The sequence below is a fragment of the Trematomus bernacchii genome, unplaced genomic scaffold, assembly GCF_902827165.1.
Source record: "Trematomus bernacchii unplaced genomic scaffold, fTreBer1.1, whole genome shotgun sequence".
In the NCBI taxonomy this organism is placed as follows: Eukaryota; Metazoa; Chordata; class Actinopteri; order Perciformes; family Nototheniidae; genus Trematomus; species Trematomus bernacchii.
In genome coordinates this window covers 1,115,772-1,177,686 of record NW_022987615.1, presented here as the reverse complement: position 1 = coordinate 1,177,686, position 61,915 = coordinate 1,115,772, and the positions used below count along the sequence as shown (strand labels likewise).

General features: G+C 40.8%; 3 protein-coding genes and 3 long non-coding RNA genes across 8 annotated transcripts; 2 read left to right on the top strand and 4 right to left on the bottom strand.

Moving 5' to 3' along the window:
* Window positions 1–1,222: 1,222 nt before the first annotated feature.
* On the bottom strand, window positions 1,223–3,105 carry LOC117483862 (protein ANTAGONIST OF LIKE HETEROCHROMATIN PROTEIN 1-like). The gene is made up of 3 exons (XM_034132193.1): window positions 3,052–3,105; window positions 2,076–2,920; window positions 1,223–1,232 (listed from the first exon to the last, which is right to left on the bottom strand). The coding sequence occupies exons 1-3, from the start codon at window positions 3,103–3,105 to the stop codon at window positions 1,223–1,225; spliced, it is 909 nt and encodes a 302-aa protein (XP_033988084.1).
* Window positions 3,106–17,336: 14,231 nt separating this feature from the next.
* On the bottom strand, window positions 17,337–26,290 carry LOC117483836. The gene is made up of 2 exons (XR_004556040.1): window positions 26,251–26,290; window positions 17,337–17,556 (listed from the first exon to the last, which is right to left on the bottom strand). It is a non-coding gene; the product is annotated as an uncharacterized LOC117483836 (long non-coding RNA).
* LOC117483837 lies at window positions 18,934–21,172 on the top strand. Of its 2 annotated transcripts, none has more exons than XR_004556041.1 (3): window positions 18,934–19,084; window positions 20,574–20,742; window positions 20,945–21,172. It is a non-coding gene; the product is annotated as an uncharacterized LOC117483837 (long non-coding RNA). The 2 variants fall into 2 exon arrangements; XR_004556042.1 differs by lacking the exon at window positions 18,934–19,084 and adding an exon at window positions 19,511–19,610.
* Window positions 26,291–26,355: 65 nt separating the features above from the next.
* On the bottom strand, window positions 26,356–30,965 carry LOC117483861 (NLR family CARD domain-containing protein 3-like; the record flags this gene model as incomplete). The annotated part of the gene is made up of 4 exons (XM_034132192.1): window positions 26,356–26,359; window positions 26,680–26,787; window positions 27,192–27,365; window positions 29,665–30,965. Coding segments are annotated over 4 exons (1,587 nt in total), but the record flags the coding sequence as incomplete, so codon positions are not given.
* Window positions 30,966–31,846: 881 nt separating this feature from the next.
* On the bottom strand, window positions 31,847–40,891 carry LOC117483835. 2 transcript variants are annotated; one of them, XR_004556038.1, is made up of 4 exons: window positions 40,837–40,891; window positions 39,073–39,135; window positions 38,199–38,332; window positions 31,847–31,892 (listed from the first exon to the last, which is right to left on the bottom strand). It is a non-coding gene; the product is annotated as an uncharacterized LOC117483835 (long non-coding RNA). The 2 variants fall into 2 exon arrangements; XR_004556039.1 differs by lacking the exon at window positions 40,837–40,891 and adding an exon at window positions 39,478–39,500.
* A 16,035-nt stretch (window positions 40,892–56,926) lies between these two features.
* On the top strand, window positions 56,927–58,249 carry LOC117483834. The gene is made up of 2 exons (XM_034132169.1): window positions 56,927–56,990; window positions 57,122–58,249. Exon 2 carries the CDS (start codon window positions 57,141–57,143, stop codon window positions 58,095–58,097), a length of 957 nt encoding a protein of 318 aa, XP_033988060.1. The 5' UTR covers window positions 56,927–56,990; window positions 57,122–57,140; the 3' UTR covers window positions 58,098–58,249.
* The last annotated feature ends 3,666 nt before the right edge of the window (window positions 58,250–61,915 follow it).

The window sequence follows — 61,915 nt, the reverse complement described above, 5'->3', positions numbered from 1 at the left end:
CTTACATTTAAGTTCTACAACCCATGCTTGTATGGATCCCCGAAGAGCTACATAGCTAGGGCAGATAGCATTAGCTAGAGCTATTGTTTGCTACCACCACGTGTGCCATTGTTTACGTTCAGTTTTTCTTTTCTACAGTTGTTGTTGTTGCTATTTAGTATTGTGCTGCAGTAGTTTGTGGAATTAACAAGTCATGTTGCTGTTATAGATGATGCCATTGTCTCGAGTGAGGAGGAACAGTCCCGAGTAATGGGTGATCCGTCCTCGTCGTCGTCGAATCCAGAAGGGACCCCAACTCGACCCCAGACACCAGGCCCAACCGAACACCCGACAACTCAACCACCAACGCCGAGTGCCATCGCGACACCGCAGCGTGTTCTAGGTAAGAAATAGGCATGGCAAAACGACTGCAATTGTGACTTTTTTTTAAACTTTAGATCATCCATCGTCAATAAGTAAAATAAGCTATACCAGTGTGTGGAAGTGCTCTGTTACAAGTAACTAGCTAGTAAGCAGCTAGTACAATTTTGTGTGACATCCTATTATATACATATATTTATATTCATTATCAACAGGCTGGACATAATGTAATTCACTTTCACAATCATTGTGTGACCTGTACCTGTCCTGTGTTTTTCATTGTTATTGCTAATTCTTATTGCTATAATTATCTTATCATCATACAGGCAAGAGGAAACGAGGAGGAGACGAGCACCTGGCACAGGAGGAACGGCACCATGTACGGAGCCTGGCCCAGGTGGATCGGCACTGGCAGCTGACCATGGAGGAAACTGTCCGGGCAAGGCAGGAGGAAATGGCCTTCAAAAGGGAGGAGAACGCTCAAACGCAGGCATTTAACATAGCCTTCCTGCGCACTCTTGGCCAGGTTGTGAACAGCCAACGTGGCCCGTCTCTTCATGAAGATGACCAACCTCTGTAATTGCCACAGTAGTGTCTTGTACACGTTTTACCCTTTTTTTTTTTTTTTTTTAATGCCATGCCTTTTTATGCTGCAGCAACATTTTTAAATTTTGTACAATATCTTGCCTTTTTATGCTGCAACACATTTTTTTATTTTGTACAATGCCATGGCTTTTTTATAATTCAATAAAGTACTTCTCATCTTATCTCTTGTTGATAAATGCATCGTCTGATTTCCTGCCATAATCTGATTAACCAACTGATTTTAGGGACCATGTACAAAATCACTGAGAATTGTGTCTTAGTCCAACCTTTAAAAAAAAATGCACATATGCACATAACTTTGAGGCTGAAGTTATAGGCCTATATTTGTTCTAAATAATAATAAAAATAGGCTACTAATAACATTTGGGGATCTAACATTGTACATGAATTTATAAAGCAATAAGAAACACCAGTTAGGAAAAAGGGCATAAGATAAAAAGGGAATTTGAAGAATAGATTTAAAGCAAGAAATAGTTTGCTAGCTTGAGGTCCTCCTCTAAAACATTCTTTGGTAACTGACACATTAAAGTCGAAAACTACCTTTTATAAATAAACTGGAAGGGGGTATTTCGGAAAAAAAACGGAAAGAGGATGATAAGACATCATTTGTATTTGTTTAGTTTACTTGGATATTTGCTTAATTTAGAGATTTTCTGTTCAGGATCTGATATTTGCTCAAATGTTCTTATGGGGCAGTACTTACTGGTACTTGACATTCTAATATTTACTAAATAGTCAATTCTGATAACATTTTTTGGTTTAAATCATTTGACAAACACATCTATGTGAAAGAGAAAAAAATATTTATTTATGTTCAACACAATGTAGTAATAATAAACACAAAACAAAATGTCACTACCCTTAAATGGCCCACAATCTTTCAATTGCTATTCAGGTAGCGCATCAAACCCTCTCTTATGTCAGTGCCCCCCTCCTCTGCACCTTGTGCCACTGCCACCCCAGGCTCTGCTGCTGCTGCTGGTGCATCCCATTCATCATCGTAGGCCTCTCCATGAGTCTCGCAGAGGTTATGCAGAGCACAGCATGTCAGCACCATAGATTTCACAAGGTTCACATCACAGTCATTCCTTTTCATGAGGCAACGCCACCTTCCCTTCAGTCTACCAAATGCGTTTTCGACCACTACCCGTGCTCTGCAAATGCCCTTGTTGTAGATCACATGTTCTGCTGTCAGCTGTCTATTGTCAGGGAACGTTTTCATGAGCCAGTTTTGTAAGGGATAGGCATTGTCTCCCAGGATGTAGTAGCCAGCATTAACCCCACCAATGTTCCTGGTGCAAGCTGGAAAGTAGTTGCCACGACTGGCCAACTCCCACAATGAGGACAGCCTCAAAACCCGAGCATCATGCATGCTCCCAGGCATTCCTGCAAACACATTCCAGAAATGTCCCCTACCATCAACAACTCCTTGAAGGATGATGGAGTGCCAGCCTTTACGGTTAAAATAGTCACAGTGGTATTCCTGTGGTGCCAAGATGGGTATGTGTGATCCATCAATAGCACCTACACACTGTGGGAGCCCCCACCTCGTCTCAGTGTAGTCGGCCATTTCTGCAAACTTCGCCCGGTCTGGTGAACGAATTAGTTCCGGCACTAACAAAGTCTCTGCAGCAGCACAGAAGTCTTGCACACACCGGCACACAGTTGTGTTGCTCACCCCGAAAAGATGTCCAATGCTTCGGTACTTTGAGCCGGTCGCAAGCTTCCACAGTGCGATGGCCACCCTCTTCTCTAGAGGTATACACTTGCGGAATGATGTGTCCTGTCTCTCCATCGCTGGCCGCAGTTTGTTGCACAGGTAGGTGTATGTGTCCTCAGACATCCTAAAGTTTTCCACCCACTGAGTGTGTGTGAAAGACGGAACAATCACACCCCACCACTCGGTAGCTCGGTCGAGCATCCAAACACATGGTCTGCGGCGGCGACCTAACGTCTGAAATACACAAACAAAAGCATACATATTTTAATACGTAAAAGTGGTAGCTACAATTAATTAAATACTTGAAACACTTTGGTCGTATAGTGAGCGTGAAACACATTGCTAGTTAGCGAACGTTAGCTTACCGAGTAGCGTTGAGTCGTGCCGGAGTAGTCTCTGCTGCTTTCTACGATTGCCATAAGTCTCCCATGAGCTTCTTCTCTCTTACGTCTTGCTATAAGCCGCCTTTTTCGAAACAAAGTCTTCCTTCTTGCTGTGATAAAACACCACAGACACAGAAACAACTTAACGATGGTATCCACATCCTCCATTGTTGCGTGTTGTGTCGCATTGAAGATGACGTCACGGCAGTTGTATGCAGCGTCGCTCCGCCTACACTGCGTTACTATAGTAACTGCCCCAGTTCCTAAACTGTAATGGAAGCGCAGCATGAAGTGAGTCGGCCCTGTTAAGGCCCAACGTGGCCAAGCCGTACCGAGCCGTACCGAGTGTGGCCGAGGCCGACCGTGTAGTGGAAATGCGCCATAAAGGGCCTAGACCCCAAAAAATCAGCAGGCCCAGACGATCTCCCCCCTTATTTCTTACGGCTAGCTGCAGATATTATAGCCAAACCACTGTGTCATGTTTTTAATCTTTCTATAACAAACAATGTCATTCCAGATGTTTGGAAAACTGCAAATGTTCTCCCCTTATTGAAAGGTGGTGATCCCATGGTGATGAATAATTACAGACCAATTTCCAAGCTCTCTATTTTAGCTAAAGTACTTGAAAGGCTGGTGAATGATCAAATCAAAGAATATTTAAGCTTGAACAACATTCTATCTCCTCACCAGTCAGGCTTTAGGAAGCAGCACAGTACAGTAACGGCTGCTTTGAAAGTAGTGAATGACATTGTCGAAAGCTTGGACGCAAAGAGCTACTGTGCTGCCCTTTTTATAGACTTATCCAAGGCTTTTGATACTGTGGACCATGGCATTTTATGCCAGAAGTTATCTCATATAGGCCTGTCTGACCAAGCTGTTGGTTGGTTTGCAAACTATCTTTCGAATCGCAAGCAATGTGTAAAATTCAGCGGTCTCTCCTCAAGCTTTCTTAATGTGCCCAGAGGTGTTCCTCAAGGTTCGGTCTTGGGACCCACCCTTTTTACTATTTATATAAATGATGTGGGTAAAAGCATTGATGCCTCTGTACATCTATATGCAGATGATACTGTTGTGTACTGTTGTGCTAGCACTGTTGCCCTTGCATTTGAACGTCTGCAGTCTGCTTTTGACACTTTTCAGTCACATCTGTTCCACCTTAGGTTGGTGTTAAATTCAGACAAGACAAAAGTCATGTTGTTTTCCAATAAGAAAAGGTTACCAACTGTTCTTCCCTGCATCATGTCTGCACAGCATAACCCCATTGAAGCTGTTAACACCTACAGATACTTAGGCATCACTATAGATGAAAATCTCTGCTTCAAACCACATATTGACAATCTCTTAAGGAAATTGAAATTAAAACTGGGATTCTTTTTTAGAAATAAGGCCTGCTTCTCCACAAGTGCGAGGAAACGGCTTGTAGCTGCCACATTTTTGCCGCTCTTGGACTACGGGGATGTTGTGTACATGAACGCCTCAGCTCACTCCCTTCATCTGCTGGACGCTGTCTACCATGGGGCTCTGAGGTTCATAACAAACTGTAAACCCCTCACACACTGTACTCTTTAGTTAACTGGACATCACTATCAATGCGCAGATCACTGCACTGGTACAAATTCATCTATACCGCTATGCTTGGACTGCTGCCCCTCTACATATCCACTTACATATCACACAAACAGTACAGCTATAGCCTACGATCTCAACATTACATCACTCTGTCCGTCCCCTCAGTTCGCACGGTGCTTGAAAAAAAAGCCATATCATACTCTGCCCCCTCGACCTGGAACACACTTCAGCAGGAACTTAAGCCGACCAGTTTGATACCCATCATGGATTTTAAACTAATTTTAAAAAAGCTGGAGAAATCATCTGTGGGTGTTTGCACCTGCTATATCTAAATACTTTATATGGATTTCAATGACTACTTTTTTTACGATGTTGTATTTTATTGTTGCCTCTGTGTTTAGTGTCCTGTCTGTCTGTAACTTTGTGTGGTAGTGTTACCACTGACAGGTCTCTCTTGGAAATGAGACCTTGTGTCTCAATGAGATTTTACACCTGTATAAATAAAGGCTAAATTCACATTTTTCATCATTGTTCCACAATGTTTATCATCATTAAATTAATATCTATATATTTGTATACTATACTTGCACTGCTTACCGTTGTCATACTTTATATATCTTAGCATATTCATACAACACACTGTTCATACTAGGCTAGGCTACTGTGTATATAGTGTATTCATACCCCTCACTGTTTATTCATCATCCAATTCATTCTATATTTTTATTCTGTAGATTGTGTACATTACTTTTCACTTTACTGCTTTATGCACTCCTGGTTAGAAGCTAAACTGCATTTCGTTGTCTCAGTACCTGTAATCTGTGCAATAACAATAAAGTTGAATCTAATCTTGAGCAGGAACAAATATATTTACTTAGTACATATCTGACATTAACGATTAAACACATTTGTCCATTCTTTATCAATCAATCAATCAATGTTTATTTATATAGCCCAATATCACAAATGTTACATTTGTCTCAGTGGACTTCACAGTTTGTACAGAATATCAGTATGACAATACGACACCCTCTGTCCTTACGTTTCACATCATACAAGGAAAAACTTCCAGAGCAAACCCCACAGTTTAAAGGGGAAATGGGAGAAACCTCAGGGAGAGCAACAGAGGAGGGATCCCTCTCCCAGGACGGACAGACGTGCAATAGATGCCGTGTGCATTTATAAATGCAAACCGAGTCAAGCCGACTCCGGAGGTGGCGGTATGCACCTTAAAGTTGTTTGAAATCCGCCAAAAAACCGAGAGAAGAAGAAGAAGAAGAAGAAGAAGAAGAAGAAGAAGAAGAAGCCGACTCCGAGCTGTCTGACTTCAGGCGAGCTTTTTGAGACCTCCCCCGGCTGCGATCGGCTATTCTCGTCTACTTTCGAGGCGAGCCGCAGCTCGTCTCAAACAAGCCTAATATCAGCGGCGGACCCACAGAAAGTTGCTATCAGAAACAATGCCTGACGTGTTTTGGACGTAATCTCGTCTTTGTTTACATTAGCAAGCCTCGCTAACACTCAGAGCTAACCTTACTGTAGAGCACATGTGTTTAAAAAGCAGGAAATAAAAAAAGGAACTCACCTTGTGATAAACCCGCAAGAGAAAAGACATTTGAGCTCCATACTGTTTCAGAAATAATCCTTGATGTGGTTTAGAACATGATGGCGTTTTATCACAGCAGAATTTAACTTTATCTCCGGTAGAATTCTGATCAGGCATTAGCTCCGCCTCCTCTTTTTTTGATGGGCAGTACTTGAGTAAATGTACTTGTAATCCACAGTATGTCCACTAGATGTCACTGTTACATCAGTTTCTGCATTTAATCACAAACATCCATATGTGCCTTTTCTGTCCTGAAGAGGAATACACAGGTGGGAGTAGTACTCAGATCTGGTACTTGAGTAAAGGTTGAAAAAAGTTGAAGTACTCAGATCTTTAGCGTGCATTTGATACACGCTAAAGGGTCATGAAAATGTTTTCTCTCAGTGATTGTGATGTTATGTTAAATATTCGTTGTTTGTGTTTCATGTATTGTGTCTGTGATGCAAGTCAAATTTCAGACTTGAACCGACCAATAAAGTATTATCGTATCGTATCGTATCTTGTACTTGAGTAAAAGTAGTAGTACTCAGATATTGTACTTGAGTAAAAGTAGGAAGTACTCAGATCTTGTACCTGAGTAAAAGTAGAAGTACTCAGATCTTGTAGTAAAAGTGGAAGTGCTCAGATCTTGTACTTGAGTAAAAGTAGAAGTACTCAGATCTTGTAGTAAAAGTAGAAGTACTCAGATCTTGTACTTGAGTAAAAGTAGAAGTACTCAGATCCTGTCTGCCTCTAACTCGTCTCTCCTTCTTCTTGAATTGAAAATCCCTTTATAATTTATGATTATAGGTCCGGGTCCGTACAGGCCGGTGATGCCCGCACTATACTTATACAATGGCAAAGGTTATCAAGAACATACATGTTAATAGGTAATGATCAGGGTTGCCAACTTTGGGTACCTGGCTGGAGTGAGATTTTGATATCATGGGTTTAATTTGGTTTAATTGCACATATGCGCACGAAATGACTGCTATCGTGTCAGCAGCGGGACCTTAGCATATAGGATATATATACAATATATACAAATACACAATAATGGACACAGACTATAAAGGGCACACAGTTTCATTCACTAATGAAAGTCAAACATGTTTGTTTCCACTGTTTTATTGTGTGCCTGTCGCGATAAACAATTCATTGACTTATCGTACGATAAATAAAAATGAACTCGATAACTTTTCTGACCTCGATAAATTGCCATTTACATGAGGATGTGACAAGCAGTTTGAAAGGATGTACTTGAATTATTATTATATATTATCATTATGTCAGTGGTCTAAAATGGTCATACAACGGTGCCGACAATATTATCGTTTATCGCAATCATTTCCGGGAAAATGTATCCAACAAAATTAATTATCGTGAGAGGCCTATACATGAAACACACACAAACAAATCTACAGACTTACTCCAAACTGCCAAATATATTAATTAACACACTCTCACTCTCATATACTCTTTGACTCTATTTTGGCCTAGTAGAACAATAAGCAGCAGACTTTTACTTTTTATCATTTCTACTGGATCTTAGATCTGCGCATGCGCAATACGGGTCGGCAGTTGCGGCTCCAGAGTATTTTTGTTGGGTAATCAATGGTAGGGCTAACCCAGCGCCATATAGAGAGAGAGTTACGACAGCGGAAGTCCAAAATGCTTGATAGTCACGTGGTTCAGGGAGAGTCAATAGTTCCCCGGAAGTTCGTGGCGGGACATATGAATGCATGATTACCGGAGATAGAACTACGATTTTTGGTAATAAGTAGTGAATAAAGGTCTTGATTTGCAATATTTATACAACATACCGATATGTGTATGTATTTACATCAATATGTTTTAAAAATAAAATAGAATCTGCTAATATTTATGGATAATATTAGGAATAGTGTGAACAGCTAGGTTACTTGTTAACATATACATGTTAGGCTGTTGCCTTGGTTAAAGAGCCTGTTGCTGTTGTGTATTGCTTTGAATTATTTAAAACAAATATTATCTTCTTAAACAGGTATGGTAGTCAGGAGCATCACTTCCTAATGTTTATTGATATATTTAGAGGGAGGGGATGGTAAGGAATGCTTCAAAATTTAGATTAGACTCATTTCTACAATTTTTTTAATTCATGGTGGTTTCAGTAATCCCATGGTACTTGAGGACATAAGTAATCTAAATGACTAATGTACTCTTTATGACTTTCAGAAAGGACAAGAGACCAACAGGTGACTATCAATGGACTAGCAGCAACATGATTATGACGTTAAAAGTGTTGTTTTTGGAACATCCATTGTAAATACATGGAATTCAATAAACATTGAATAGCATGTCATGCAGTTTGTCTGTGCCTTTTCCTCCGTGTTGTCCTGGCATATCGTCTCCACCATGGTTTGCTGTGCTGCCTGGGGATACTCCAATCGCTCAGAGAAAGGAGTAAGAATCAGAATGTACGGCTTCCCCACTGACACAGAGAGGAGGAAAAAATGGCTAGCTCAAGTCAGCAGGAGCAATTTAACAATCAAAACAGACAGCCGCAACAAAATATGTGAGGTAATCATATTTAAACACTGCATTTGCACTTTTTCAGAAAACGAAGACCACACCATTGGGAAGCTTAATGTTTGGTTTAATACAAATAACAGGGAAAGGCTTGAAAAACTCTGAGAGTTGAGACTCAGGGTGCAGGGTGAGGGTCTCAGTGCAGGTATTCAGGCTCTATTGAATCCCCCTCTGGTTCGTGTGCTGAAAGAGGGAGAAACAGACAGGAGAAAGGGTTATACACACCTATATAGCACACCTATTGGATGGGAAATTGCCTTGGGGAGATAAGGTGTGGTCTTTGTTTCCAACTGAAGTTATGGAACTTTATTATTTGTGAGTTTAACAAAGTATGACAAATGGCATCAGTAATGGATGTGATATGAATTTGTATAAAGTTGTCTCACATTCTTGGTCGTATTTTACGTACAGTATGTAATGAGTGTATACATGTCCAGTAAGTCCTCCACCTGTAACATCACTGCCCCTCCACCTGCCATACAGTAGGTTACTAATATACACTAACAAGATTACTTATATAATACAGTGATAGAATACATGTTTAGTATGCTTACTTATATACAATAGTAGTATTACATTTACCTTGTGTTTTCACTCTCACTTTGCCATCATTTCAAAATCAGCTGTGCTGAAACATAATACAGACAGGTAATAATCAACAGAATACACTAAAAACACTCACCCATAAATTACGTTTTTGTTTACTGTTTGGAAGTCTCAAATATGCACTCTAAATTAATATCAAATAGCTCTCTTCCTTATTATTGTGTAACGTTAACTTTATTATACTAGCTTGTAGGTCTACTCCAAAATGGAGATCGTAATTTCTCCAATTCCACTCATTACAATCACACGTGCCCCAATGTTATATGTAACTAATATTATATTCCTCCACCCCACAAAAAAATCACGTTTAGAAGCCCTTTTTCTCCAATTCCACAACGTTGGATGAAATAACATTAGGAGAACGGATTAATAGCTGTTCATGGTTAACGTGTGTTGCTAACTTTATCCGGTATCCTAGCCTAATCTGTTATCTGTAAACGTTCCCTAAATCTACTGATTTAGGGATAATCCACTAACATCCTTTAATACACATGTTCATTTGACTCAGATGTGCTGATAATATCCGCAATATAAATCTTTAAACGTCTTCTTACCTTTAATAGTCCATCAAGAACGCTGCAACTCTACTGCGCTGCCAGCCACAGATCGTGGAGCCTCTCGAGTCAATAGTCCCCCGGAAGTCAGCGGCAAGCTAACTTCCGGGGAACTATTGACGGCTCCACGATCCGCCATTGCTGTAAAAAAACTGGTCCATTGGAGTGAACGGAGATGTCGTAACTCTTCTATTATACGGCTCTGGGCTAACCCATACAGTGGTGGGGCTCAAGTCAGTATTTGCAATGTAATTACATACACACTCCCCCCGACAGTGAAACGCCACGCGTGAGGTTTAGATTATGTCCCTGTCTCAATCCAAATTGAACTGTATGAAATAAAAAGGCACATTTGTCTTGTAGTAAATAAAAAGGGCGACCTGGAGCCAATCCTGCAATTTCCCCACAGGTGAAAGAGTTGACATGCTGAAAACCCAACCTCTGCAGGGGGGTCTGGGGGGATTCTCCCCCAGGAGATTTTTTAAAATACTAACATAAAATACACATTCTGGTACTCTCTTGAGAAGAAAAATAAATAAATCTATTACTACACGACATATTTAAAAAAATGAATGCCATTTTAGTTTTTTGTTACTTTGTTCTGAAAGCTGAACCTGCTGCTCCTCACAGAGAGAAGAGGGAAGAGGCTGTGTGAATTACTTTACATTGTGGATAAGGGTGGATAGCCCCCATTGTTCTGTGTGTCAAAATGAAAGACAGCCCACACACCTATCAATCATCAAACCGTGTGGTCTTATTTCATTACGTGTTGATTTATATCAACACGTAATGTTGTATCGATGTACAGAGATGTACTACAGCAAAAGTATTCTCCATCGGGACTTCCTGCAACAACACCACGCCGTTATCGTGATTCTGATTGGCCAGAAGACATTATCAAAGATGTTCTATTGAGAAGACGATCACTACGTGACAAAAGTTTTCAAAACCGTTTCTAGTCTTCGGTATTCTTGTTTTTGGCGTGAGAATAGTTTGGCAGGGCTGCCAACACTCACGCATTGAGCGTGAGAGTCACGCAATCAACCCATATCTCACGCACTCACGCCACACTTGCCTTTCCTCACGCTAAGTTTTCGTCCAAAATAAATGTATATAAATATAAAAATAAAGTGAAGGAACAGCAAACCGAGCGGTCTACGAAATGAGACGGTCTTCTGGCTTAGTTCAGTAAAGTTGGAACAATATTGGGAGATTCGGATTTCACGGATCAATAACTCATGAGCAAAACGTTATTCAGACACAAATGACGTCTCCTAAGAACCGTGGTAAGGACAACGAACTACAATCACATTTTGATCAAAAAAAGCCAATACGCGCCGTCCTCCGAGCTGGACACGTTACATTGGTCTCTATCCGCAGCCGGAGAAGAAACGAGTGCTCAGGGACCGTCTGCAAAGTGCAACTCCGAAAAAAGAGAATTAAATAATATTCACTATTATACAGTATATTACTACCAAAATCACCACACATCAATAGTCTCCTGGTGGTCATACTACAGCAAGGAGTTTGGAAGAATATGCTTTTGAATAATTTGGGGGAATATTTATAATGTAAATCTTCAATAAATTTGGCATTATCTTGAATAACTTTACTATTATACAGTATATTTCTACCAAACTCACTATTTGCATTGTTGTTGCTGCGCTAACGGATATTAGAAGCTGTTTCTAAAACAAGGAGAGGAGAGCTCTCTCCTGTCAGACTGAGAGAGATAACTACAGCTCAGTGAGGTAAGGGACTCTCTGAGTGTTTAGATAGTTAACTTTAGTCTAGTTATCTCAGTGGGTCTCAAACGGTTTGGTCACCATTTATGAGAATAAATGAAAAACAGTTATGAAATACTATATGACAGTAAAACAAGAATACAGTTTAAAAGGTGAGTGATTTGTAAAATATCCATAAAGAAAAAGAAAATCTGTTTACAGTTCTGTTTCATATGGATGTTGAGAGATGTATCCATAAATTCATTTTGCTCTCAAAATGCACCAGATTGATGCATTTAACTTCAATATTTAAAAAAAAATCTTCCAGGGGAAGCATGCCCACGGACCCCCCTAGAGGAGGTGAGGACCCCCACTTATAAAATAGCACTTGATTGTAAGAGTAGCGGGTACACTGTGTATGTGCGTATTCCACTGTAGCGCCCGGTACATTAATGGGAAACCCTAGTTTGTACTTGTTCAATACATTTGTAACACTGTACACATGAACGTTTCTTTTTTCGGTTCACCAAAAATAAAATCTCACTTCAAGCTGAACTCAAATGTTGGCAGCCCTGAGTTTGGGCAGCGTGAGAGCGTGAGATTGAGAGTGAAAGCGTGTGTCACAAGCCAGATGCGTGAGAGTTGGCAACCCTGCGTTACAGTGGCTGTAGCGCTACCATTGGCACTGCTGCCCATCCATAGCTTACAGTATGTCTCTTTCCATATAGATTTCTATCTTATTTAGTCCATGTAAAAAACGTCAGCGATGCTTTCTATTTCTTTCTCTCTGTGTATACAGTAATGCAGCAGAAGACGTCACTGACAAAATTACCGAGCGACGGATGTAAATAACAATGTTGAAACCTTACTTTGAGTCGGTATGTTGCGCTTTGCGACAGGTCCAATGTTAAAACCAAAACCAGGAAATGTGTAAAATGGTTGTGTTGTCTGTTAAATCTGCACTCCTTAATAAAGAAATTAAAACGAAACAAAAAGAACAGGGAGTATCCTGATTGGATGAGGAAAGTACGAATTGGTTACCTGATTCTGCGCCAAGTGGGAATGCTAATCCATTGATCTCTAACCTGTAGGTTTGACTCCTCGTCTCAGTTGGGTTTTCCAAATAAGCAAAGTTTCTTCCAAAGAAATCAAAATTCAAGTCAAAAGTCAACTTTATTGTCAATCTTCCAGTTTGCGTGTACAGACAGAGATCGAAATACCGTTTTGACTCTTGTTCTTGTTTAAAATACTTCCACCTGCACTGAGACGAAACCAAAGACTTGCTGTCCTCTTCTTCACTCATGTTGTTGAACTAAACATCTGAACGGGAGACTACAATGGAAACTCACAGGGGGGGTCAATGGAGCTGAGATCTTGCTGCTTATGCTTTGCTGTGGCAATCCCTTTATTAGTCCCCCAAAGGAAACATGTACATTGTTACAGCAGAAAAGAGACAAAGACAGCTTCATGTTCCCTAAAGCATGCATACAACAAAGTATTAAAGATTAAAAAAAGAAATTATAATTTTTTTTAAAGTTACACGTTTTACAAAATACACAGTTTTTAACGGCATATATATATATAATATATATAATATTGCCTAAAGGAAGCGTATATAATGTGAACACAATAGGTCCAAGCTCTGAGCCCTTATGCTTTGCTGTGGCAGAACTGGCTGGATCAAATCAAACAGAACTCTAAACACATTTTCAGCTCTGCACACAATCTGCAATTCAACTCTGCACTTTCTAAAACACTGCACACGGTTCTCTGAGTAATACACAGAGATCTGACATATTCACCTGTCAGCCATTTTCAACACACTGCCATTAAACATGCTCCACATATGAGCCAATGAACAGATACACATGCCAGCTGACCGTTAACACCTGACTGCTTTACTGTTGACTCATCAAGCAGGATATAAGTACAACAAATGGGATATTTATTTTATTAATGTGTTTTTTTATTACAGAGCTGAGAAAATAATATTTAGTCTTAAAGTTACGTGAAAAAAATATATCATATCCTCTACGATTATGAAATACACAAGAAAAAAAACAAGATTTAAGTAATTAATGAGAAAAGCACTCAGAAAATAAGACATCACCAAGTTTAAGGGTATAGACTATACTTCTTTCAATTTTAATCCAAGGTACATTGGTGCTTTCATCAATCCAGTGTTTCAAGGCTCAAAGCGTGAAGGAATAATAGAGCTCGAGATTGGGAACATTAAGGCCTCAACTGTTTTTGTCATATTGTAGAACTTTGTATCTGATTCTTGGGTATTGGTTTTTCCAAATATATTTTGAAATCCTATTCTGAAGTTTGTCCCAAAAACCGTCTGGTGGAGATAAAGGTAACATACTAGCTAAGAAATTGACTCTTGGTAGAACATTCATCTTTATGATTGAAATTCGTCGAGCTAAAGAAATTGTTATATTAATCCACTTTTTTAGGTCATCTTTAATTGTTGTATACATTCTTTTGTAGTTCTTTGCTACTATTGTGTCGAATGAGACATATATATCGATTCCCAAATACTTAAAGTGTTGGACGATCTGCAATTCTGTATTTAGGTTTAGTTCAACCATGGCACTATTGAGGGGTAAAAGACATGATTTATTCAAATTGATCTTGTAACCAGATATTGAACTAAATTGGGTAAAGATATTTAACAGCTTAGGAAGCGTAGTTGGTACCTCGTCCAAGTACAGTAGTCGATCATCCGCATATAACAAAATGTTGTGGTCTGTCTCTTTTACAAATGAAAGCTCAGCGCAAGTTCTATCAGGAAGACCAAGCTCTTCATTCATATTACATGTCATTTCAATTCTCTCTCCTCCCTCATTAAGTGATCGGGGGCGTCACTCCCCAGCTAACCAATCACTACTCTCTCCATTCTCACAAGCCTATCGTTGCACCCGCTAATCCCTTTAAATCTGCTCTTCCCTCTTGTCAGCTGTCATTTCAGGTGACAATACGCAACCCTCCTCCACCCCTCTCGCCTGCCGTCTCCTTCAGGGCCAAGCTAAACCTTCTCCCTTCAGACCCGTCCCACCTACTTATCACCACCACCAGTGTCTAGACCCCGGGGGGTTTCATCGGAGCGGTTCTTCCCCTCCTGAATGATTATCCTGCAAACTGGGGCCTAGTCGCCAAACACCATTCCATTCACCTGTTATAATTCTGGCAATCATTATTACATTCATATTATGTGTCCCGGTAATAAATATGTATTTCATACATCAACGTCTCTCCTGATTGAACTATCTGTTTTACTTCTTTGGATAGTCTTATTTTCTGTGCAAGCGGTTCTAGAGAAATTGCAAACAGAAGTGTGGAGACAGGGCAACCTTGCCGTGTGCCACGTAGAATTGGAAATCTAGGTGACCACTGATTGCCTGTCAGAACCATAGCACTTGGATTATTATATAGGATCTTCAACATAATCATACATTTTGCCCCAAAACCCATTCTTTGCATTGTATGCCACAAAAATGGCCATTCTAGCCTGTCAAAAGCTTTTTCAGCATCAACTGATAATACGGCGCAAGGCGATGTTATGTCTGCTGCAAAATGAATAACATGCAGTAGTCTCCTGATATTATCTGATGAGAATCGTTTTTTCATAAAGCCTGTTTGGTCATAATGAACTAATGTTGGAAGGACTTTCTCCAATCGTCGAGCTATTAATAAGATAAGATAAGATGGACCTTTATTAATCACCGTGGGGAAATTCAGTTGTACAAGCAGCAACAGGGTAAGCGTGAAAAAACAGGACAGCAAAGATTCAAACAGATTAATAAAATCAAAAAGAAAATCAAGAAAAGAAAACATTTAAATAATAATGATAATAATAAAAGACTATGAAATAGGAGATGAGTAAAAATAAGAGTAAAATAACTGTCAGCATATATACATATTTTTTTTACATTTTTGACCCCTTGTTGTGCAGCCTGATGGCTACAGGCACAAAGGACTGTCCGAGGCGCTTGGTGCGTTGTCGTATTACTTTGGCATAAAGTTTGATTTCTGATTTTATAAGTGATATTGGTCTAAAACTTGTGCATACATTTCTGAACACCTGAACGGCCCGTTCTAACAGCTGTTCACCAGCGGTCCAGTCTGTGCCACAGTGACTCCGGACCACACAGTTAATATTAACGAACGCACCGAATATAAAAAAAGAACACCATGGCACATAACAGCTCGCGGCCGCAGATTACTCCGGGTCCCAGACGCCCCCCATACCCCAAACATATTTTTATTGCAGATCTACATGAATCACACAAACGACCTATTTTGGATTCAAAACGGCGAATTTCGCCGAAAGGTGACAAGTTTGCATCCCTGATAACTAAGTAGGAAGATTTAAAACTCAGTTAATTGGGTTCACTTTGAAATTGCTTCAGTTTATCATCATAACGGATCAAAAAGTTCAGATTCATTTTACAATAAATCAAGGAATTATGCACTTCTACAAACAAAAACAACATAATTAAAACATTTAAACAAACTACTAAAAGTAGATGAACTACATTATTCAACAGTTTACAGTAACTTCTGATAATAACACAGGGGAAATAAACGAGGCATCTCTTTTCCTCTCTCTCTCTCCCCCTCCTGACAGCGTCAGTATCGGGGTTAGTCAAAATGAATCCCTTGGCGGTTCTAGTGTTCATTTACCGTTTTGTCTTCTCTTTGCAATGCTTAATCGATTTGAAACCAAGTCTAACGTAGCTTAAACTTAACGTTAGCTTTCTAGCTAGCACAACACATTCACGCACCTTTCTCTGTGGGGTTTTTTGTAGTGACGAATGAAGTTGGATGTTGTGGTGGTCGTGTCACTGATCTTTATGCTGCAGACCCTGCATACCGCTGTTCTCTTATTAGCGTCATCGACAACATAATCCTTGAATCCAAACTTCACTATTTGTGGAGTAACGCTAGCCGCTGCCATGTTAACTGACACTCCTGCCGTCTAGTGGGTTGCCAGGTTTGCGCGCACGGCGCTATAATCACCCAATCACGTTTTTCGAAAACACTAAACGTAATATCTCAATACAAAAACAAACGCAAATATTTAATTGTAAACAGTCAAGTCCTTTCAAGTCATCTGTCTCAAGCTTAAGTCAAGTCTCAAGTCATGAATACCAAGTCAAAGTCAAGTCAAGTCTTTTATCAATGTTAGTCAAGCAAGTCTCAAGTAAAAAAATATGCGACTTGATTAATGCCTGCCAAAGTATAATTCGCGAGCCATTTAGGTTTAATTGTTTTAATCCGTCCTCGAGCACGACGGCATCTGCGATCCCTCGCTCTACCCCTCGTGAAGGGTCTGCTTTATGCGCTCCGCACAGTAACCCTGCTGCGAGGCTCTGGCGAACAGTTCATGAGCGTGCTCACTAGCGCACCTCCCCCCCCCCGTTCATAAATTCAAGTAGGCTACCCCTCAAAAGGTCCGGTTTATTTCATCTTAAGGATGCGCACCAAGCAACATCTCCAGGTGCTCCTTTGAGAACCAGGGCAAAAAAGTTATGTGCACCCCTGATTATTATAATGAAATGAGAAGCAGTTGAACACAGGAGCGGGTTGCAGCTATCATCATACCTGCCTATTCAGCAGACTTGTTTAAGTTTTATAAAAAAAATGTATACAAATGATCTGCTTTGACTGCAGCTTGAGAAACTTCTGGATTCAGTCTGAAAGCATCCTTTTTTAACTTTAAACATGATCTTTAATAATGTTGTAGTTTAGTTTAACTCTGAGAGGTGGACTGGCTGGACTCCTCACTGTGACTCTGGTTCTGGACCAGCTTGCAGGGTCCAGGAGTTCTTGGAGAGAAGGAGCGCTTCCTGCCGCAGGACTCGGGGGATGGGAGTTCCTGAACATGGAGAAACAGCTTCAGTTATTATGCTCCAAATATCTGGAACAAAGTCACAGAAAGAATGTGTCTGCAGCTCAGAGAGTCCTGCTGGGAACCCACACATGTTGAGGAGCCCAAAGTGTGATGAGAGAAATGTACAGTACGGGTCCCCAGCACATAGAAGCTGCCGGATGCTAACCTGCATATGTTGGGAGAGCTTTACAGACCAGGAGAGGAACTAAGTACATTTACTCAAGCACTGTACTTAAGTACAACTTTGAGATACTTTATTAGTTAGTTAGGCTGTTTCCATTTTTAATAATGTTAATAATGATAATGTTGAGGTTAGGACTTCACAACCATCACAAATGTGTCACTTTAGGATCATTTTTCATCATTTTCATTACAAACCGAGAAATCAACGGATTATTCCATAACGCAAATAATTATTAGTAAATAGTTTTATATGAGCTCCAACAATTTACAACAGTTAAATCCAGCTTTCACATTATTGCATACATTTGAATAATATAAGGGTATACTATATAGAAAGAGATACAGGAGACTTTTTTATACTATAACTGAAAGCCAACATAAGACTATACTTGTACCAGATTTGTTGACAGTGTGATATTCATACTTGTGTTTTTCTGACGTATCATAACACTTCCTCCACCACAGGAACAAAGACAAAAGATTTGTCTTAATATAAGCAATTCCCTTTTTGATGGAAAACATGTAATCCTATCTCTGTTTTTAAAGAGACTTTATATGAAAGCTAACCAGTCGTGGCAAGTAACTGTAAGTAGATTTGCTCACAATTGTACACTGTAAAAAAAGTCTGTGAAATTAACAGGGAAAAGCTGTAAAATCACAACATCAAAAAACTGTAAATAGAGAAACAATGAAGCAGTGTTTAATTTACAGTAATATTTCGTAAAGTACTGAACCAAACAAAACTGTTAAATTCACATTAAGAATATGTTAAAATAATTATATTTCATTGTATAATTTACAGATTACTGTGGTTTGAACACAGAAAAACTGTAATACATAAAACAATACAATACAGTTAAAATTACAACATGACAGTGTTAAAATCATGTTTTTTTATATTTTTTCATTCTGGAATATACTATAATATACTTACTTCTTATTTCTATTTGTTTAATACATATATTTATTTTTGAAATTGGAAATAACCCAGTACTGAGATATTCTTGGAAATTAAATGAGAATCCATAAAACAGCTGGCGTTTGGATTCTGCGGCTGACCGGCTATTTGGAGTGGAATGCAGCCCACGGCAGACAGCCCAAACAGTAATGGAACGCCTCCGAAGGAAACGGCCGCTGAACTGAGACACGCCTACTGAGCAGTATAGTTTGTTTCTGTTATTTCATTGGACTATTTAATTATCGCGGGAGCTGCCACTTTTTGCAGGTTAACGGTTACGGCTCAGTGCGCGCCAAGTCTGTCTCTCAAGTCTGCCTTCCACGGACCACGGAGCTGTATGTACATGAGCGGAGGATCACATCTGTAGCACTGGTAAGCTAACTTTTTATTTTCTTCAAACTTCAATTATAACACTGTGTGTTGTCAGGACAAAACTAACTTCTGTTTGTGATTGAGTGCATTTTGCAGCAAAACGTTGAGGGTTTATGTTCTGCATTGCATAAGTGTTTTTTCAAATGTGTTGGCGCGAACTGCAAGCAAACAGGTGTGTTGTCAGGACAATGCTAGCTTCTGTTTGTGATTGAGTGCATTTTGCAGTCATAGTTATAACTTCTACTGACCGGGAGTTAATTTAAATAGTCTGGTAACGTTATTGAAGTATCATGCTAAAAGCTGAACTCTTTATTTTCGTTTAATTCATGCTGTTGTGAAGCGGGGGGTTTGAAGCTACATCTGAGGGGGTTCAAATTTAACGGGCAGTCATGTTAGCGTGCTAAAAATGATTACCTGCCGTTTTTGCAGGTTAACGGTTACGGCTCAGGGCGCGGCCAAGTCTGTCTCAAGTCTGCCTGCCACGGAGCTGTGTGCACATGAGCACAGGATCACATCTGTAGCACTGGTAAGCTAACCGTTTATTTTCTTCAAACTTCAATTATAACACGGTGTGTTGTCAGGACAATACTAGCTTCTGTTTGTGATTGAGTGCATTTTGCAGTCATAGTTATAACGTCTACTGACCGGGAGTTAATTTAAATAGTCTGGTAACGTTATTGAAGTATCATGCTAAAAGCTGAACTCTTTATTTTCGTTTAATTCATGCTGTTGTGAAGTGGGGGGTTTGAAGCTACATCTGAGGGGGTTCAAAGTTAACTGGCAGTCTACTTTTTCTGTTCTTTCTGCCACTTCTTTCTCTCTTTTCTGTCTAATTTGAGACGTTTATGTTGCACAATGTTTTTTGTTACTGTAAGCTCGTAAAGGGCTAGTTTGGATGCTTATGGATACTTATCCATAGTCAGTGTATTACTTGCATGTCTTTGGAGGAACAGGCAGGAGTACGGGTACGTATGTAAAGCTGTGGATGGGTGCAGCAGCGAAACGTATTTTAGCCACCTAAAAATTCAGTTTACGTGTACGCTATATTTATAATATTGTCACAAATGTACCCTGCTGCTTCAGTCCCTATCAGAAACAGACTGTATAGCTGTCTGACAGCAAGGTAGAGCTTTGAAAATATTCTTTAATATAGCATACACTAAGAGTAATATTGTTTTAGTTTTTTTGGTGGCTTAACTATGTCCACAGCAGTGCATTGCTTAGCTGTCTGCTGGTTCTCCTCTCTGTTTCTCCAAACTGTAGCTCCTACAACCCCCCTTCAAACAATATGAACTATCCCCTAAAAGCAAGTCAAATTGACATTACATTTATCTCCCCTTAACCTGCAAATACACATACATACATTTTTGTATTGATGGTGAGCAATTTAACAGACCTTAAAATGTGTGCTAAAATTGTTTTGTGAAATATTTCAGGAAGACAAGTCTTGTTTTAATTTAGTTTGAATTGTGTTTTTCTTCATTTTTAGGACGATCATGCTATTCTTCAAGGCGATTCATGCTGAGTGTGGATCGAAACATAGTACAGGACAACATCCCCTCCTTGGTTTCTGCCCTGTCCATGATGTTTGGGAGCTATTATTGCTTCAACATCGCCTACCCGTCAGAGCTGGCATCCACCCTGGAGTTTGTCCAGAGGTATGTGTTTTTTGGGATTGGCTTTATCCAACAATTTATTTTATTAAACTGCAACAAATCTAAAGCAGCTGCTTCAGTGAATTGGGGGCTAAGATAATTGTCATTTTGGCTTCAAAATAATAAGATTGATGTGAAGTTTTTTTGTTGTTAGGCAAGCTATTTCATTATTAATTCTGTTGTTTGTTTGTATTTTTATTTTAAGGTGTTTTTTCTCCATCAACCCAGAGAAGGCACCAAAGTGAAGAAGACACGTGCATCCCGTCTTCAGGTGAACCCGAGAGTCCTCACCTTGATACAGGAACTTTCGGACCATGAGTGGCGTGATGTCTGAATATGGACAGTAAGATCAATGGCATGTAGCGATGTGCCCAAGTTACAGTTTGTTTGATTGTTTAAATCGTAGTTAACATTTGAAGTGCCTTTTTTTTCCATGTTCTTTTAACTAATTTAAAAAAATGCAATATGTAACTCTCAAAATGTCAAACTATTCTTTTAAGGTCATTGTAAAAGCTCAGGGGCCTCATTTATAAAGGGATATACGCTCAAAAAATGGCGTACGCCAGTTTCTACGCAATGTTTGCGATTTATAAAATACTAACTTGACGGGAAAATGTGCGGTCCTCCACGCAAACTCTAACCCATGCGTACGCACTAAGCACACAAACGGGAGAGACGAGAAACTGCGACACCGTTGGCAGAAGGAAGAATGGAGAGAAATATGTGGAAATAATACCATAAATAAAATGTTACCTCATTTATCAAATATGAATAATTCATTTTCAAACATTGATTAAAGCCAATCTTAAAATGATTAAACAAACGCCTGTTTGAGACTCCTCAGTGCACACAAAAACATAACTTGGAGAAATAAATAAATACGGATATGCTATTTAAAACCACCTCGAATATGTTGTGTTAATGTTATGAAATGTTTTCTCATAAATGATGCGGTAAGCAGGAGGACAGAATTACGTCTAAACTGACGCCGTTTTGCATTTCTATAGGTTGTAGATACGAGCATGGTTTTATATACTATCACGTTTAATCGTGTTTTATGCCGTTTGCCAAGACTTGATAAGTCGCTTGTAAAACACAGGAGGTATGGAAACTAAGAACACCATATGTGGTAAATTGTACAGCTAATATAACACAATCCATTAGTTGTATTTCCTTTAACTGGTGGATTATGGATATATAGTTGCTGATCGACAGCTGGAACACAAACCACCAAATACAACAAAAATAATTCAGATCCAGTCGTCATGACTCCACTCCGGAGGGATTCCCCGATCATTTCTTACAGTTTCTCATCAAGGGGGGTGTCTCCTGTCCCCGGGACAAACACACTGCCTGAGGAAGGTTATGTGTATTTGTTTTGTCATTAACTTTTTTCGGACCACTTATTTATTTATTTTGGTGACGATCCGACCTCCATGCTGCTACTCTGGTTCAAACTGCATCCACCAAACAATATGATTTATCTCGACCTCCCCAAAATAACCAAAATCTGACACGGTGTGAGATGTCTTTTTTAGCTGTTCTATCGTAATTTCCTGCGATCTTCTTCATGCAGTCAGTCACAATGAATGAATGAATGGGCGTTTCTTTGACTATTTATAGGCAAATATGGGCGTTACGAGTCGATTGTGATTTATCAAGGGAAACAGGCGTAGGGAGTGCCGTACGCACTTCCCTCGCCGGTACGCAACGTTTTGTGAATCGGAAAATGGCGGAAAATGTATGTACCTATTTTTGTGCTTTGTACTACGTAAGCAACCTTCCTACGTCAATCCTACGCAAGGCGTTATAAATGAGGCCCCAGGACATCACTGTTGAGTGTAAAAATGTTGATGTGTTACACTCCACTGGGTGGTTTTGTTTTGTTTTCCACTTGGGTTTTTGCTTCTGAAGTGAAGGGTCTCTGCTGACCCTACCTCTTCACCTATCTCACTTAGACACACACACACACACACATGTGTTTTGCAACTGTAGCTTCATCACGTACACACTTCCTTTAGCAATGAACATGTATTCAACTAAGACAATCCATTATTTTGGCTAAGTTACAGCTCAGTCTGTGGCTGTGACAGTCGAGTATTATATTATACAGGTGCCCACTATAAGAGATGAGACATATAAAGTACTAAAATATTTAAAAACATTATTTCCCATAAATCATTTGATGTGATGCAAGTAACCTCTCAACTTTGTTCAGCTTGAATTTCCTGGACAATGTGAGCTGTTTGTTTATTGTGCAGCCTTAGTTTGTATGTTTTACCAATATGTATGTTGAGAAATGACAGATGTTTTTGATCACTGCTATTATATATATATAATAAATTCTTGGAAAGGCAAGTTCTTGTTGGAATTTTTTCAACTTTTAATACAGTGGCTCTTGAGGTTTATCTAGCTTTGCATTTTAAATTTTAAGTGCTTAATCTGTGTACCCTGGATTACATTCTTCACATTTCTGGTAATAGTCAAACATATATATACGAAGGCAGTGTAGTTTAAATGAAATCTTTCAATCTGACTAATGTATAGGAAAAACATTTTTATATATCAATAATCCTTACAGGCGGTTTTATACTATATATATTTGAGATTGCTATTCATAGAACAGTTTTTTCTGCATTTCAATTGTAATAAATACATTTTACAGAAAATTTAAATTGCAGTATTTAGATGTTGCTTTCACTGTAAAACTCGTCATTACTACGGCAAAATACACTAAATTATACACAACTTTTGATTACAATTTGCGGGAAAATTCAGTTAAATTACAGCATTACACTGATGCTTTTACAGTTAAACAGTGTTATTTGTTTGGTATTTTTCTGTAAAATTGAATGGGATTCAATGTACAATAGACAACAACTGCATGTAAATCTTACTGAAATAATCAGTTTAATAGCAACGTGATCATGCTAATTCAGCAGAAAAGGGCTGTTGAAATGACAGATTTAAAATGTAAATTACAACAGTTTTAAACTGTAAAATATACACGTTGTTCTGTAAAGTTGTTTACAGTTTACCGTATTTTTTACATCATTATTCTGGCAACAAAGCTGCCAGGTTTTTACCGTAAAAACAACGTTTTTTTTTTTACAGTGTACTTTAGTACTTAAGTACAATTTTGATGTACTTGTACTTTACCTGAGTATTTCCATGATATGCTACTTTACTTCTACCCCACTACAGTTCAGAGGTACATGGTGTACTTCTACTCCACGACATGTATTCAATACCTTTAGTTACTTTACAGATCTGGATGAATGATGTGAAATCTAATCAAGTGTTAAATCAGACTTTAGTTCCACCTGGAGTAAATTCACAAGCTACCCTGCAGTATACAAAGTCATTCAAACTAGCTGCACCTTTACCAGCTTTGAGAACACTTTAATGATCAATCATTATAAAACATATCATATTTATTACATGGCTTAGTTGAATACTCGATTCTGATTGGTCAATTCAGAACACGTGACACGTTGTTAATCCAGAACAGACAGACCGCTGTCAAGGATTTATTGACCGTTGTTAAGGACGCTCACATCTGCACAAAGAAGTCCGTTCGATTTAACTGTGTATACAGTTTGGCCGAAAAGCAAACTGCATGCAGTTTGCTTTTCTAACTGACAAGACAAGAGCGACAAGGAAACAGCGGAGAAGTAACGGGCAGAAACCCTCCTTTTTACGCAGCGGTCCAGACATAGACATCAAACGGCGACACATATTCAGTTGCCAGTTACTTTGGCATTAGGGCAGGGATATCTAGATACTTTCCAAGGTTTGACATCATGAATTGTGCTACTTTTAAAGCAAGCAACGATGTTTTCAAATCTGTAATCAAAAAGCTCCGCCTTCCTGCCGTTGCTATGTTTTTCAAACGGTAACAACGGACTATTTTCCTTAGCGGATGCATGTCAATTTAAATTAATACATACAACTATTTTTTAAATCAATAAAATCATTTTCTAAATCCATAAAAGCATTTCAATTAATAGTGGGAGTCATATCATTACTTTGTTGAGAATGTGGCCATGTAATAAGCGGGATAATGTGCAGCGACGCGGTCATTATGGGGAAAAGAACACCTTCATGCAGATCTAGATCCCTCCGCTTCGCGTCGGGCTCCTGATCAGCCTGTCGGTGTTCTTTTCCCCATAATGACCGCGTCACTGCACATTATCCCTTACATATTATTCTGAAATGGACCAATCTGCACAATGACTACTTTTACTGTCGCTACTTTCACTATATTTTGATGAGAATACTTTTCTACTTTTACTTGAGGAACATTTTGAATGCAGGACTTTTACTGTAACAGAGTATTCCTACACTCTGGTACTTCTACTTTTACTCAAGTACAAGATCTGAGTACTTCTACTTTTACTCAAGTACAAGATCTGAGTACTTCTAGTTTTACTCAAGTACAAGATCTGAGTACTTCTAGTTTTACTCAAGTAAAAGATCTGAGTACTTCTAGTTTTACTCAAGTACAAGATCTGAGTACTTCTAGTTTTACTCAAGTACAAGATCTGAGTACTTCTACTTTTACTCAAGTACAAGATCTGAGTACTTCTAGTTTTACTCAAGTACAAGATCTGAGTACTTCTACTTTTACTCAAGTACAAGATCTGAGTACTTCTACTTTTACTCAAGTACAAGATCTGAGTACTTCTAGTTTTACTCAAGTAAAAGATCTGAGTACTTCTAGTTTTACTCAAGTACAAGATCTGAGTACTTCTAGTTTTACTCAAGTACAAGATCTGAGTACTTCTACTTTTACTCAAGTACAAGATCTGAGTACTTCTAGTTTTACTCAAGTACAAGATCTGAGTACTTCTACTTTTACTCAAGTACAAGATCTGAGTACTTCTAGTTTTACTCAAGTACAAGATCTGAGTACTTCTACTTTTACTCAAGTACAAGATCTGAGTACTTCTACTTTTACTCAAGTACAAGATTTGAGTACTTCTACTTTTACTCAAGTACAAGATCAGAGTACTTCTACTTTTACTCAAGTACAAGATCTGAGTACTTCTACTTTTACTCAAGTACAAGATCTGAGTACTTCTACTTTTACTCAAGTACAAGATCTGAGTACTTCTACTTTTACTCAAGTACAAGATCTGAGTACTTCTACTTTTACTCAAGTACAAGATCTGAGTACTTCTACTTTTACTCAAGTACCAGATAATCTCCACGCAGTTTTGGGGGGATAGTTATCTAATCATTAGTCAATGTTCTATGTAAATCTGTGGAGTGATGAGGCCCGAGCCTAGACGCCAACCTCAAACTATATGCTGATTCTAATAAACATATCAAGAAACACAGGAGTTGTCGGACTGAACTACATTGTATTCCGTGTTATGAATAATGATGATAACCTAAAGAGAAACAGTCAAAATGATGGACAGAAAAACAAGAGTGTTGTTTTCCTCTGAGGACATGCTCCATGAAAGAGTTTCATATCTTGATGAATGGAGGATATTCAGTACTCACAGTTCTTCTGGATGTTGGCTCTGATCGTCTCGCCTCTGATCCTGTAGGGATGAACACAATCCAACAGTTATGGATCCAGTTTAAAATAAGTGTTTGTTCTTTGAGTCAGCTTCAGAGTCCAAAAACATCCCATCAAAAACAGACTACCTTTTCCACTCTTCTGTCAAATCCCATATGTCTGGTGGAAAGTTGATTACTTACTAAATGTGGCTTTGCATTTTCAGCTGGCCTTCTATAGTTGATGGAAGAATGAAAGAGCCTGCAGTCAGTGGGTAACATCACTGATCTGTTGTGATTCCCCAGTGAGAGAAACACCTCCCTGTGTTTCATACAATACTGCTGAACCAGCAGAGACCCCTTACTGACCTGAGGGTCTCCAGTCTGCAGTCTGGGCTCTCCACAAGATCTCTCAGCAGCTCCACTCCTGAATCCTGCAGATCGTTCTCACTCAGGTCCAGATGTCTCAGATGGATGTTGGACTTCAGAGCTGAGATCAGAGCAGCCCGGCTGATCTCTGACAGACTGCAGCCCCACAGTCTGAATAAAGAAAACATGATGTAACTTTAGAAAACAATGTTCCTGTTTGAAATAACTCCAGGTTTAATAATCTGTTCAGAGTGAAACAGGGTTTTAATGTCAGAGATGATGCAGAAACAATCCACTAATAATCTGGAACTTTAACTTTGATCAGATGTTGAACAACTCCTTCATCTCCCTCACAGCTCATCAGTACTGACAGCATCTCCAATGACTCCTGGAGCACAGAGTGAGTCTGTGGAAGCTCAAACACTCTCCCTCACACATTCACCTTCTCTCTGTTACTCTGATCAATATTCAGTCATTAGCAAAAATGGAAAAAATTAAAATAACATTGTATTTGTTCAAATTCAGAAAATCATAAACACAAACAGATCAATATGAACTGCAGTCAGTGAACTGACCTGAGAGCCTCCAGTCTGCAGTTTGGACTCTTTAGTCCAGAACTCAGCAGCTCCACTACTGAATCCATCAGAATGTTCTGACCCAGGTCCAGATCTCTCAGATGAGAGGGGTCAGACTTCAGAGCTGAGGCCACGACTTCACATTCAGTCCCTGAGAGTCCATAGCCACTAAGTCTATAATAAAACATATATTATAACATGTGTTAAAAAAAGAGGGAATATTATATTGACCTCAAGCATTTGATGAAAAAAGATTTGATTTGACATGTTCTGAAAGACATTTGCTGTTAGTCCATTTAATATAATATATAATAATATATGATAATAGAGTGTAATGAGTTGTCAGTGTGATCTGATCACATGTCTGTGCTCCTGCTGTCACTGACTGTTACCAAAATAATTATAAATTAAACAAAAATATTTAAATGTTAATTATTACACGGCTTAGCTGAATACTCGATTCTGATTGGTCAATTCAGAACAGGTGACACGTTGTTAATACAGTAGTACAGACCGCTGTCAAGGACTATAATGACCGTTGCTAAGGAGGATCAAGAAAGAGAAAGGAAAGGAGGTTAAAAGACAGAGCGCTGGATGTCAGATAAAAGAACAGAAGGCAGACAGGAAGTAAACAGGAACAAGTGTCGGCTGTCTTTTCCCCATAATGACCGCCTCGCTGCACATTATCCCGCTCTTAATGTTCGGATGTGAATGATATATGAAGGCTTCTCTGAGCATCTGAACATTTATTGTGCACACAAACACAATTAACAAAACAATAAAGTTTCAATATGTTCAATTGAATACCATCAGATGTTCCCAGTATATCAGCATTAAGACATAACTCTGTTATTGGTGGGAAATGATATAGATCTTATTTTAAACTCTAAAACATTGTGATAAAAACGTGTGTGTCTGTTTAATGATAAAGAAACTACTCGAAAGTAATAATAACTGCTTTCACTGATAACTGTAAGTCCTGCTGTGTGGTGTGATCACGAGCTGCTGTGAGAAACCTCTAAAGTACAGCAGCTGCACCGCCCTCAACCATAAGACTTTACAGAGGGTGGTGAAAACTGCATCACCAGGACGGAGCTGCCATCCATGGAGGACCTTTACTCCCAGCGGCTCAGGAAGAAAGCCCTCAGGATTATAAAAAACTGTTCTGTCTGTGCCGTCTGGCAGGCGCAGACAGAACAGTTTGTGTTCTGAAGCATCAGGACTAAAACAACCAGACTCAGGGACAGTTTCATCCCACCGGCCATAAGATTGTTAAACACCTGAACTTTTGAAAGAACATCCATAACATTCATCTGTTTGCAACTTATATATATCAATATTCTATCAATCAATAATTACATGACTATTATAGATGTTGACTATTATAAAGACCAGTGGTTCCCAACCTGTGGGCCGCAGCCCTCTAGTGGTCCGCGAAGGCATTGCAAGTGGGCCGCCAAATAATCTTTATACAGAAGAAATAAAGATACAGTCAGTAGGGTCACTTCAACATTTCACAAACAAAAATAGGTTGACAACCAAATACCACCAAAAACACAACATGGCAAGCATATTTATTGTTCCTTTAATCCCACTCCTCGTTAGAGCTAATCATTTCCCATTTCATGGCGTGTTGAGCCACCCTTTGATATTTTGTGGCAATAATTCTTTTCAAAAGAAATTGTATTTTTTTAAATATGTATTTTAGCCAGAAAAATTGTTGTATTTATTAACTGTGTGCGCTCTTCATCTAAAAGCCCAAATTAAATATTAAAGGGTGTAAATGTAAATTCAATATTTGCTGCCAAATAATTTGCAAAACATTATGATTTGTGTGGAAACATTTTCATTATTAAGATTTTTTTTATTTGAATCTCTTTTCCTTTCTCTTTCTTGATCCTCCTTAGCAACGTCATTACAGTCCTTGACAGCGGTCTGTTCTTCTGGATTAACAACGTGTCACATGTTCTGAATCGACCAATCAGAACTTTATTTAGCCTCCGTATTGTTTATGGTTGAATGTGGGCCACGAAAAATAAATTGATTCTTAAGTGGGCCCTGAGTTGAAAAAGGTTGGGAACCGCTGATATAGACTATTCTGCACAATTTCTATTATATTTGATTTGATTTACTTGCACTATTATCTGTTTTATTGTGTTGCACTGTTGGAGGAGCCTGTGACCTAAGCTTTTCATTGTCATATCTACACTGTAGCTATGTACACATGACAATAAAAGCCTTGAATCCTTGAAGTCCTTCATGTGTTTGACATGTCGCCTCCATCACTCAAAGGAGCATGAAGAGAGAAACGGTACAATTGAACTATTATTATAAATAAATAAATAAATAGAAGAAATGTGTTGGTTTTATTTTGCTCTCAGTATTTAAACAGCAGAAATGTTATCGTGTTTATTTGAAAAATTAAACTTCTGATCCACATTAGTCTATAAAAGGTAATCACATCTGGACTTACTTGGCCTTCCTGCAGTTCCTCACAGCTGGAATCAGTCTCAGTCGTCCCTCCCGTGATGTGTTGTACTTCTCCAGGTCCAACTCATCCAGAACCTCCTCTGACATCTGCAGCATGTAGGCCAGAGCAGAGCAGTGGATCTCAGAGAGTTTTTTCTCTGATCTGTTCTCTGACTTCAGGAACTCTGTGATCTCCTGATGTACTGAGAGGTCCTTCATCTCTGTCAGACAGTGGAAGATGTTGATGCTCCTGTCAGGAGAGATTTTAGAACTTCTCATCTCCTTCAGGTTGCTGATGGCTCTCTGGATGGTTTCTGGTCTGTTGTCTGTGCGACCCAGCAGGCCTCCTAAGAGTCTCTGGTTGGACTCCAGAGAGAGGCCGTGGAGAAAGCGGACAAACAGGTCCAGGTGGCCATTTTCACTTTGGAGGGATTTCTCCATGGCTCCCTCCAGGAAGACAGGCAGGGATGGGTAATCCTGATCTCTGCTGTTGTCATAGTCTCCCTGCAGGAAGTGCTTCAGTACCTCTGTGTTCCTGTTGGTGTAACAGTGCAGCATGTAGACTGCAGCCAGAAACTCCTGAATGCTCAGATGAACAAAGCAGTAGACTGTTTTCCTGAAGATCACTCTCTCTCTTTTGAAGATCTGTGTACAAACTCCTGAGTGCACCAAGGCCTCGGTGACGTCAAGACCACAGCGCTGCAGGTCTTCTTGGTAGAACATGATGTCTCCTTTCTCCAGATGTTCAAACGCCAGCCTCCCCAGCTTCAGAAGAATCTCCCTGTCAGCCTCCGTCAGCTGCTGTGGACTCGTCTCATGTCCCTCTTCATACTTCTGCTTCTTCCTCTTGGTCTGGACCAGCAGGAAGTGTGAGTACATGTCAGTGAGGGTCTGGGGCAGCTCTCCTCTCTGGTCTGTAGTCAACATGTGGTCCAGAACTGCAGCAGTGATCCAGCAGAAGACTGGGATCAGACACATGATGTGGAGGCTCCTGGAGCTCTTGATGTGAGAGATGATTCTGCTGGACAGGTCTTCATCACTCCATCTCCTCCTGAAGTACTCCTCCTTCTGGGCGTCAGTGAAGCCTCGTACTTCTGTCACCCTGTCCACACACTCAGGAGGGATCTGATTGGCCGCTGCAGGTCTGGAAGTTATCCAGACGAGAGCCGAGGGAAGCAGCTTCCCCCTGATGAGGTTTGTCAGCAGCACGTTGACTGAGGACTGCTGTGAGACATCAGACACAACCTCATTGTTTCTGAAGTCCAGAGAAAGTCTGCTTTCATCCAGGCCGTCAAAGATGAGCAGCACTTTACAGACAGCCAGCTGCTCTGCTGTGACCTTCTGTAAGGTTGGATGGAAATCATGGAGCAGCCTGAGAAGACTGTACTGCTCACCTTTGATCAGGTTCAGCTCCCTGAAGGAGAGCAGGATCACCAGACTGACATCTTGGTTTCCCAAACCCTCGGCCCAGTCCAGAGTGAACTTCTGCACTGAGAAGGTTTTTCCAACTCCAGCGACTCCGTTGGTCAGGACCGCTCTGATGAGAGTCTGTTGGTCAGGTAAGGCTTTAAAGATGTCCTGGCACTTGATTGGAGTGTCATGGAGGGGCTTCTTCTTGGAAGCTGTCTCCAGCTGCCTCACCTCATGTTGGGTATTAACCTCTTCACTCTGGCCTTGTGTGATGTAGAGCTCAGTGAAGATCCTGTTGAGGAGGGTTTCACTTTGATCAGTTCCTTCAGTCACACGTTCACATCTCCTCCTCAGACTGAGCCTATGTTCATCTAAAACCTCCTGCAGACCACTATCTGCTGGAAGAGAAGGAAACATGAGAGAATGAGGGAAATGCTCTGAGAATATAACAATAAAACTAATAAAAACAGACTGAGTTTAAATATTTTATAAACAGCTTACTGTCTATGCTCTACAACAGTATACCTGTTCAAAAACAAATGAACCAGGAAGAGGAATAAGACGCTGCATGTGTTCGGCCTCTTACCTCGTACAGAGCTGGTCTGACTGGCTGTCTGCAGTCCAGCTCTGGTTCTGGATCTTTCTCCACACTGGGGACAGGAGGGGTCTCCTGATGGAGGTCTCTGCTCCCAGTATGAGGTGATGCACTGTCTGCAGAACCAGTGTCCACAGCTGGTAGAGACTGGATCCTTCAGGACGTCCTGACACAGAGCACAGCTGGACAGCTGCTCCTCCACAGGAACACCACTCTTCCTCTTCCCTCTGTGGAGATGAACACATCCTTTACAGCACGTCACATTAGTGGAGCTGATTCTCACCAATGGGCAGAGCGTCACAAACGTCACTCTGAAGATGAAATGTGTCACGCTGCACGAATACGCAGGTGACATGAATTTCACCTCTTCACTTTCTTGGTGTCTCCAGGCACGGATCTGGGTCTTTGCATTGACTCTACATGTAATCACACAAAGCTCTGTTATATCTGCTAATGCTAAACACAACCAGCTCACCAGGTTATCACTATCATTAATAAACATCTTTAAAATACATATCATAAACATTCCCAAGTAGTTAATAATGTATTGGACGACACATTTTGTTTTTAGTGAGTATTTATCAATATTTTTGCCATTTAAAACCTTTTTATGCCACTGATAAAATAAAAAAAAGATCATATAAATGCATATTGAAATACCCTTAAACTCGAGCACCAATGATACATTTACACGTGACGCACCTCGTCCCTTTTACAACCAACCAATCACAATCTCCTAAACCTGCCGCTCTATTAAAGCTGCAGATCTGCCGCCTCTGCCTCGCTAAATGCTTCCTCCACCACCCCAGCTTCCACCTTTAGGCTCGGGGTGGGGGGGGGATAGGTATCTAATCATCACTCAATGTTCTGGGTAAATCTGTGGAGTGATGAGGCCTTAGCCTAGACGCCAAACTCAAACTATATGCTGCTTCTAATAAACATACCAAGAAACACAGGAGTTGTCTGACTGAACTAATGTTAGCTTGCTGTACTCTGCTTCCTTTGTTCTGTACAAACTGCTCACATGATATTATTAAAGAACAGTTTAATATATTAGATTATATAAGAACTGGATCCTCTTCAGGTTAGGTTACAGCAGAAACTCTTACTTTGTGTCTGAGGGTCCAGGTTCATTACTGAAGTATGGAGGTTGATGTTTAGACCAGTCACTCTTCAGAGACAGACAGCTGGGGACTGGAGACTCTGCTCTCTGTCTGTGGAAACAACACATGTTTTAAACATCATTAGTTCATTCAGAGAGCACATTTTGACTTCTGTCTGTATGTAGATTATTTACTATCACTGATGACGCCAGGGATCAAGAGTTTAAACGTTGTTACTGTACTCTACAAAGTTTCTTTACTGCGATCATTTGACAACAATTTAGATGATCAGATAACATAAAAACCAGTGTTTCCCCTATATACAAATTGCGGCGGTGCAGCGCCGCTGCTGAAATATGCGCGCCACTGCTAGGGGGCGCCAGCCAGGTACCCAAAAAATGTAATTAATAAAATAATAATAAGTGGCCACCCTTTTCCATTTTTGATTGTTTGTTATGTGGATTTGTAGTATTTGTGTTACTGTATATTCAATAGAGGTGTATGTTTGCTAAATCTTGAGACATTGCCACTGTATGTACTGGCAGGTCCGATTTTTGGCATAGGCGACATAGGCGGTCGCCTCGGGCGCCAGATCTGGGGGGCGCTGCGCTGGTAGCTCGGTGAGGGGAAAAAACATTTTTGACCGTTGGCGCTCATCCTAATTTTCGGCCTTGATGTAACAACATTCATAATTAAGTAAATGTAACACCCTTTTCACCCCGGTTACACTTTTCATTTGCCCTGTACGATGGGCGCTGTAAGTGATGAAAGTGGGGGGTGTTGGCTTATCAGGCGCCCGCAGCTCACAGCCAAAGTGCGAGCGTGGGAGCGAGAGAGCGAGCGAGGGAGAGAGAGAGAGGGCGCACCGGTACCGGCGCTGTTGTTATTAGCACCTGGTGCTAGCTGCGCTAACGGATATAAGAAGTAGATGTTTCTACAACCAGGGTGGAGGAGAGCTCTCCTGTCAGACTGAGAGGCTCAGTGAGCTAAAGGACTCTGAGTGTTTAGATAGTTCACTTTAGTCTAAGTTATCTCAGTGGGTCTCAAACAAATATGTGTTTACAAATTATGTAAACACATATTTCCAAGGCACTCCTTTATAATTATTAGGATAAATAAAAACAGGTTTGAAATCATTGCAATGTATACTATAGGACAGTAAACCAAAAATATCGTTTAAAGTTGGAGAGATACAAAAATATGCATAAATAAATAAATGTTAAGGTAAAATAAGATATAAATGAACAACAAAAATAAAATAAGTTACATTGATTTGTTATTGGCTGTGGTAGGTTATTGGTTATGTTCACATACTTATTGATTATTAAAATGTAAACTGATCTTTTTCATATGGGTGTTTTAGAGTTGTACCCCCTAGATCAGGTCTCTAGTAATTGTGTGCTCAAAGTGCACCAGATTGAAGCATTTTACTTTAAAATGTTCAAAAAAATCTTCCCGGGGGGGGGGCATACCCCCGGACCCCCCTCTTTTAAAGCTGCAGATGTGCCGCCTCTGCCTCGCTAAATGCTTCCTCCACCACCCGAGCTTCCACCTGTAGGCTCGGGGGGGGAGAATAGTTATCTAATCATCACTCAATGTTCTGGGTAAATCTGTGGAGTGATGAGGCCTTAGCCTAGACGCCAAACTCAAACTATGGCCCCGGCTCCACGGGAACGCATACGGCAAAACGCATCGGAGTAACGCAAACGCAATCGCAAAAAACCTTCCGCCCACACGCAATATACACCGGATTGTGTCAAGCTCCACGAGACGGCTCCGTTTACATCCAACCGCTGGAAAAGCTGCAGTACATATGCCGAGCCTGTACGTGGCGCTGTAACTTCCTCCACAAAAGCAGCAACTTCCTCCACAAAAGCAGCGAAGAAGAATGGTTGTCATGGCTGCACTTCTGTTTATTCTCCGCGGTGGGGGCCGAGGGATCCGGGCAGAGTTTTTCGCCGGTCATCGTGTGTTAAAGTTTAAATCTTCCGGACAAAATTATAAAAGTGCCGGTCAAAGGTCTTCTTTGTTATTTATTGAGCTTTAAAACAAATGAATAACGACGATATAATGATATATAATCATAAAATACACGGAGGCTGTCTCTTTTTCCTCTCTTCTGACAGCGTCAGCGTCTGTCTCATGCAGCAGCTGATCCAGTAATGATGACTCGACAGTAAAAAGAACATATTTATAACTAGTTTAGGTAGTTTGAAAGGTAATTAAAATAGCTAAGGGTGATGATCTGACTTGAAGTGTGTGTTTTGCTCCCGCTGCATCACAGCGGGAGGAGCTGCGTGTCTCCATCCTGTCAGATTAGACTTCACTCGCGTTTATGTCCATATCGAGATAAAGATAAATAATCTGAATTCAGTGTGCAGTGTACTTTTGCGGGGGTGAGCAGCAGAGGTGGGGAGAGGCGGGGCTATTGCGTCGTCATTATCAGAAACGGATGACTGTATAGGCGACCACACGGCCCCGTTGGACCCCCCAGAGCACTCCGTTCCCAGACCTTTGGACCCGTTGTCGTTTGCAGGGTCTGTTTCTACGTTTCCGTTACGGCGTCGTCTAGCTTAAAGGGCTATACGCATGAGAAATATGCGGATTCAACCCGTTTTCGTTCCCGTGGAGCCTAGGCCTATATGCTGCTTCTAATAAACATACCAAGAAACACAGGAGTTGTCTGATTGAACTAATGTTAGCTTGCTGTAATTTGCTGCCTTTGTTCTGTACAAACTGCTCACATGATATTATTAAAGAACAGTTTAATATATAAGATTATATAAAAACTGGATCCTCTTCAGGTCAGGTTACAGCAGAAACTCTTACTTTGTGTCTGAGGGTCCAGGTTCATTACTGAAGTATGGAGGTTGATGTTTAGACCAGTCACTCTTCAGAGACAGACAGCTGGAGACTGGAGACTCTGCTCTCTGTCTGTGGAAACAACACATGTTTTAAACATCATTAGTTCATTCAGAGAGCACATTTTGACTTCTGCCTGAATGTAGATTATTTACTATCGCTGATGACGCCAGGGATCAAGAGTTTAAACTTTGTTACTGTACTCTACAAAGTTTCTTTACTGCGATCATTTGACAACAATTTAGATGATCAGATAACATAAAAACCAGTGTTTCCCCTATATACAAATTGCGGCGGTGCAGCGCCGCTGCTGAAATATGCGCGCCACTGCTAGGGGGCGCCAGCCAGGTACCCAAAAAATGTAATTAATAAAATAATAATAAGTGGCCACCCTTTTCCATTTTTGATTGTTTGTTATGTGGATTTGTAGTATTTGTGTTACTGTATGTTCAATAGAGGTGTATTTTTGCTAAATCTTGAGACATTGCCACTGTATGTACTGGCAGGTCCGATTTTTGGCATAGGCGACATAGGCGGTCGCCTCGGGCGCCAGATCTGGGGGGCGCTGCGCTGGTAGCTCGGTGAGGGGAAAAAACATTTTTGACCGTTGGCGCTCATCCTAATTTTCGGCCTTGATGTAACAACATTCATAATTAAGTAAATGTAACACCCTTTTCACCCCGGTTACACTTTTCATTTGCCCTGTACGATGGGCGCTGTAAGTGATGAAAGTGGGGGATGTTGGCTCATCAGGCGCCCGCAGCTCACAGCCAAAGTGCGAGCATGGGAGCGAGAGAGCGAGCGAGGGAGAGAGACAGGGCGCACCGGTACCGGCGCTGTTGTTATTAGCACCTGGTGCTAGCTGCGCTAACGGATATAAGAAGTAGATGTTTCTACAACCAGGGTGGAGGAGAGCTCTCCTGTCAGACTGAGAGGCTCTGTGAGGTAAAGGACTCTCTTACCCCTTTCACACCAACGGTGTTTCAGGGCCGGTTCGGTGCTGGTGCTTGAAAAGCACCGGGTTTTCCTGTTCACACCGCAGCAGAGCAGCGTCATAGCTCCGGAATCCGGTTCGTTTCGAGCACCAAAAAGTTGTCCGTCTAGAAGCAAGAACCGCATACGTCACGCTTACGTCGGAGGGGGGCGAGATTAACCTGAGCTAACAGTTAAGGCGAGTACGGCAAATAAAAGTTGTAACAAGCAGTAGTGCTGAGCAAAGTGACTAGAACGCAACCACACACTTGTTAAAAAAAACACACTTTATAAAGTCAGGCAACACTAACCAGGCTTCGTGTGATTCTGTTTATTTGTACCTTACTTTGACCATCCGTTCGCTGTTATTGATCATTGTGGAGAGCAGGCAGACGTTTTGTTTGTTATTATAGCAGCTATCGGATGGAATCAATACATGGGCTGCACAGGTTGTCATGTCCGACTATCACAAGTAGAATCATAATGAAAAATACGCCGGTAAAAAGTGCCTGTAGAAAACGGCTTAGCAAGTAGTCAGTTTAGCTTCGGTTGCTATGCTAACATCACCCATGTTATACCAGAGAAACTTTCATAACAGCGTTGTGATGCCAAACAGCGTCAATTCAGACTGACACCAAACAGCGTCAATTCAGACTGACACACATTCACTTAAGGGGAACTGGGGATATGTATCAGCTGCTTGTGTGACAGTCAGACAGTGAATACTTTAGAGCCGTGTGAGCTAACCCGGAGCTAACGGGAGAATACACTCCCGTTGAAGAGCAGCCGGCCAGCACTGCAGCGGTCGGTAAATGCCGCTGAAACACATTAATAAACAATGAACCACGGCACTCTGGAGAAAAGTATAAGGTTGGAGAAGTCGTTATTTAATTTAATCTGGCTTCGTATGATTAAAAGCAACGCAGTCCCCGGCCCGTTGTTGTTGTGAAGTGAGCTCCGGCGTTGGGGAGAAACTCAGCGACGTAAACTGTGACGTCATGACGCAGCAGCGGCAGCACCAGTCGGGCTCTGAGCGGTGTGAAAAGAGCCGGCGCTAAACCGAAGAACCGGTTCTGAACCAGAAAAGCTCTAGCACGGAGCTTGAACCGGAGTTGCGTTGGTGTGAAAGGGGCATCTGAGTGTTTAGATAGTTCACTTTAGTCTAAGTTATCTCAGTGGGTCTCAAACAAATATGTGTTTACAAATTATGTAAACACATATTTCCAAGGAACTCCTTTATAATTATTAGGATAAATAAAAACAGGTTTGAAATCATTGCAATGTATACTATAGGACAGAGGGGGAGGGGGGGGGGGGGGGGGGGGGGATAGGTATCTAATCATCACTCAATGTTCTGGGTAAATCTGTGGAGTGATGAGGCCTTAGCCAAGACGCCAAACTCAAACTATATGCTGCTTCTAATAAACATACCAAGAAACACAGGAGTTGTCTGATTGAACTAATGTTAGCTTGCTGAACTCTGCTTCCTTTGTTCTGTACAAACTGCTCACATGATATTATTAAAGAACAGTTTAATATATTAGATGATATAAAAACTGAATCCTCTTCAGGTCAGGTTACAGCAGAAACTCTTACTTTGTGTCTGAGGGTCCAGGTTCATTACTGAAGTATGGAGGTGGATCTCTAGACCAGTCACACTTCAGAGACAGACAGCTGGGGACTGGAGATGTGTCCTCTTCCTCATCTTTTAAACCACTCATCTTCTCCGTCTGCGAGATAAACCAGTAACACTGGACACACACACACACACACAGCACACACACAACACACACACACACACACAACACACACACACACACAATACACCACACACACACACACACACACACACACACACACACACACACACACACACACACACACACACACACAGCACACACACACACCACACACACACACACACCACACACACACACACACACACACACACACACACACACCACACACACACACACACACCCACACACACACACCACACACACACACACACACACACACACACACACACACACCACACACACACACACACACACACACACACACACACACACACACACACACCACACACACACACACACACACACACACACACTTAAGGGCTTCATATATTTTATATACATATTTTAATGAGGCCAATTGAGCAGATAGTATTACACTGGAAAACTAGAACAAACCTTTTTAGTGAAACAATAATGAAGATTGTTTAGAAAATTCAGCAGTTTTATTTAAAAAGCATGAGTAGGACACGCCTTTTTGGTGCTGATTTTATATGAATATTTGAATGACATTTTAGCTGAAGCCACTCTCACAAAAAAGTGTAAAAAATGTAAAAAAGTTGCAAAAACAACACACTTGTTTACTCCTGTTAGCCACAGATCAACACACACACATGCTGTGTATCCTCATATTATTTAATGTAATGTAATTTAATGTAATGTTGGTCTGTTACCTGCTGGTATGTTAGGGTCAGATCTCTGATCACCACGTGTTCATTAGGATGTGTCTCCCCCTGCTGGAAACACAGGAACAACACGTGGTAAATACACACAATATGTTCTCAGTTAATGAACATTTCTCTAAAGCTTCACTTCATTAAATGCTTTAATATTACCAGTGGCCGACTGTAACTAAGTATATTTCCTCAAGTACTGTACGTTGTTTTTGTTTAATCCAATACATCTCAGAGGGAAACATTGCACTTATTACTGACTACATTTATCGAACCCACATGGTTTCATCTAAATAACAAATGATCATTATTTCATTACAAATACAATGTTGGAGACATGTCTAGAAAGGGAAAACAGATTTATGTTTTAGAAATAATTTGCTTCTTTCCACCCCTGAGATTTACCTGGTGACCTTTGGAGGGGGCCGACCCTTAGGTTGAGAACCTCTGGACTAAACTATCTAACTTTATATTAAGGAGTAAAAAAGCTGCGCTAAGATTAAAGCGTTTGTATTAATAATGTCAGTAATTATGACACACACACACACACACACACACACACACACACACACACACACACACACACACACAGCTCCCCATTTTGACTGCGCTGGGCTGTCACATGTTATGTTGCTTTGATGAATCAGAAAACAGGAAATAAAACAAGTTTAAAGCACTTGTAGAAGTCTCATTGGACTCTAGGACGCTGATGTTCTGACATCCAGTAAAACAGAGTAAATGTGGATCTAAGGCGCCGTTTACACGAGGAGAAAACTGCTTGTATCTGCATAGTTTCGCGTGCGTAGCCCTATTATTTACACGAGGCCGATAGAAACTGACCCCACAAACGATAACGGGTCCCAAGGTGGATAGATTTGCAAACGAAACGCTCTGGGGGGTCAACCGAGTCCGTGTAATCACCTCTATACGAATATTTCCTCGAAAAATAGCGAAAAAAAAAAAAAATAGCACCTCTCCTGCTCACTGCTGTAGCAACTATCAAAAATAGCTGTGTTAATTAAACGCACAAGGGGTTCTTGAATGAAATAATATTATAAAAGGCAAACCAGAATTGTTAACGCCCAATATACTCCTTAAACAAAATAAACAGAGTCAGATTTCATGCATTGACCCATTATATTGACAAAGGTGCGATCTCACCCGGTGTTTGTAGAGAATATCTCTCTCTTTCTGAGCGTGTCCTCTCCACGGAGACGTGCTTCTTGGTCGGTCGATGCAATATCCACAGACTCGGTTTCTTTCAGTTAACTTCCCCGTTGCATTTATCCATATGCTGAGGAAATGACTATATCCCGCTGAATACCAGCAATCGCCACACACACTTCCTCCTGTCAGTAGCTACTGCTAGTGCTACTGCTACTGACCATGCTACAGATATTAGTGCAAAATATACAGCTCCTCTACCACAACCATCAGCAACAAGTGGACATGGAGAATTACATGAACTACATGTTGCTAAATACACCGCGGGGCATGAACAGAAGTGTAGCCATGGCAACATTGCAGCGGGGCTGCTCGGGCTGCTCTTCTTCGCGGCTTTTGGTGTATTTTGGCGGAAGTTACAGCGCCACTTACAGTCCCGGCATATGTACTACAGCGTTTCCAGCGGCCTCGTTTGAACAGACACGTTAAATGAAACGAATGCATGTGAACGGAAGACTTTTTTGAATACGCATACTGTGCATAAACGCAAACGGTCCCGTGTGAGCGGGGCCTAAAGCAGATCCTGGTGTTAACACTCACCCTGTTGTCCTCCTGCTCCGTCGAGCTGTAAAATGGCGTTTGGCACTCTGACAAGCCTCCCTGTCTGCAGCCCCCCCCTTCTCTGTTTCATAACCAGCCTTATCAGCTGAACAAGTTCACATACAGGGACTATGTTCAGTGAGATACAAATAAAGCTAAAACAAGCTCAACAAAGTTATTGAAATAAATATATTAAAACCACAGTGTGAAAATAAACCAGTAAGTAAACATGCTGTCTTCAAAACCTCACTTAAGTTAAAGTGTGTAGGTATTTAAGTACTCTAGTGTTAACATCGCATTAAATTGTTCCCTATTATATATATATATATATATATATGTGTTTCTGGATTAATAACCCTGCTGCATGTATTGCATATTACTGTATTTTCCCCAGAATATGAATGGCGTTTTTTGTTGCTGGCACCAGGGAGCCATTGCATGTTCAAATTCAGACTGTTTGCAGTCAGTATAGAAACCTTGTCCGATCTACACAGATTAACGTACAGATAAAAAGATACATTATATTTAAATGTTTTTGAGTTGCAGTGCTTGAGTAAATGTACTTGTAATCACCTTGACCACTAGAGGTCGGTGTTACATCAGTTTCTGCATTTAATCACAATCAAGGGCGCCGGAAGCGGGGGGGCCAGGGGGCCATTGGCCCCCCCACTTTTCAGCCCTGCCTCACATTTTCGCAGCGGCGGATGCCGTGGAACACTGTACAAATCCCGTTTCAATAATTCCCCTCTACTCTAAAGTCGCATCTAAAACGCGATCTGATATAGCTGTGTATATTTTGTTATGTTTGATTGTTATATTCAATCTCATTAGCTACAGGCATTTTTTAAGCTTGTAAAGCTCTCACTCGTCACTCTGCTGTTCCACAGCGCCGCTTCCCCTCCCTCTGCTGAAATTATGAATGTAAGGCGTATAGTAATCATAGATAACACGGCAGGGTCCGTTACAGTTTGTTTTTATCTGATTTCAAATAAACAAAGTCTTGGCTTTCAGAATATTAAACTTGTTTCGGCAAATTCAGATGATAAATACAACTTTGAAGCTTGTAACGGCATAATTACAAGCGGAGACCGGAGTAACTTAACGTCACAGCACGCATAAGAACAGCCGGTGTTTCTCGTGAGTGTTTTCCCCGGGAAACAAACACAATACACACAAACGCAAAAATACACAAACACACACGTATACACACACACACTCGCGGGCTTCCCCTATCTTCCCTTCGTACTATTTTGATCATTTGCTCCGCTAATAATCAATCAGATCGATCCAGAGAAGAGGAAACTTTAAAGGCCTTTTTCTCAAAATGATGACTCTGTAACAGTCATTATATAATGTGACATATTTTGCTTAATATTTGGAGTAGCCTACAACAACAATCCTGATATCATTAGAAAGCTATGAATCTCCTCTTTCCAGCAGTGTATACAACTCAAAATGTGTCTTCGCGTCAATGCCACTGATTTCGATGGAGCAGGTCACTTTGCATTAGGTAAAATAAAGCAGGCAGACATAACAGGAAGAATATGTACATTTTAACCCAATCAAATAGGACATTGTCACACCATTCAAATGTATCCATGTAAATTACAACCAATAAAAAAGCTTAGATGTGTTTATTCGTTACGTTGTTTACTTTATTTGTTACGTTGTTCTGTGTGTGTCAGCCTTTAACCTAGATAGAAAGAATATATACACTTGCAAACACGTCAGAAGAACCAGCGCAGAAGAAAACTATACAGTCAATCTAAACTTAAATTAACAACTGGAAGGTCACATCCCTGACATCCACTTCTCCGGACCTTCATCAATCATAGAAACAGCGAAGCCAGATGAACCCAAAAGCAGCAGCTCTGCGGCCGCAGAGACTGTCAAAACCGCCGCCACCGCCGTCGTTGAACCGAAACAGGCTGGTTCCGACTGCATGGAGGTTTGTTGTCGGGACATTGAGACGGGTAAAGCTGCAGCTAACTGACCACTAGATTATTTGGGCAAAGAGAAAGGTACTTCAATGCAGAATGGTACAAAAACAGAGAGTGGTTAATTCTTTGCAAAACCACTAAACGGGCCTTCTGTGAAATATGCAGATTTGCTGTCAAACGGCTTGTAACTTTCTCAAAATGTGGAGATGATAGCTTTGTTAATATCGGAGTTAATAACTGGAAAAAGTGCCCAAGCCTCCAGGACAGCCACGAAAAGTCTAATTTCCACAGAGAGTGTATTAAAAAAAAGTGCGCTTTCTTCAGTCAAACACCAGTCAACATACAGCTTGTCAAACAACAGCGTATTGAGCAGGAAAAAAGAAGAGATGGAATGATGGAGCAACTGCGCTGTCTGCAGTTTCTAACCCGACAGGGCCTAGCAATCAGGGGGCATGCGGATAAGGAGAGCAGTTTCCAAAAGAACTCGTAGCTGAGAAAAACCCCACTCTGAAAAGCTTCATGCTCACCGGGAAATATGCATCATGAGACAATTAATGAACTTATAAATCTAATGTATCGGGAGTCTCTCACCACTATATTACCTGACATTTAAAAGCAATGCAAAACATGCAGTTATTGTGCTTCCAGCAAACATCCACTGATAAACTGCGATGTTAACAACCTCATGATAACCTCATATGTTTTTAACTTAGGATCTACCTGTGTTTAGTCTAGAAAAAGGTAAATGTGTGCATTTTATTATAAAGTTGTGTATATTTACAGACTGTTGCAAAAACTAAGAAGCTTATAAACATCAGGTTTAAAACTAAAAGAGCTTTACAAAAAAGTAACACAATTAGAGATGTTTGGAGTTTTATTTTAGTTATTAATTTACATTTTTTGTCAAAGAGATGCTGATTTGATACCGTTGATACAGTTACGGCATTTCCTGTTTCTGCCGGAGAGAGGGGAGTTTGTCCCAAAGCTTGCCGCTGTATTTACTCCCTCCATCTGACAGGAGGGAGCCTCATGTGTCACTCCGTCACGGAGGGGGAGTGTGTAGGGGTAGGGTGTGGTTTGGGATTGGGCCATACACACGCACTTTTTTGCCCCCCCCCCACTTCTAAAATTAATCTGGGTGAGACGGTGCAGGAGAGACGTGAGTGCGAGATTGAGAGCAGCTGGTGGAATGGCGTCTTTGGGTCCTGGAGAGGAGGATATGGAAAGTGCATCTGAAGGAGAAGGAGGATGGAATGAAGTAAGGAAAAAGACTTCAAGAAAGAAGATAGACATGTCAAGTGACAGTCTTAGTGAATCTGATTCGCAGAATGAATTGAAGAAAGTTAAGAAAAGGATTGAGAATGAAGAGCGGAAAGTGATTGTGGAGTTTGGTGAGCAATCCGCAGCTAAGCTACATCCAGTGGCCCTGACTAAAGCGATTCACAAAGAAATTGGATCGATAAAGCAAGCAAGATTTCTGAGCAAAGGACGGATGTTGGTTGAAATGATGAATGCAAAACAACAGGAAAAGTTACTGAAAATGAAGACCCTGAATGAAGTTCGAATTAAATGCCATGTTCCTGGAGCAAATCGGAAAATACTTGGAGTTATCAGTGGAGTTCCGATAGAAATCGGCATAGAAGAACTCAAGAAAGAAATTAAAGGGGGAAAAGTGTCTGTAGTTAAGCGTCTTCCTACTAGGTATCAGGGTAAGATAGTGGATAGTTTGTCTGTTCTTCTTCAGTTTGAAGAAACAATTCAACAGAAGATTATGATCGGTTGCATGAGCTTTCCAGTAAGAGAATTCATCCCTAAACCTCTGCGGTGCTTTAAATGCCAAAGGTTTGGGCATGTGGCAGACAAGTGCAAAGCAAATAAGCCCAGGTGTCCAACATGTGCGGGGGAACATGAATATGGTAGTTGTGCTGCAGGTGCTAAGGTGAAATGTTGTAACTGTGGTGGGGAACATAGTGCTGCGTATCAGGGCTGCGAAGTGCAGAAAAAGGCCAAGGAGGTGCAGAGATACAAAGTGCAAAATAAAGTCTCATATTCTGAAGCAACAGAAAAGGTATCACTAAACATAGCTAGGAAATCCCAAGGAGCAGCAAGTATATTCTCTTCAAAAGATTTCCCCAAACTCCCACAGGCAAAGGAAAGCTCCACAAAGTGTTCACATAAGTGTGTGATAGGAGAGGATGCATTGATTGTTAATAAGTACACATTTGTGGCCTTTATTGGAAAAGTGGTGAATGTTGCTTTGCAACAAACAAAAAAGAGGTCAAGACTGAAAACAATAGTGGAAGCAGCAGGTGAATTTTTGGGGATAAAGGATATAACGGTTGAAATGATACATGATATGTTAGCCCCCAATAATGATGATTCACAGATTAGTGAATAGATTGATGGTTTTTCTCATTCTGCAGTGGAATGCTAGAAGCCTTATTGCAAATGGACAAGAATTCAAGACCTATATATATCAGTTAAAAGAAAAACCAGACGTTATTTGTATTCAAGAAACATGGCTGAAGAATCATTTGGACTTCATTATTGGGGGATATAGTGCTATAAGACAAGATAGAAATGATGGTCAGGGAGGGGGATGTGCAATCTTTATCAGAGAAATAATGTCTTATAGTAGGCTAACATTTAAGAGCAGTCATGATTTAGAAATAGTGGGTGTAGAAGTTTGGATTAATAAAAGGAATATTAGTGTCCTGAATTTTTATAATCCATGTAATAAACTCAAAATAGAGGAATTAGACAGTCTTTGTCAAGGAAATGAAATAATATGGTGTGGTGATTTTAATGCACATAATACAATGTGGGGAGGGAGATCAACAGATTACAACGGACAGGTGGTGGAGGACTTAATGGAGGCAAATTAATTAGTTTGTTTAAATAATGGGCAAGGTACAAGACTCAATTTTAGAGATGGAACAGAGTCTGCGATCGATCTAACTCTGGTAACAAGTGAATTAGCTTCTGGTAGCAGTTGGGAAGTATTGGCAAATAACAGTATTGGGAGTGATCATCTTCCGATTATAATCAAGTTTGATATAAGTAATGTGGTTGAGCTAGACGGTATCATGAGATGGACTTTTTCTAAAGCAAATTGGGAGATGTTTGCTAAATTGTGTGATAATGAATTTGATCAGATTGATATGGCAGGAAGTATTGATGATATAAATGAGCAATTTACTTCAAATATAATTAAAAGCGCTAATCAATCTATTGGGAATAAAACTGGTAAACTTAGTAAATGTGTTAAGATGGTACCGTGGTGGAACAAAGAATGTAATGATGCAATCCGAAACAAAAACAGGCTGTTTGGAAAGCTAAGAAAGACACATTCATTACACAATTTATTAGAATATAAGAAGGCACAGGCTCAGGTAAGGAAAATTGTTAAAAGAGCAAAAAGGGAGTGTTGGAGAGGATTCTGTTCAAGTATTGGGAGAACTACGCCATTAGATAAAGTATGGGGAATGATTAAGAAGATGAGGGGAATTAGACAGCAGAGTAACCTGCCAGTGTTAGAGATTGGAGGGGAAATTGCCACTGGTCCTATGGAGAAGGCAGAAATTCTAGCTAAAAATGTTGTTAAAGTTCATTCTTCGGAAAATTTGACAGAAGAAGGTAAGATCAGGAGGCAGGAAGTGTTAGATGAGCATCCTAATGTATATGAAGAAAAACATTCGTCGCAGAGTGTTGTAAATGTACCTTTTTCTATTCAAGAGTTGAGAAGAGCATTAAGTAAGTGTAAAATGACTGCTCCTGGGAAAGATAATGTATGTTATATAATGTTGACCAAATTAAGTGATTTTGCATTAGGAAAGCTGTTGGAGATGTATAATAAGATTTGGGAGAAAGGGAAGCTGCCAATAATATGGAAAGAGTCTGTCATTATTCCTATTAGAAAACCTGGGAAAGATCCAACTAGTCCAGGCAGTTATAGACTAGGGATGTCCCGATCCGATCACGTGATCGGGGATCGGAGCCGATCACGTGATTTTCACGTGATCGGGGATCGGGAGAAAAAAATCGGGGATCGGATTTTTTTTTTTTTTTTTTTTTATAAAATATTTTTATACATTTTATTTAATGTTACAAAACAAAAATGACCATGTTCACGTCTTAAAGTCATCCTGAGGCCTTAGTTTTGGTTTAAAATTACACAACATCATGTATGTGTTGCTTCTTTTGGGCTTGTTTTCATAGACCTGGTTGCTTATTTCTCTCAAATCTGGCAACAGAGTGGGCAGGGCGCAGTGTCTAATAGTAGCAGTAAGCTAACGAGAGGCTACGTTCAGCTGGTGACTCGGGAGTCGGGACAGAGAAAATGTCAGGAGTTTGGAAGTATTATAAAATTGAAAGCGAAGGCAGTGTAACAGCCAGATGCAATGTTTGCAAGGCGGAGGTTCCGCGTGGTGGAAAGAACAGAGCTACGTTCAACATGACCAATCTAATACAAACACCACCAACAACAACACGACGAGTACACAGCGGCCACTCAGGTAACGGCACTGAAACAACCGACACTTTCAGAGACTTTTAAAAGGAAAGAGAAACTTCCCCAGAACAGTGAAAAGGCCAAAAAAATAACAGCCAAGATAGCTGAATTCATCGCGTTGGATGACCAGCCGTTATGTTACCTTTTTTTTCCTCTTAATGCATTGCATAAAGATCGGATCGGGAAAAATCGGTATCGGCAGATTGTCAAAATCAAATGATCGGAATCGGATCGGGAGCAAAAAAAGGTGATCGGGACATCCCTATTATAGACCTATAGCTCTGACATCGCACTTGTGTAAAGTTATGGAAAGAATGATAACAGAAAGGCTGACATACTACGTTGAGAAAAATGAACTAATGACTCCTTATCAGAGTGGGTTTAGAAGAGGGCGGAGTACTTTAGACCCCCTGCTATGCCTGGAATCTGAAGTTAGGAAAGCCCAAGCGAATAAGGAGTGTGTTGTAGCTGTATTCTTTGATGTGGAAAAAGCTTACGATATGATGTGGAAGGAAGGATTATTAATAAAACTGGACATTATGGGTCTGGGAGGTAATGTATATAATTGGATTATGGATTTTTTGTTTGGCCGTGCCATCAGAGTCCGAGTTGGCAATTCTTATTCTCGAAGGCATGAAGTTGAAAATGGAACCCCACAGGGGAGTGTAATTAGTCCTCTTTTGTTTTCTATCATGATAAATGATATATATACACAAGTAGGATCTGATATCGGTAAGTCACTTTTTGCAGATGATGGAGCTATTTGGAAAAGGGGCAGAAATGTAAATTATATTGTAGGTAAGATTCAGGAAGCCATTACGGAAATTGAAAGCTGGTCTCTGACATGGGGGTTTAGATTGTCGGTGGAAAAAACTGAAACTTTATTTTTTACGAGGAAAAGGATAGGTGAGGAGGTTAGGTTAAAACTTTATGGACAAGAACTAAAGAAAGTGAAGACATTTAAATTTCTGGGAATATGGTTGGACGAGAGAGTCACATGGAGTACTCACATCAGGGGCGGACTGGGACACAAATTCAGCCCGGGACGTTCAGACGCACCGGCCCACGCACCGGCCCACACACCGGCCCGCCGGGCCGCCGCCCACGCATGCGGGCCACCCTTGTAGCCTACAGATAAATTATACATCTACTATGCTCATATATACTGTTATGGCTAGATTCCCCAGAGTCAAGCCATAACATAAAAGAGATGGACAACAAGAGTAAGGTGCAAAATGAAACCTTCCTTTATTTAAGGTTTCTTAAAAATGTCCGTGTCATGTGTGAAGTGTGTCAAAGTGGATATGTAGGAGTCAGTAACGTGTGAATGTACGGGATTAAGGACAAAGTACAGCAAATGGGTATAGTCAAAAATGGTTGCCTGTGCCTGGCTGTAAACAAAAAGAAGTGCCAATGCACAAGCAGCTCAGATATTCAATCAATGCCATGTGGTCTAACCAACAAATGATTCTAATAGTCATTATGAGAGCACTTGTCCAGTATTAAATAACCAACTTCAAGGAATACAACAGGCACATACCCTCTCAGAAACCCCAAAACAAAGAGACTGTTCTACCTTACATCACCAGCAGGTGTCGCAGCAGCTCACTTGTCTCTGCGACCCTGTCAATCACTCCATCAGTGTCCAGAGCCATCAGAATCTCCTTCTCTGTGCACATGAGCATGAATGCCTCCATATGCTCCTGGGTCAGGGTGGTCCTCAGTCGATTCTTCACATATTTCAGTGTGGAGAAGGTCCTCTCACAGGCAACTTGACTGAATGACAGTGTTAGGAGGAACTTGTAGCCCAATCCAATGACATGATAGGCATCAGTCAGCAAGTTGTACTGTGACAAGACATGATGCACACAAATAGCACAGTTTTTGCAGTAGTTGCAACTGTTCTCTAGCTCCAGGTCTTCTTCTCTTCCATCCTCCCCTTCGGTTGTCCTGACATTGTATGCATCCAAATGGGGCATCTTAAGTCTTTCCCAACAGTTGGCTAGGCTTGACAGCTCAGCCTGCAGTATTCCAGCAGTGGCTCTTTCATCATACTTCTGCAAGCATTCGCTCAGCTTTTGCAATGCTTCTGTTGGAAGTAGGGATGCCAGAAACTGACCATGATCAAATTCGAAAATCGGACAGCCCTGGCGAATATTAATCGATTATTCGCCGCCGCGCCCCCCCCTCCGCGGGAGAGGAAAAAAAAGTATTTTCGCAGAGCTTGTATTTTACTTCATTTGCACTTGTTAGTTCGAAGTAGTTCCACGAGGAACTCTTCTTTGTTCATCTTTAGTTGTGTTGTTCTCACTGTTCTGTATATCGCCAATAAATCAATCGCACGTGTGACGAAGGGCGGGAGGGGGGGGGGGGGGGCGGGGGCGGTGTGTAGCAGGCTGCAGCAGGCAGCAGCAGTCTGTACTCTGCGGCTTCCTCCAAGTTTACAGTAAAACAAACTGGTGGTGTGACCAATGGCCATTTACAATTATTAATACTATTATTAGCATTAGTCTATATTTTGGTTGAAACTAAGCCAGGAAAAAAAAGAAAAACATAAATAATAATAAAAAATATATAAATAAAATCAAATTTTAAAAATAATTTTCGATTATGGAGACTGTAACGAATATTCGAAAAATCGAATAATCGCTGGCATCCCTAGTTGGAAGGCCCATTTCCTTTATTTTAGGGAAATTCCGAGGATCAAGACATGCAAATTCTGCGCAGAGTGGTCCATTTGCAGCATAGCGACTCTGAATGCTCTCTGTGACTGTGTCCAGAATTACATTGTGGACCTTGATCCTGTAGTCTGCCTCAGCGTCTGACAGGCTCATCTTCAGCCAACTCACCTGGCATGGCCTTCTTTCTCCTGACCCGTTTCTCTGGGAGCACAGCTTGGACCACAACTTCACAGTCCTCCTTCTCCTGCAGCTTGGCATTGGCCCACTCCACAAATGCATCTGCTGCTCTTTTCACCTCATCAAAACCCCTGACACACTTGTTGAGGCTCTCTTGGGTCCCTATTACTAACCGATGGGCAGTCAGTAAGTCCATGCCGCTGGTTTGGAGATACTTGGAGAGGGGTGACGTGATTTCAAATATTCGGAGAAAGATCTGAGCGGTCAGTATTGTCTCGAACCTTAGGAGAAACTCTGTGTACCCCCTGGCTTTTGCTCTGACATGTGGCTTCATGGAGTCATCTTCTTCAATCCTTGTTAATGTTGACACCAAGTCAATAAACAAGGCACGGTCAGGATTGCCAAAACACCCAAATATCTTGCTCAGAGCCTGATCCTTGGCCCACCACCTTGTCTCCCCGATTGGAGACAGCCGTCTGTGTCGTGTGTCTTCACTCACTTCCTCCCACATGTTCATACGCTTGTATGACTCTCTGATGAATACAGCAACATCATTCAGAAGTGAGAAGAGCGATGCACTGGCTATCACAACACCTGTGGTGTCTCCTAGCACAAGGTTCAGGACGTGTGCGTAGCACCAGATGTGCACTTGGTTGGGAGACTCTGCGGAGAGCAAGGTGGAGAACCCCTTGTATTGGCCCTGCATGTTTGCCGCTCCATCGGTTGAGTTTCCCACACAATTCCGAAGATCAATGTCCACCTTTGCCAGAGTTTTCTTCAGTAGCTCTACAAAATATTGTCCAGTTGATGACTCACAGTCAACCACAGCTATGAGCCTCTCGTGGACCACATCTGTCACATACCTGAGGATAACAGCACACTGGTCTGTAGATGTAACATCCTGTGTGGTGTCGATCTGCACAGAAAACATGCCTGCCACCCTTACTTCCCTAGATATGGTTTCTTGGATTAAGTGGCTGATGACATTGATCACTTTGTTCACCGTAGTTTTTGAGAGCAGAGTGACAAAGGACCCTCTGCCTTTAGACCCAGTCTCATGCAGCTTCTTGCTTTTTTCAACACATTGGGTGACATGTTCCTGCAGGCAGACATCGTATTTGCTGAGCAGGATGATTAATTCCAAGAAGTTGCCATGGTCAGCAATTTTCTCCCATGTGTATGCTGCTTCAAATTGTTTGCCTCTAAAGCTTAGACCACGCTTTCCAATGACTCTCACTACTTCTATGACACGTTCCATGACTTGCCGTTTCTTTCTGACATGGTCTCTGTGTAGAGACATTTGTTTGCCACTGAGTAGGCTTGCTACGTCTGCTTTACTAGCCTTCATAAAATATGCCTCTGCACTTTCTCTGTGGACTTGGTTTTTCTCGTGCTCTTCTATTCTTTGATGTACATGCTTCCAAGATGTCATTCCTCCTTTGATGAATGAGCTGTCATTTGCAGATGGCTTTGCATACGCTAAACATACTGTACAGTAGAGTGAGTTGGATTTCTCACAATATGTAAGCCACTTTCTATTGATTCCATCTTTATTGTTGTAGATATTTTTAACTGTTTGTTTTGGGGGTTGTTGAGGGTGGTATGCGAAAAATGTATTTATATCTTTAGCCTGAGGCCGGGCAAAGTAATCAAAGCTCACTTCATCAGTCTGCATCTCCCTGTCTTTTGGTTCTCCTGTGCTGGACCCTGCAGCTGTCTCACTTTCCTCAGGGTCAACTGCATAAGAAGAACATCAGCAATCAATTAAATTACCAATATTATATCAATATCATGCACAGTAATGTCAATCACTAAAATGAATGCAATAGTGAATTGGCCACAAATCTCTGTGTCCTTATTATTTAATATTAATATTATTAAATATTAATATTATTTAATATAATTATTTAAAATTATAATATTAATATTATATAATTTAACTTGGAATATCATGAGCATATGACTCTATCCTAATGCATCTAACCTTATGCACAATATAATAGTCTGGCCAGCCCTGCAGCCCATTCTAGGTTCTGATAGGCTCTCTAGGTTGGCATTCTAGCTTCTGACTGGCTGTCCAGGTTGTCAATCACAGCCGTGGGCATTTTATACTAGTCGTAACATTGCTAAACTTTTTTCATGACGGTTTTCTCAGTTAACTAATGCTATTGCTAACAGTAACATACATTAACACAGCCCTGCACACTGCACACTGCACCTGCTGTCATTATATGCCGGGTCTGTGGTTCATCATCTTCCTTCTCATTCTCCTCCTCATTACTGCGACAGGGAGCGGGAGCCCTTCTACTAAACAGCTCTGTGATTTTCGAAAATTTTCCAGCTTCTTCCTGTAGCAATTTTCGTTTTTTCATTCTGGCTTTTTCAGCCCCACCCTTTCTTTTTTTACTGTTCTCCATCTTTTCTTTCTCAATTTTGCTAGCTAACTTACTGATCAATCATCAAACGAAGCTAGGGAGCTTGTCTGATGAGTGCGGACCTCTGACGCGGGCCTCGCCCTCTTTCCAATTGGAAGAGACGACTCATCTCTCCCGGCCCAGCCCCTTCAGTTCATTCAGCCTACTTTCAAAAACATAAGATTGACAAGTTTGACAACCTATCAATAGCCCCGTTTACATGGAATGTTTTTCCGGTCGTATCCGATCACTAAATAAAGCGATCCACGTTCACTCGTGGGCCAAGCATTAAGCTGATTACAATTTCACCGGTACCGAAGTGGGCCGATCGGAGTGGGGCAGTGGGCCGCGTCGAGTGGTCCGACCGGCCCACTTCGGTACCGGGCTACCGGCCCATCGGGATTCGTCCCGAACGTCCCGATGGCCAGTCCGCCCCTGACTCACATTGATAAAGTAGTAGATAAATGTAAAAGGGTTTTAAATGTTATGAGGTGCTTGGCAGGCACTAAGTGGGGGGCTGATAAAGCTGCTTTGAGGAACGTATACACAGCATTAATTAGATCAGCCATAGAATACGGACTAATAGTGTATGGTTCAGCTGCATACTCTTCTCTTCAAAAATTAGATAGAGTCCAGGCACAAGCACTAAGGATATGCTGTGGGGCAGTCAGATCTACACCAGTGTCGGCACTTCAGGTAGAGGTCGGAGAAATACCAATTTTTTTGAGGAGAAAACAGTTAATTGTTAATTACTGGGCCATAAAGATACTCACCCTACTAAACAAACTGTAAAAACAAGTTGGGAAAGTAACAAAATGAAAAAAGAAAGTTTTTGTGTTTGTGTTTCTGAATTATGTAAGGAATTCAAAGTTAAAGAATGGAATATTAGTCCGACGGTGTTGTTATCAGCGGTTCCACCATGGTTGCTACCTCAACCTATAGTAGATTTATCTTTATTGAAAAGGTTACATTCAATGAAAAACAAAATTAATGTACAGGCTTATGTGAATACTGTTCTACATGAACAATATGGGCAGTTTATACAAATATTTACTGATGGATCCAAAAATCCAGAAAATGGTCAAACTAGTTGTGCATTTTATGTTCCTGAATTAAAAGTAAAAGTGGGAAAGCGGACGAGTGATCACATCGCAGTATATACAGTAGAGATGATGGCTATCTCACTAGCACTTCAGTGGGTAGAGGAAATACAGCCAATGCGAGTGGTCATTTGCTCTGACTCCAGTGCAGCTCTGGAGAGTATAAACAACTTCTCTTCAGAATGTCGACAGGATATTTTACATGAAATTTTACACATCATGTTTAGGTTAGTTCATCTGGGAATTGTTGTTCAATTTGTGTGGGTTCCAGCGCATGTGGGTATTAGAGGGAATGAGGTAGTGGATCAACTGGCAAAATGTGGTTTGAAAGCAAACCAGATTGATATTATGGTACCCATCAGTAGAGCAGAAGTCAAATCTGTTACAAAAGGTGTTATTAAGCAACAATGGCAAAAACTATGGGACAGTAACACCAAAGGAAGACATTTATACCAGATACAAAGGGAAGTAGGAACGGGAAGCACTTGGGGGAGTAGTAGAAGAGAACAGAGCATTAACAGCAGGATAAAAGTGGGTCACTCTGGATTAAACTCATCACTGCATCTGATTGGAAAACATCCAAATGGCAATTGTGATGGTTGCCAACAACCAGAGACAATACATCATGTATTTTTTAGCTGCCCGGATTATAACAGACAAAGACTCATTCTGAAAACTGCACTGGAACAACTCAACATCAAGGACATGGATTTCAAGTCAATATATGAAAGTAAATCAAGAAATGAAGCAAACAAGTTGATCTTCAAATTCCTCAAAAGCACTGGTCTGAGGACAAGGATTTAGTATAAACATTTAATAAACCAACAGTAGGTGGCGATATATGCTCCAAGTGGAAGCGATTCGCCATTAAAGAGAAGAAGAAGAAGATCACAATCCATATGTGCCTTTTCTGTCCTGAAGAGGAATACATAGGAGCGAGAAGTACAGATTGAGTAAAAGTAGAAATACTCAGATCTTGTACTTTAGTAAAAGTAGAAGTACTCAGATATTGTAGTAAAAGTAGAAGTACTCAGATCTTGTACTTTAGTAAAAGTAGAAGAACTCAGATCTTGTACTTGAGTAAAAGTAGAAGTACCAGGGTGTAGGAATACTCTGTTACAGTAAAAGTCCTGCATTCAAAATGTTACTCAAGTAAAAATAGAAAAGTATTATCATCAAAATATAATATAAGTACCAAAAGTAAAAGTAGTCATTGTGCAGAAAAAAGTGTACAACACTTGTAGAAGTCTCATTGGACTCTAGGACGCTGATGTTCTGACATCCAGTAAAACAGAGTAAATAATGTGTTAAAATAACTTAAAAAGCAGATCCTGGTGACACTCACCCTGTTGTTCTCCTCCTGCTCCGTCGAGATGTAAAGGCGGAGGCGTGTGGCGCAGTGGATCAAGGGGTCACAGGTGCAAACCCCACTGCAGTCAGCATGTCGTTGTGTCCCTGAGACACTTCACCCCAAATTGCTCCTGTGGGGATTGCCCACAGTATTGAGTATGTAAGTCGCTTTGGATAAAAGCGTCTAACAAGTGACATGTAATGTAATGTAAAATTGCGTCTGGCAGTCTGACTTCCTGCATCTGCCCGATCTGCCGCCCTGCCCTATCTGCACTGCGCATGTGCGAGATGGTCCGACAACTACATACGGCAACTCAAACAGGACAGTTGACGTCTAGACGGCTGCCCGATTTGCCTCGTGCATGCGCGAGTCATAAACGTCTCAAATATCTATACAAAAATCTTTTGTTATTTTATTTTATTTGAAATAATATGAAGGACATTCACAGTTAATGTAATTAGATATAAATTATGAATGCCATACATATTGCATACATTCACAGTCAATATTTCTTCAGTATGATAGCTGTCTAACTGAAGTTAAATCCATTTAAGATAAAATAAGATAAAATGGACCTTTATTAATCCCCGTGGGGAAATTCAGTTGTACAAGCAGCAACAGGGTAAGCGTGAAAAAACAGGTCAGCAAAGATTCACACGGATTAATAAAATCTAAAATAAAGTCAAGAGAAAAAAAAAAATTAAAATAATAATGATAATAATAATAAAAGACTATGAAATAGGAGATGAGTAAAAATAAGAGTAAAATAACTGTCAGCATATATACATATTTGGCCATCTAAGTTATGAAGTACGAAAAGAGTTCAAGTGACAAGTGAAAAGTGAAAATGGACATCTGTACATATAGTGACATATCTATCTACATATTTGGTCTACTACTAATCAGTGGCGAGCCGTCAGTGAGGGCCTAAGATATTCCAAAAAATAATATTTAAAAACATTAAAAAAATATATATTTTTTTTAAATATATATTTTTTTAATATTATTTTTGTTATATTTTTCATTAGTTTTACCGAAAAAAAACTTGATTTAATAAAATAACATTTCCAAAGAAATAAATCCTTCGAATCTGCCTGTTCAGTCTCTGTTTGAATGTGGGTTACATGAAAGAAGCTCACCTGGCCCTCTCTGCGATTCACAGAGGGCCCGCTATAGTAACTGAACGAGAGAGTAATGTCAAATGACAGTACAATTGACCAATCATATCTTCCCTCTAAATGGGTGGGTTTTATTATCGCGGACTAGATGACAAGTTCCGCCCGCTGTGAAACTTTTCTTGTTTCCATAGCAACAACAACTTCCTGTCAACAGCGTGAACTCGCCTTCAAAATAAAAGCATGCCAAATTACACTTAAGACATACAACGGCAACGAAAGTAACAAACACAATGCAATATCATTTTCAATGTCAAAGAACACAAATTGGGTTCACAGGTGTTGTTTTGTGTGGTAGAGGGTCGCTGTCATTGATGCGTTTTGCACCCTGGGCCGTTGTTTTGATATTCCGCTGAAGTATACGCTGTGACGTAATAACTCTTTTTTTTTCATTTTTCGAGGGAAGGGGTGGGGGTCAGAGGGCCTAGGTATAAAGCTCACGGCTCGCCACTGCAATACATTAATAGGGGATTTCAATTTTGACGGGGCGATTCTATTTTAACCGCTGCCGACAGGGGGCGAAAGAGACGAGTGAGCGATACAGGGAGAGAAACACAGAAGAAGAGATGAGAGAGCGGCAGAGAGAAGCGGAGAGGAAAGTGAGTGAAGAGAATAATTAGCGATACAGGGAGACAAGCGGAGAGGAAAGTGAGTGAAGAGAAGGTTCAAATACTTCTTTCACAGAGTTTTTGTTTTAAAGTGACTCAACTAACAGTAATTGTCTTTTCCTTAAGGGTGTGAAGCCAGGGCCCATCAACTCCATGGTCTTCACCAAGCCTGTACCAAATAGGATGGTGCAGACTGGAGTTAGTAAGGTAATTTTAGCTGAAATATTGTGTTTCCTGTGTTTTTAAAATTCATAATGCTATTCTGGTGCTGTATTCCTTACCTTTATTGTCACATTAATGTGCTATATTGTCTTTGCCATTCTTTGTAGGAGTGGATTCTACAGAGGCATGGTGGGGCCATTACCAGATCCCTGCCTGTTCAGAGTTACGGAGGCATACTCAGCATTCAGCATTGAAGACAGACCGCTTGTGACCACAATGAACATGAGACCTGACAAGCCCCTTGTGGAAAGTGCCTTCGGGATGGTGCAGGAGGGCAGTGTTCTGTCCTATCAGATGCCTGCTTTGACGTCTCGGTACACCACACTTCACACTGACACACCACCAACACCCCACTTGCCCATAGAGGGGTATGTGATCTTGCCATGTGATTTACCGCTGGTGTGCTCAGAAGAGGAGCAACTACATATGAACAGCTTATCTGTTGATTTGGAAATGTCTCACAAAATTGAGGAGGCTACCCGTGAGCAAAGCTCTAGCTCAGAGTGGCATCTGCTCCGCAAACCCAGGGTTACTGCCTCTAGGTTTAGAGAGATTTGTCACGTCAGAGGTGAGAGCTCTGCTAACTCTCTTGCAGAGCGAATACTCAAAGGTACAAGGCAGACTGCAGAAATGAGGAGAGGTGCAGAGATGGAGCCCACAGTAGCAGCTGAATACAGTAGACTGGCAAACGTGAACTACTCCCCTTGTGGCCTTGTCATTCACCCCTCTACGCCCTGGCTTGGTGCCTCCCCTGATGGAGTTGTTTTTGACCCAACAGAATATCCCCAATTTGGCCTTGTTGAATTCAAATGTCCCAATGTCCCAAATTATGTCGACTGCAAATATGTGCAGATGGAATGTGGCTCCCCTAAGCTCAAGAAAAGCCATGCCTATTACTGGCAAGTACAGGGTCAACTTCTTGTATCTGGGATGCAGTGGTGTGACTTTGTAGTGTGGGCACAGGAGGACTACCTGGTGCAAAGAATATACACAGATCCAGAAGTGCAAAGAGCAATCAGAGAAAAAGTAGACTTTTTTTTTTTTTACACATACATGCCGAAGTACCTGTCATTAAAAAAGTAGTGGGCACTGTAGCCATTGTTAACTCTGTAAGCAGTTAGCTGCTAGACCCTGGCTCAGCTGTTTTTTAGGAGGCAATCCCTCAATCATATGTTCTGAATGACAACAAAATGTGATTTCAATATTGTATTTGATATTTTGTTTTTGATATATATTGTTTGTCACATTTCATATATGTAAATAAATATACAATTGTATTTAATAAGACAATAAAGTGAAGTGATTTTTTGTAATTAATAGTAAATCATTGCATTTGTAAGAAATCATCAACACATTGTAATTTGCAATTTACCATTTATTCAAACAAAACACTAGCGTGTGTTAGGCAACACGGGATTACGGTGTGCTCACCCAGCTTAATCACAGCTACCTGCACAGGTGTCATCATCTTGTCTTATTTCACCCATTTCTTGACCAGTGCTTTGTTCTGATAGTTTGACAGCATACATGCTACTGCAAACAGTTGGTTGATGTTGTAGGCATGGGACAGGAGGATGACACCATCAAAAAGCTTGTTCTCTTTTATCCTCCTAATGACACGCTCCACATGAACCCTCAGTCTGGCAATGGCCTGTGTCTCCCTCACCTGATAGGCTGGCATTTGCTTCTGCTGTGACAGAAAAGGTGGGCAGTACACCTTGCATTTGCAGCAATCGCTGATCAGGAAGCCCTTATCTACCATCACTGCCATGTTTTCAGTCAACAACGCAGCTATTCCAGATTGTTTGAAAATCTCCTTGTCGCTGACAGAACCACCATACAGACTGGAAACAAATGTCACTGCGCCATGTGGGGCTATGCCAACCAGGGCTTTCATGGTGCAGTGAGATTTGTATTTAGAATACATGTCACTTTGGAGGAGGAGTGAGGATGGTGTTTGACACCTCAGCTCTGTGCAATCCAGGATCACCTGTGTGTCTGGGAAATCTTTGAATGCCTCTGGGAGGTGGGCTTGAACTTCTGCAGGTGTAAGCCAGATGCACTGTGACCCCAATAAAGTTGTAAGAAAACTTGTCCATGTTGCAATGATGCGGCTCACAGTGGACTGGTGTACGTTGAAGCGGTTTGCAAGGTCCCTCTCTTTCAAACCCACCGACAGGAAGTATAGAAAAAGAAAGAACTCGTCAATTGGCTGAAGCTGCTGTCTGGAAGATAAAAACAAAAAAAGGTTACTATATTAATGTCATGAGTGTAGCACACTATGGGAAAAACATGAAGTTGTTTTAGTTCTCTGATGTATTCAAAAAGGATTGAGTACTTTAGCCTTTTAGCCTACACAAAAGCAATGAAATGTCGGAGAAACATTTTCCCTTCAGTTTGTGTTTAGATTGTGTGTTAAAAGAAACGTAGCCTACCGTTGATGGACGTGCGTGTGTAACCACTTCTTCATTCCTCTTGGCAGCTGATATCGCTCTTGTAACACGAACCATTTTATGAATTGAAGGCTCAATCAAAGACCAGAAGGCCATCAGGTGGTTATAGCTCGGGAATCTGTACACAAAAGACACATGTCAGTCATTAATTGACAGTAAATACAATCGTGTTAACTGTAACACATGGGCTAATGTTTTCCTCTTGTTTGCTATAATACATTACAATTCAAACTGATTAAGAAGGCACTTGGTGCAGGTATAGTAATCTACAGCAGTAAAATGTAACAACTACATTAAAGCAGCAGTAATAATAATCTAAAACATACAGGGAACATTTTACACACAATGACTACTTTTACTCTTCATTCTTAAGTGTGCAACTGGGGGAAACGCAGTGGATATTGACATACTTTTACTTTGGTAAGGTTTTGAAGATTTCCACTTGTAGTAAAGTATTATCAGTATGTTGTTAGTATTAGTATGTTTTACTCCACCACATTTAGTTAACCTTCATAGTTTCTAGTTACTTTTTATATATGAAAACACATGATTTATGATTCTACATGTTCAGTTCAGGAGTATTTTAAAACCATAGTATTTGTACTTATACTTCAGTTAAGTTGACAAAAAACACACTGGACGCTGCACTAGGTCAGAAACCAGAGGAGACTGAACTCCACCACAGACGGACCACTTTTGGTCAAAATGTCCTCTCCGTTAACACAGGGGTATCTCCTCTTGCACTTTATCTAGCACTTTTATCTTTTCTTACACTTTATATGTCGTAGCTGCTATATTGTACTGCCATGTGGTAAATACTTGTGTATGCTGCTCTTGCTCTTTTGCACTTTTTGCATATCATGTATTTTGTTTTTACCATGTTTGTAAAATGTAATTTTCTTAAATGTTTAATGTGAGGGACTGCGGATGGAAATTAGCTCAAAGCTAAATCTGGCACTGTTACGCTTGATACATTTTAATGTTTTAAGTGTTCATTACTGTGCATTGTCCCTGCCAAATAAACGATTAAATAAATAAAATATCCCAACACTGCATGCATATAGTCAGCGGTCACACGGCAGGTAAACAGGATTCTTTATAAGCTAACCCATCTCAAAAACTTGGATAGAATTGAGACAAAACATTACCTAAGAATCGGATGTTGTCGTCGGAGCCAGCAAACCGCTGTAAGCAAAACTCTCGCTGGACTCTTAACTCCTGCAGTTGCTTCTGCAGATCCTCCACTGTTTTGGAGTTGTCTTCTGTAGCTTGAGAGGACATGTCCAGTGAAGCTGGTTCAGGGGTTGAGCAGTAATTATGGTTCAAATATGTCTTATATGTCTTAAATGATATGATGAATTGGAAATGGGGGACCCTGATGTAAACAAGACGAAAGTCTTTCTCTGGTCTGCATCCCCTTAACAATTGTATGTTTTGAGCTGTACTGTACTGTACCCAATATACAAGCTGTTAATAAACTTTTCAATCAATCAATCAATCACGGACATCGATGTGCTCTTCCTGCTCCTCCCGAGAGACTGGTTCAGTGGGCCGCTCCCTTCTCTCCCAAACACTAGCCCGCTGTGTTTGAGCAGTAAAGTGATTCCACTCAAACAGAGTTGGTACAGCACCTTTCACAAGCCTCCTACGGCCATCAAGGGTTTTTGGCTCTATTAGTTGATCCGTAGCGAAGTGACGACTGCAGACCTTGGAGTGAGAGGATATTGTAAAGCTATCGCGCCGTATTTTTACCAGCCACTGTCTTCGCAGCTCGAGTTCGGTCGGAAAGCCATGGAAACTTAGGACGCCGTTGAATTTAGCTGACGCCGTACAAAGTGGGACACAGCAGTGCTCGGAGTAGTTATTCACTTGTCTTTGCAAATGTTCCGTTTTGAAAATCTTCCGTCGACTCATATTTAAACCATAGATTTAAACAGTAAAACCTTTGTGGACGATCTCCCGCTCAGCTACGCAGACCGGAAGTAAACCGGAAGCAGCCGAGCCGTATTACGGCTAAGGCGGAAGTACGTCTCAGACCCTAGTGCATGTAGCCTATTAGCGATACTATGAGGTGTGATTTGTGCCAAAGAACAGATAACTAAGCTCACTGAGCGGAGAACTGACGTGTCAACGTGCGCCAACGCCTCCATCAATTTTGAATGGGTTGACGTACAATACAGGCGACGTCACGACGTTGTCAGACGTCAGACGTCAAGGCGACGTATCATTGGTGCGCTCAAAGTACGCGCTCACGTGGCGGCGGCGTAGCTTAGAAAGTGCTATCTTAGATATGCGTGTTGATAACGTACGTGTGGATATGCGCGTGAATAACGTACGTGTGGATAAGCGCGTGAATAACGTACGTCTCGCCTCCGTTAGCATTGTATAGCATTATCCTATATTATATTTTTCGAATGATTCCGCTCCTACAGTAGTTTGGAGAGTGTT

Coding starts and splice junctions, on each gene's coding strand:
- LOC117483834 (XM_034132169.1), top strand. CDS start 57,141: ATGGTGGGGCCATTACCAGATCCCTGCCTGTTCAGAGTTACGGAGGCA.
- LOC117483862 (XM_034132193.1), bottom strand. CDS start 3,105: ATGGCAATCGTAGAAAGCAGCAGAGACTACTCCGGCACGACTCAACGC. Junction 2,921..3,051: donor GCACGACTCAACGCTACTCG/GTAAGCTAACGT, acceptor TGTGTATTTCAG/ACGTTAGGTCGCCGCCGCAG.